A 72,089-nucleotide genomic window follows, 5' to 3' on the forward strand; every position below is an offset into this window, starting at 1 on the left:
TTATTGTACTTCATTACATACACCAATATGTGTATCTATGCAAAATGAACAAGCAGCCTTTGTATGACAATCAAGAGTAGGTATGAGTAAGGAGTTGTTATTATTATTATTACTCATAGAAAAATAGATAATGTCCTGGTGGTAGGGAAGCTCATAGTGTTTAACTTTTTCATTATAATTTCAATGGTCATTTATTAGACTAAGCTGGATGGGTTTCTCATGCTTTTCTGAATTTCATTCCAATTTCTCTTTCAACAGGAAAATGCATTTAACCTGAAATCTCATCTTTTAACTCCGGTATCAGCAGGATGACTGACTGAAATTTCAACATCTATTGTTTACAAAATATCAAAAAAAATAGTGACTAAATAAAATCTTTTAAGAAGAAAAGCATGTTTGTTTTATATATCAATGCTGTAAAAAATGTGATGTGAATTTGAAGAAATCTGTCACATTTCATATTTCTAACTGCTTTTCATAGTTAATAGTACAGTAACTATATACTTTTTATTTTTCCTTCTTAGAATCAAATCTTGTCGGTATAAGTTGAACCCAAACAACTTATATCAGAAACATTTCTGTGTTTTTTTTGTTATACATTGATAACATTAGCTTAAAAAGGAAAAGGAGAAAATAAAAAGAAAAATAATTTTCTAAAAAGACCTGACTGACCACTTAAAATATGAAGAAAAACACATAGAAAATCATCAGAAATACAACTAAACTAAAATAAATATAATAAATACAATATGTATAATCTTTTCAAGGGGATTGAGACAAAACACAGAAGGTAATGTTTGCATCCCAGAATTACTCTGGTGATCCCACCAGTCAAACTGCTTACTAGTAAACTGTTGACAGATATATACTGAGCTGACAGTAATATAATGAACTCCTTCATGATCTTATGCTGTATGGAGTACATGATGTAGTTATACTGAAAGGTATTTGATAAATTCCTGTGTAACATTAAGACCCAGGATGCACATCAATATAATAATTAATAAGAATGAAATATGTTTTTCAACATAACATATGTATAGAATAAATAAAAAAATCTAAAGAATACCTTATATACTATCATACTGTTACCAAGGTGGTGAGTATTATTTTGTTTTACATTAATTCAGGGAAAAAACCCATCATGTATCACACTCAGAAGGAACAATTATAACACGCAGAAGTTAAGAAGAAAGCCATACATGGCACACATACTGAAAAGCTGGAAAAATATTTCAGACCAATTACCTTAAAATACTCATCTCTTCTTGCTCTTCAAATATTGTACCAAGACCAGGATTGTATGATATCAAGATCAGAAACTAAATAGGAGAACAGGAGGTAAAATTAGTTGGTTGCATAATTCTAATTTAAATTATGCTCTCAGAGTAATTAGATCAAGTAGTCATTTGAAAGATATTAATTCTATTTTACAGTTGTAGAAATTTGAAAATATATTGGCAATAGAGCCACATCAGTCAGCTCACCAGAGATTAAGACTTTCTCAAATAAGCTTTTATGGGCTTGCATTAAAAATCTAAACTTAATTAGTGTTTGATTCAAATTTTAGGCTTTGGTCTGTGTAGACTAGATTAAAGACTAGGCTGGATGTCCTGTCTTCTGTGTTTCTTCAAATGCAAAAGCACACAATAGATACAAAAAATGCATACAGAGATCTGCTAAACTAAGGAAAATATTTTGGAAATACAGAAGGCTAGGAAAATGTGAACACTTGACATGACACTTGCATCACCAGATGCTTCAGAAGATAGATATGATGGTATGGTAATTAAGTCTGCTTTTCTAGCTCAGAACCATAACCCAAAATAACCTCTTCCAATCTAATCATGCTTACTTAATATAGGGTAGAATAAAGGAATGGAGGAATGGATGGCTGGGAGGTGGAGGGGAGCTGTATACATTGAGAAGCACATTTTGCTTGAACCTTATGAAGAATCTCTGTAAAACTTGCATGTCTTGGGTAAATAAACAAGATAAGCTAAAGATTACAAGAAATGCAATGAACCTGGGGTGCCTGTTGCAATGCCAAATCATCTACAGTTCAGAGTTTGAATACTGAGGTTGATGAAGATATTTTGACCAAAGAGAAATAAACACAGATATTTACTGAATATGAGTAAATAAAAAAAAATTAGTGAAAATGTTTTAGTCTGTTTTCTACAGGAATCCACCAAAATGCATAGAACAGATATTAGACTTTCTGTTCAGAATTTCAACTGGCTCTAGCAAATGTGTTTATTGAGTTTGAACTAAAGTTATCAAGTTTCAAGTTAAAACTCAACACAGTGGTACTAAGGCTATTTTCTTATTTTGATAGAAATATCCATGTCACCTGTGATCAGAGAGCTACTAGAAAAGCCAGCAACATTATAAAGTATAAAGAAAAGAAATTTCAAATAGCTAATAGCCCCTAGTAGTGAAGACACTACCTACTAGTGTCTTCATATGGAATACGGTCAGATCCTCCTTTCACCTTAATTCTAAAAAGTCAACACACTGCATGTGGATAGAAGCCAACATGGATCAAAAAAAGCTTGGAAATCAATTTAATAAAATGATTGATGGCATAAAAAGTTAAACTGTGCATATTTTCTTTCTTCTATATACATATCTTCTTTCTTCTATTGCAAGGAAAACAATAGAGTCATCAGTGAATTTATAAAATAATAAATTAACAATTTAGGAATGGAGAGGTAGATTCAGGGACAGAATATACTCCTGAGGTCAAAGAACAGCAGCTTTAAAAAAATAATTCAAAATCTCTGTGGCCAGTAACAGAATTCACAGTTAAATATTATGACGACTTAGCTTGAAGTAAACATTTGTATATCTTCTTAACAAGAATTAATCCTTGACAAAGTGTCTTAAATTTCTGAAATGGAAGCCATCTGAGTGCTTTCTGTGGTCTTCTGAAGCAGCTGGTACTTGTCATTATGGGACTGTGAACACCTGATGAATTTTTTGGCAGCTCTGATCAAGTCTGGCAATTTCTATTACTTTGTATTACTGTCAAAGTAAGTTTTCAAGAACCCACGGCTCAGTTATCACAAGAGGGCACTATAGGAATGCCTGCTAAAGAGTACCCAAACATTCATCTGAAGCATGTTGGTTATTTTTCATTTTCTCCTTCTGTAAAAGTGGAATAAACAGTAAAAATGCTAAGAGCATTACCAAGGTCTTGCAGCTTGTTAATGAAATCTAATATTCCTCTGGTGAAGATGTTAAAGAATTTACACAATATAGTCAAAGCACTATGTTATCAAATTATTAATACCATCATTTACAGAACCAGTTCTCTGTTCTAAAACAATTCTTCCATCCCCTATCTTGACGATACTATCTTTTTCATGACCAAGTGTTCTTTTTATGTTTAATGTTATGATCAATAGCCCAGCTGAAGTGCCTCTATACCAATACACACAGCACAGGTAACAAGCAGGATGAAATGGAAGCCACTGTGCAGCTAGAAATCTACAATCTAATGCTATTGCTGAAACATGGTGGGATGAATAACTTGATGGAGTGCTGCAATTGATGGCAATACACTGTTCAGAAGAGACAGGCAGGAAGGAGGGGTAGCGGATGGGGGTGTCCTTCTATGTAAAAGAATGGATTAACTGCAGAGTTGTCTTTGAAAAGCAGTGATGAACTGGTTGAAAGCTTATGGGTAAAAATTAGGGGCTAAGTCAAAAAAGGAAAACTCATGGCTGGTGTTTACTACAGGCAGCCCAACCAAGGGGAGCCTGTTGATTAAGTGTTCAATTACAGGAAGCATCCCGCTCACAGGCTCGGATCCTGTGGGGGGCCAACTTCAATCACCTTCAGTCACTTCAATGACACCTGCTGGAAAAGCAACACAGCAACCTGTAAACAGTCCAGGAGACTCTTGGGGTGCATCAAGGATAATTTTCTCATCAAGGTGATAGCCCAGCCAGAGGAAAAGTGTTACTAGACCTGTTGCTTACCAACATGGATGAACTAATTAGAGATTTAAAGATTGGTGGCAGCCTGGGCTGCAATGATCATCCCTTGGTGGAATTCACAGTGTTGAGGGATATGGGCCAGCTGAGGAGTAGAGTCAGGACACTGAATTGTAGGAGAAGAAACTTTCAGTTATTTAAGGAATTAGTGGATGGGAATACACAGGCAGTGGAACCAGGAACATGTATCCTGAGAAAAATATAGGGATGTTGCCCAGATGTGTGGGGATAGAATCCAGAAAGCTAAGGCACAGCTGGAACTGAATTTGGCAATGCATGAAAAGAATAAGGACTTTTACGGGTATGTTGGCCAGAAAAGGAAGAATAAAGAAAATATACCTGGCTTGACAGGAGAACTAATGACAACAAACATGGAGAAGGCTGAGGTACTCAACAATTTTTTGCCTCATTTTTTAGTGTTAATCTCTCTCAAGCCCCTGAACCTCAAAACAGGGACTGGGGAACAAAGTCCCTCCCATCATAGAAGATCAGATTCAAGACCACCTAAGGAACTTGAACATATACAAGTCCATGGGACACAACAAGATGCGTCCAAGGGTCCTGAAGAAATTGATGTAGTTGCCAGGTTGCCACTCTCTATCATATTTGAGAAGTCATGGCAGTCAAATGAAGTCCCCAGTGACTGTGAAAAGGGAAACATTACACCCGTTTTTAAAAAGGGTAAAAAGGAGCACCCTGGGAACTACTGACCAGTCAGCCTCATGTCTATTCCTGTTAAAATCATGGAGCAGATCCTCCTGGAGGTATGTTAGGACTGTAGAAGACAGGGAGGTGGTTAGACACAGCCAACATGGCTTCACCAAGGGCGAATAGTGCCTAACTAACCTAGTGGTCATCTACAATGGAGTGACTGCATCAGTGAACAAGGGAAAAGATACAGATGTCATCTACCTGGACTTCTGTAAGGCCTTTGATACAGTCCCCCACAACATTCTTACCTCTAAATTGGAGAAATATGGGCTTCATGGGTAGGCTGTTGATGTATAAGGAATTGGCTGGATGGCAGTGCAAAGAGTTACACTCAACAGCTCAATGTTCGTGTGGAAACCAGTAATGAGTGGCATCCCACAAGGGTCTGTACTGGGACCAATACTATTTAATATCATCATCAGTAACAGTGGGATTGCAAGTTTGCTGATGACACCAAGCTGAGTGATGCAGTTGATTCACCTGAGGGAAGGGATGCCATCCAGAGGGACCTTGACAGGCTTGAGGAGTGGGCCCATGCAAACCTCATGAAGTTCAACAAGGCTAAGTACAAGGTCCTGCACCTAGGTTGGGGCAATTCCCAGTATCAATACAGTCTGGAGGGTGAATGAATTGAGAGTAGCCCTGTGGAGAAGGAGTTGGAGATACTGGTGGATGAAAAATTGGACATGAACTAGCATTGTGTGCTTGCAGCCCAGAAAGCCAACTGTATCCTGGGCTGCAATAAAAAAAAGTGTGGCCAGCAGGTCGAGGGAGGTGATTTCCCCCCCTCTACTCTGTACTTGTGAGACCTCATCTGGAGTACTGTGTCCTGCTCTGGGGTCCCCAGAAAGACATGGACCTCTCAGAGTGGGTCCAAAGAGGGCCACAAAAATGATCAGAGGGATAGAACACCTCTCCTATGAAGAAAGGCTGAGGGAGTTGGGATTGCTCAGCCAGAAGAGAAGGCTGCAGGGAAACCTTACTTTGGCCTTTCAATATATAAAGGTAGCTTATAAGAAAGACAGAGAAAAACTTTTTATGAAGGTATGTAGTGACAGGACAAGGGGCAATGGTTTTAAACTGAAAGACAGCAGATTTATATGGGACATAAGTAAGAAATATTTTTTGTGATGACAGTGGTGGGACACTGGAACAGGTTGCCCAGAGACGTTGTGGATGCCCCATCACTGGAAATGTTCAAGGTCAGATTGGGTGGGTCTTTGAGCAACCATGGCAGGGGGCTTGGACTATATGAACTTTAAACCCTTACAGCTGTAAACATTCTATGATTCTACACTTCTGTGAATAGCAGTATCTCTGAATTTTTATATTTTGGTTATTTACATGTGCTTAGAGGTGATGAATGGGAGCTGGAGTTCAAGTCTCGGCAGTAATGTGTTCCTGGCACAAACATAAGAAAAATGTTTCTATTTTATCACATTGCTAGAAAACAATTATTTTTTTCTACTTCTAATTTCAGCTAAATCACAATTTTTATCAAATCTCTCTGACCCAAGAGAGGTGAAAAAGTCACTATTGCCTTTAAAAGAAAACAGAGGACTACAGAACTGACACCACCAATTATGATAATTCAAAGATTTGTTGGAAGGTGAGTCTACATAAATTTTTTCATTTCCTATAAAGAGTTTTCTTTCAGCACCAACTTTTTTCAGTAAAGAAGTGGAGACAACAATACTAATCATTATCCACAAAGCTAACTGATAAAAGCCTCGTGATCTTCAGAAAATAATTCCTAACAATCTTATCTCTCTTTCAAGTTCTGCTCATGGGGTTTCCTGTTTCTGAAGACCTCACTTTTCCGGGGGAAAAACTGTGCTTTTGATGATACTTTGCAATAGGTAGCATAACTGTGTGAGTAATTATACTATGTACACACCTATATTTTGAAGGGCTCTTATCTTTTCTTCCTAAAACAGACTACAGAAGGTATAGGATCTGCTTTAGTGAATGAGCGAGGTCATGCTTTGGTTCTAAAATTTGGTTGACTGATTGATTTTTAGTAACAGCATACAGGCATCATCTTTTTTCCAGTTATATACAATCAATCTTTCTCAAAATAAACTATAAATTGCATCTTGAAAAGAAACTGTATACATATATGTATGTTTTTATGTCAGTACTCAGACATAAGAATCCCTGCTAAAGCAGATAGCCAAAATTTAGAAGACCTTTTTTTTCCCCAAATGTAGATTAAGTCTCATGGCCAACAATCTTCTCATGAAATGAAATATTTTGAAACTGTGTAATTCTTAACTTTTCATAAGGTCCTTACATTCTGGGTTTTTACTTCATTTCACTGCTCCAATGTCTTTGCTATAATAATACCGTTAGTGTTACAAACACAATAAAGTCAAAATGAAAAAGTCTGATCTCATAAACGTATATTTAAAAAAAAAAATCATATATTTTTATTCCATGAAATTAACATTTTTAAAGAGGAAATGTATTGCATCAGAAATATGTTGACTAGTTTTGCTTACTAACATAACCCTACTAAAATAATTGAAAACTTTCTGAACCTTGTGAAATAGAAGGGTTTTTTCTGGGTTTATTTTGCCTTTGGCATGCTCCAACTGAATAGAGTCTATCTGCATGAGTAAGGACAGTTTTTCTTTTCTGTGGATGAGCTGATGGCTTCTGGCTACTTGACATTGCACAAGAAATACAGTCTATATCCCTGTGTTCTAGATATCACAAGAATTCAGGTATCTTACCAATGCGAGCTAGCTAAAAAAGACAGAATTCCCTTTTGTGAGCACAAACTAAAATTTAATCTTCCTTCAGACTCACAAGTCCTTTTTTGTATATTTTCAGTTTGTAACTTCAGAGCTTCTTCATAATTAATGGAAGCCCAGACTGTAACAGGTTAATACTATTATCTTAAAAACTAGCTGTAAACAGGTCTGTGTGTCTCCGATACCATACAAAATTGCAAGAAACTATGGTTCAGGTGAGGCATATCAATGCATTCTTTTAAGACAACCTCACCATTTTTCAAAATGACATAATTGAAGATAGGCTTTAAAATGCAGCACAGTTCTGGTAAAGATAGATTTAAGAAACTGCTGGAAATTCACATCATAAAAATTATCTTTTGAAGGCATGTAAACAGCAAGCCTGTAATTTCAAAATAGAATAAAAATCAAATTTCCCAGCAGTACATATTCATGAACTATTTTTTGTTTTTCTGTCAGCTGTAGCAGATGCGTAATATACATTGTCTATGCATATATTATTTTGCCAGATCAGTGGTTAAAAAATGGCTTATATTGTACTAAAATTCATCACATTTCAAATGTGCATTTGTCTTCCAACTATGAAGAGCCATATTATAAGTCCTTTGATGAAATTGTGGCTTCAGCAAGTTTTGTTTCCCACATAGGTCCTTTGATTGCAAAAGGTCTCCCTCTGTCAAACTTTCTTTGCTGTGTCGTGATTTTGGCATGCATGTTCCTCTCAAGCCACAGGCAATTTTGCAAGTGGGTGTATGCAATAATTAAAAAGTTTATATTACTACTGGGGAAATCTTTATCAGCTGTAATGGATAAATCTCTAGTTTTGCAAATAATCCAAATCATTTACCAAAGTGGAATTAATGTGAGAACTGAGCACTATCCTTTCAATTTTTACAAATGTTCACACACAAATGATTGATATCGTGGGAGTTTGAATTGATACCTGCGGGAGCATAATAATGGACTCAACGACAGATCAATATGATCATAGTTGAAGACCCTTTACTAGAGCATCAGACATCATTTTTATACATTGGTTATATCCGTACATGCGTTTAGCTATTTTACTATTGGTTACACACATTATTCACGCGCTGTCCACGCGTCTAGTTACACTTAATGATTGGTTATATCAACACTGTATACACGCATAAACATAAGACATAATTGGTTATACTAACTAAAACATGAGAAACTTGTCTCAGTCTAATTGGTCAAGATAAACTGCCGAATTGAGGTTCTTTGTGCCAAGTTCCCTTTATCGTGGAATGCGCACCTGTGTTCTTCTAATTGACATCTTTCTTTTTTTGTCTTCTTGTTTATTCTGTTCAAGGCCTTCTAAAGGCATCTGGAATGCTCTTGCAACAGTTAGCTAAATGTGTGTCCACAGATACCCTCCTTTTCAATCCATTTAAGAGGACTTGCCACCAAAGCATTAGCTGAATGGTAGACTGATCATTGCTATAGTATCTTTCTACCTGTCTGAATTCTGATATTGAACTACTGTTTCAGCAACTGAAGTCTTTTCACTTATGTTTCAGCTTTCAACAGCACTCTAACATAGAAATTCTTTCTTTCTTTGTAAGAAATTTACTTTCACAAACATCATATGTTTTCTGAGGTTAGAGCTTGAAAAAAAGCAGCAAAAAGTCTGATAGATTCCTGTAAAATGTACTTGATAATCTTGTACACTGAAAGCCATCCGCTTTTTCCCTCTATCACAGAAGAAAATACTCTGTATTTCCTGAGACATGTAAAATGGTGAGAGTATTCCAAGTTGAAAATTCCTCTTGAGTACTAACAGAAATACTCTAAGGAAGAAAGACAGGGCAAGCAGACTGTTTAGAAACCATGGAGGAAAATACTGATAATTATGTTGAATGTCCTAGTGCAGACTATTTTAATAGTAACAGGTTTTTTACAGTAAATTTTTCAAAAGATAAGACATGCAGAAATGCTTGATACTACACACAAACTGAGGTAAATAAAATATATAGTCTAAACATGCTGCTGCTTATCCTTGTAAATATTTTACTCGCTAAACTATAATAATGTTTGAAGTGCTACTACACCTTCCAGAAATACTACAACAGTCTAGTAACCAGAGAAAATGTTAAACTGGGAGTTGAGTAACAAAGGCAGCGTTGTTACACATTGTTTTTATGAATTTTAATGTAGATGCAGAAAAGAAAATGTAAGGAATATTAACCAGAATTGGATTCCTAACTTCTGGTTTTCCTGCTCTGGCAATAAAGATAACAAATAAGAACATAAGTTTATAAAACTTATGCTTGATAGCTTTACAGTGAATGTATTGGAATTTATACATATATTATTAGAATTGTTAAAAAATAATTTCATGACCTTGAATACATCATTGAAGCTTGGAATAACCAGGGCATATAATATTACTTACTTGAAGAAACTGTTAGGCTCTCTTGGCAAGGTTCTCTGCAAACGTGAAGGCAGTGTGAAACCTGCCAATACTGGTACAACACTGCATTAATAAATAGCATGGGAAACTTGTATAAATCAACCAGTTGGCACAGAGGTTACTTTTCTTTCTGAATGGAAGTTGGACATTTTTTTCCTCTGCTGCTGCTGCAAAAAATACTCTGCTATATTTTATTGTAACATATTTGAGGTTAAACAGGTGTACAACTTAGTAATAAGATTATAATGCTTGTCAATACAAACTGCTACATGCTGGTTTTACACTAACTTCTAACTTTCCTAAACTTTAACCATCTGGGCTTGATTTTTCTGTCAGATGTTTTAGCAAAGACTACTGTTATTATCTAATGTTTATTTTTAAAAATCAGTCCCCACCCTCCAACCCTCCACCCCCAAATCTTGAAATAAATTGAAACAACCTTGTATCCTTATAACTGGGAGTAAAGCCTTAACATTTTGATTTTAAATAGCTTGCAGACACTCAGTACCATTTTTTTAGAGCTTTGTTGCTTAATTCTTTAAAGATTTTCTTTGCATTGGCCATACTCTAAGACCATTTTCCTTGCAATTACTGATCTTTTTTGTTGAAGCAGTGTTAGCCTGAGGTCCAGAGCTGGCCAGAAGAAAAAAGTCTGTGTGACTTGTCCTGTGCTCCCTGTTCTCTCTTTTCCACACTTCCCATTGAAGGAAGAATCGAGAGACAGAATAAAATTTTTGTCCTGAGTAAAAGCTTTTTCCACCAAGTTATGGATGACATAATGGGGCATTAAAAGGAGATATTTGGGCCTGAGTGTGAGTAGACAGGTAAAAATGGGGAACTGGAACATGGATTTACAGTGACTTTGAAGGCTGAGGTTGGCTGGGAAAATAAATTAGTTTGGCCAAAGGAGACTTTGACACAGTTGGCAAAGCAAAAGAACCAAGAATATGTGGTGAGGTGTGGATGGCATGCTTACAGCGTTGTACGGTGTTGCCAGCAAAATAGTCTTAAGTAGGGTAATTTTATTTGACTTAATTCCTTGCTAGTGGACACAAACTTCTGATCCCCGATTCAGACAGTGAGAAAAAGAATAAATACTTATATGACATCTATCCTCCTCCCTTCATAGCCTCTGTTTTCCATATGTTCACTGTGGGTTATACTCTCTCGACCAAGATTCTTTCAGGGAGGTGTTGGATGGCGTGGTAGGGGGACGTGATCTGCATAACCATTTTTTGCTTTTTTTTGCATGAGATGATGGTGTTTGGCCACTCTGGGCATAACAGTTCCTTCCTGCCACCTTACACTTAATGGTTTCCTGCCACCCTGTTCTTTTGTGTCTGCTGTGGTCTGGATTGCCCACAGGCTGTGGTGCCTCAGGTCTCTTCCCTCCCTGGCATGGGTTGCCCATAGGCTGCAGTTCTTCAGGGGTGTCCCTGCTCAGGCAAGGTTTACCCACAGGTCATGGTACCTCATGCATGTCCTTGCTGAGGCATGGGTCACTTGTGGACTGCAGTCCTCACTGTTGTCCCAGCCTCAGCATAGGTGATGCACAGCCACAGTCCCTCAGGGGTGTCCCTGCTCTAGCATGTGTCACCCTTTGTGACCAGCACATGATGGTTCATGGCCTTCTCCCACACAGGGTACCACTGTAACCCCCTCTTACTTACACCTTGTCACTTCTGGCCATTACAAACAGGTCCTGCAAACAGGAAGACTGTCAGAGTGACATGGGGTTGGCTGGCCACTGGACTGAAACCAGAGAAATGAACACTGAGATGGGATTAGGATCAGGAAGGTAAGACTGAAGACTGGGACTGAGTCAGTCAGGAAGCCAGAATAAGAGGAGAAGGGCAGCAGAAAAACTTCAGTGTGGCACCAGCGGGGACAACTGCAAGTGGCCTCGTGAAAAGTCTGCTATGGACAAGATGAAAGAGGCTGAGACTGTGGTGGAGAGTCCAAAGGTGTTAAAATTAAAAATTGCCAGGAAAGAGGGCACTGTATTTCACCAACATATAGCATGTGCTTCAGCAAAACTATTCAGTCATTCAAAATTCTGTGTGTGCTCTGCTCCACTTTTGCCAGCCTCAAGAAATCTCTGTATCACTCATGTTTTCCTTGAACGTGTTATAAAGAACATCTGCTTGTTACCAGCCTGGCACACAAGTGCAATGAAGTGTCTGTGCAAATGTAAAAGTACGTGTGAAGATGTTTCACTGGCCTTGCACATGAATGAGGCACACTATCCCTGGAATATCTGTAGAGCGAACAAGAGGGACCTTCACAGTGTGACTTGCTGTTGTGAGCCAGACACAGAGAATAACATCTACTTGGGCTTCTGAGAGAGATTCAGGTGCCATGAGGATGTTTCAGGCTGGATATCTCTTACTCTGGTTTGTACTTCATTTCGCCATTTCTCAGCAGCAGCAACAATAGGAAGACAAAGAAGGGGTAGGGGGGGAAAGCAACTGTCTGGAAATATCTGTCCATATGTGGTAATCCTTTTTTTTTTCACTCTAGTGTATTCCACATTGTTAAAAGCAATGGTAAGGCTTGGTTTGTTCCTTGTGTTCTTCTGAACCTTCAGGAAAAGTTCTCATTCAGGTACAAATTCTACCTGTTCAAACTCACAGAGCAAAGGTGCATTCTGCTGTAATTAAATCAGACAAAAAAAACCCAGCCAAACAAGAACCAACAGATGGAATGCATCATACTACAATCTTTAGAAGTCACTCTGGAGTAGTGGTCTTTGTAATAAGCCCTGTCACAATATAGTATAGTAACAACTCCTGATTTTTAGTTTACAAAAGTGTTTTGTGTAATGTGTTGAAGTAACGCATAAATATTTGTCTACATTTTTTCATATAATCTTCATTTATATTGAGTATTGATCAGGGAACCACCACATCAAGAATTGAATGCACAGATCAAGCCGAAAATCTGGATAAAAGTATCGCTGAGTCCAGACCACACAGACATATTCTGAAATTTTTTTTCAAGTGTTCTCCAGAGTACAGGATCTTAGCAGACTAAGCTCAGAAAGAATCAGATAGTAGATTGTTTTTTCATTACAAAAGAAGTTATTGATGCATTTAACTACTCTCTGATTAATAGCACATCAAAACAAATGCAATTAAAGTTTTTCAGAGAAATATGGCTTTTATGTTAGCAAACAGTAAGTGAGAGTGCAGGAGAGTCCCTTCTGGGCTTGTATATGTCTTGCCACCCCCTTTACTTGTGTCTCACAACTAACACCCACTTCTCATGCAAAACTTGCATTGGACATTTTGCTCCAAGGAAAATCTTACTTTTCTAATACTGTATTGTAATTCTATTTGTCATTCTTGTCATATTGCTTAAATGTCCCTCTGGAGAAAATAATATAGTAATTACCAGTGATTTGTTCAGAATATTTGCTCTGGGTCTAGTCCTTCAGAGCAGCAGTCCTCTAACTTTTGTATTGGGAGTTTAGACTTCTTGCTTCCTCTAATAGTCTATGCTCTCTCTTTTTTGCCTTTTCACCACAGAGATAGGTACATGCAGGTTTGTCTGTGTACGCACATTCCTAGACACACATACATGCGTGCACAACTGCTTTTCTGGTCTGCTTTCAGTACCCCATTGACTGTAACCCCAGTAACTTTTACCCATTAAAAGAGTTCTAGCTCTCAGGAGTCAACTTGCTTTGTCTAGTCTACTCAGGGTAATGCAGGGATTTTCTGCACTGTTTCAAACTTTAATCATCCTAGACCTGTTCTCTTTCCAAAATCTTCACATTCTAGAGGTCACTGTGAACCACTCCCTTCCCTTTTGTTTAAGAATGTGTTCTCTAGCAGTAAATTTATTCTGTAGAATATTTTAAAATGTCTTACTCCGAACAGAAACTACCTATTGTGGTAGTTGACTTTAACAAAGCTAAAGATTCTGATTTAAGGAATGAATTTTAAGCAGAAATGTGTCCTGAGTAGAGCTGTTCACCCTTTAAGAACAGAGACAATAAAATAGGATAAAACCAGGTATAGTTGTATTTTGTTACAAGACAAAAATTACAGTAGATAATTTACTCATTGAAGATATTTAAAATAATTATCTTGAAATTCTAGATGTGACTGAATGAAATTGAGGTGATTTAAAACCCAACAAAATACTACAATCACTGAATAGAAAAAAGTTAGATTTCTCCACCCAAGGTTTTACAGGCCATTTTTTATCATTATATAAATTAGATGTGAAGTAAGGCTATTACACCCTATAATACAGGATGTTCCCAATGAAGTTTAGCTTTTATATTTCACTTTCAGACAAAACTAGTAAATCCATGATTTTTTATTACAGATTTCAGAACAAGTTTTGAGGCTGTAAACCTGTAGATACATAGTTTGGTGACAGAATCAATCACATTTTCATAACTTTGAAGTTGTGTACCACAAAAGTATTAGCAAAGAATTTCAGTGAAGGAAAGTCTTTTGGTGGATTCTCATATTTCAGTTTCAAAAGTATAGGCTTACTAGCATTTTAGGATTAAAAACATATTTTGTAGAATATGAATTTGTCGTGGTTTATCCCCAGCCAGCAACTAAGTACCACGCAGCCACTCACTCACTTCCCCCATCCAGTGGGATGGGGGAGGAAATTGGGAAAAAAAGTAAAACTCCTGGGTTGAGATAAGAACGGTTTAATAGAACAGAAAAGAAGAAACTAATAATTATAATGATAACACTAATAAAATGACAACAGCAGTAATGAAAGGATTGGAATGTACAAATGATGCGCAGGGCAATTGCTCACCACCCGCCGACCGACACCCCGCCAGTCCCCGAGCAGTGATTCCCTGCCCCCCCCCCCCACTTCCCAGTTCCTAAACTAGATGGGACGTCACATGGTATGGAATACACCGTTGGCCAGTTTGGGTCAGGTGCCTTGGTTGTGTCCTGTGCCAACTTCTTGTGCCCTGGCTGGGCATGAGAAGCTGAAAAATCCTTGACTATAGTCTAAACACTACTGAGCAACAACTGAAAACATCAGTGTTATCAACATTCTTCGCATGCTGAGCTCAAAACACAGCACTCTACCAGCTACTAGGAAGACAGTTAGCTCTATCCCAGCTGAAACCAGGACAGAAGTAATAAACAGCTTTAATAAAAAGCAACATAATATAATTCAAGATAATAGTCATGTCAAATGAAAGATTCCTCTTATCAATATGAGTGAATATATTTTGCTGTATTTTTGAATGACATGTTTCTTGCTTTTTTTGTGGTATGTCACCATATGTAAGAATTTAATTCCTAATTTTTATTTTTCCATTTCATGGACCCAGTTCTGAAATTACATAGTTGATATTAATAGCTGACTGCAGTTTCTTCTTTCTTTTTTTTTTTTTTTTCCACATCAAAATACAGTGCTCTTGTCCTTCATTTTTCTAATCTGTTTTTGAAGCTCACTTCTCTTTCCTTTTTTTCAAGAATATACATGGAAAGTTTCATGAAAACTCTATAATATCATATTATACTAGATACTTTGTGCATTGTAAATGTCTGAGGATGAAAATTAAGCAAATAATATCTATTTGAATGTGGCTTTTTGTTACTATGCTAAGAACTTAGTTACACCTCCCTTTATAATCCCTCAACACTGTTCTGTTTATAATAATTTCTCTTACATGCTAGGAGGCCTTTTTAGGGTTCAATGGTTCCCATGATTTGGAAGAAGGGACTTCTGTGAGGTGCTAACAGCTTTAGATTCCTGCACTGTTTCTTAAGGCCATTGTAGATGTTTTCCTTCATTTTTATACTGCATGGAAAATTTCTGTAGGGATTTCTTCACTGCATATTATTTCTATTCTTCACCAAGCCATTGCAATTTGATAACATGCTCTTCCCTTTTCAGTTTCTTGCCTTGTTCTGTCTACTAAACTTCTGCTTTAAAAAACTTCATTCATTCAAATAGGTTGAGAGCTCACAATGTCCTAAGTGTTCTTGCAAAACTACTCCAGAAGTTGGAGCTTGTTGGATTCTGAGGTTTTTAGATAATTTCCACTGAAGTCACAAGATATTTAAGCCATGGATGTTGGTGCATCAGCTGTTACAACCTTTCTGTAGAGCTAAGATGAGCTGGCACTGCTGCAGTGACTGTAATCCTTCAGTGTAGGAGCGATTGAGGCCATTACACAGAAAGGACTTCACTAACATCCTGCAACATCTACTTGTAGTAGATTTTATGCAGATTTTATGTAGAATAGTTGATGCAGCATTGAATAAACTCAAATATAACCATAGCTATGTAAAGCAAAACATGAGTCTGCTATGGAACCATAAGAAAATGCTAAAGCATTAGTATTCCACAACAGTCTTAAAGCTATTAAATGTAGAGTGTTTGTCTTTAGTATGTCCATAAAGTTCACCAGAAAGCCATACCATCAGTGTGCCCTTCACACTTTGCATCAAAAAAGTATTGTTTGAATGCCAGAAAATTTGAATTGTTTGGCTGAGGTATTATTGAACCCACTCAGATTATAAAATTGGGTATAATCTCATTCTTTCAGCTGTACAGGAATATTGTAGGAATTAAAGAATCTCATTCTTTCAGCTGCTATCTATACAGATATTTAAAGTGGAAAAGCAATGCATTTTTTCAGTTTAATAGTAGAGAAAAAACTCTGGAGAGAGGAAAGAGAACACCAATTTTTTTGAACTGAAATGAAGCAGAACTCTTTTGATGAAACCAAAAAATAGTGTCTTCTCAAAATTTGTCCTTTCTTCTTTTCTGGATAAAAACTGTTTGTCAGATTCAACCTGATTTTGCAGATAGTTTTGCTCCCTCTGCATCTGTTTTTAAGTTAATTTATCCTACATAAAAGAGAGAAAAGAAGAAGAAACAAAAAGTATACAACCCAAGAGATGAACTACAACTGACAGCAGGATCTTAGGCTTTTTACTGCCTAAAGTCAAAATCCAAGGCATACAGTCTTCAGCATTCTTCTGTGCAGTAGATTATTGTGCACAGCCATCAGTGCATTGCAGCCAGTTTTTTTGTGAGAACAGCTGAGAGGATGACAAACACATTATTCTACTGTCTCAGAAAAGCTGAGACAAAATTTGGTTGATTTTTGGAAAATGAATTTTCCTTAAATAGGGTTGCTGCCATTTCTAGAGCTTCAAGGCAAATAATGCACCCTTCCATTCTACTAATCCAAATATTATATTTTGGCTGAAAGAATGTAATTAACATTGTCTTATAATCACTTGTTGACATTAGTAAGGTTTAAAACCATTTCTTATTCAAATAATTTTTCATGCTGCTAATATAAAGCATCATAACATGACATCAGCATAAAAATTTTCATACAGAGGGAAGGGGATGTTAGTGTATAAGCTTTTGATTCTGTACACCTTTACCACAAATGATGACCAAAGTTTTTACAAACAGACAACAGTTAACAGCATTTTTGTAACTCTTGAAATGACTTAGGCTTCAGTACATTCAAGGATCTTGGTAATTCCTTTGTCCTATCAAAGTATTTCAACATTCAGGTTTTGTGTCTAGGTCCAATGATAAATGTACATTTGCTTTAAAATATCACACAATTCACAAGCCAAAACTAGTTATCTAAGGCATTAGATAATTTGCATATGAGTCATAACGATTGCACATACAGGCACAGATAGTACAAGTAAGTTAATATGCATGCTTTTATGGCAAAGCTGATATAAATTCATGGAGCTTTACTGACATATATGTACTCATATCAACACTAGTACATACTGTGATGACCACACATTCTCTCTCTCTCCACGTACACATATATGCACATATACTTAAATATGATTCTTTAATATAAATTCACCAGCTGAGTACACTTGTAATTGGTGAAGATACCCATGAAATACTGGCTGGACGTTTTTCTCCCTTCCCTCCTTCTCTTCATGCTATATTGGAAGATAGAAATGGAAACCCAGAATTTCTGTTTACTCTCAGGGTGCAGTTACTTAGATTCTAGCAGGGAGGAAGCTGCATGTTGTGGAACCTTCTGGCTCCTGAGCTTAGCTCAGATGATTGATTTTGGTAAACCATTTCTGTTGGATGATGTTACAGTGCTCAGTGTTCACTATAACAATACTTTGTGTTAATCAATAAACACCGCTTTATCCAAACACAGCATATGTTCCCTCTGTTGAATAATCAGGATGTTTATATCATATCATAATTGATGGCAAAGGACAGTTTTCCTTAACTGGGGTAGAGTAAAGATGAAGAAATATTATTATTTTTCTGAGTTAGGCACAGTCAAAAAGAGATGACATTTTGACCTGTGGAAATTTCATAGACTGTAAGTATTCATAGATGTATGTTCAAGGCCTAGCTAGTCTAAAATGGGCCTTTTTTCCTTCTTTTCTAAAATTCTTTAGACAGGCAAAAAGTGATATTTCATGACCATACAAATTCATCAGAAATATTAAAGAATTGAGAAAAAGCATCTGACATTTGATCTGTGTAGAAGAAACTCCTGGACAAAAAAGGCTAATAAATTAAAAAGTAAGGATGAAGAATGCCTTGGGCCTCACTAAGAGCTTATGCTAACATGACTGAAATACCTTCATTGAATCCAATCACACAAGACAGCATAGAATTAATGGTATATGTTATTAGGAGCCAAACCTTATTTCTATTTTTTATTTTTACCCTTTTCCTTAAAGTCTGGAAATCAAAATATATATTTTGATGGGGATACATCACACTGGCAGCCAGTCACTAGTGGGGTTCCCCAGGGCTCAATTTTAGGGCCAGTGAGTGGAACCTGTTAGTGTTCAGGGAGTGGCTGGATGACACTCTTAGTCATATGGTTTAGCTTTAGGTAGTCCTGCAAGGAGCAGGGAGTTGGACTTGGTGAGCCTTATGGGTCTCTTCCAAGTCAAGATATTCTGTGATTCCATGATTAAAAATAGGATAGGGAGTACCTGAATTCACCTACATTTCTGAGGAGTTTGATTTGTAGATGCATTTGAAATGCTGGCTGAACTCCTTTACTTAAAGAATTCTCTCACAAAACACTCATCTCTTGCAACCAGGGAAAGATTCAAACTGAATAATTGATGGACACAATTTAGATGAAGTATAGGCAAGATGTTACTATTCAGATACTTATCAAACAATCAAAAAATTCATCATCTGCACACTTCAGTTAAGTATGCTAAATTTTAATTTGTTTGCATTAAACAGAGCAAGATTATACTTTATGCATAATAGATCATATAATGTAATTGCACTAGCAATTTTTATACTAGAAGTTACTGTGCTAGAATAATCAAATATTCATTGTTTATAGAATAATGTCAATAATACGGTGTTGTTTTCTAAATATATTTAATTAATTAATTGATTAATTAAATAATTAATTAAATTAACAGGTCACATACTGGACTCAGAAAGGAAAGAAAGGTACAAATATTTCATCCTTTTCTTATCCATCAGTATGAATTATAAGCTCATTTATCTTGGCTCAATTTCATACATTTAAATTAACCTGCGCAAAATAATTACTTAATTTCAGAATTTTGATTTTCCTTCCCCCTTCTGTGAATCTATTGATTTAAGGCATATTCTCCCTCTTTATAGTACCATTAGCAAAAGGTCATTAGCTATGCTTCTAGTTGAGATTTCTAGCTGTTTTCTCCAGATTAAGAACATTTTAGAAGTTGTTTGTATAATGTGATTGTTGTTGCATAAAGTTTCCAAGTTAAATCTGGCTCATTTTTTAAAATTTGATTTTATTTGCTTATAATTATGGTTAATGCTAATTCTGCTGTATATAAGTAATAGCCTGAGATAAACAGCTTTTTACATTTATTAAAGTAGTCTCATTTTGCGGCAAAGTTGCAAACTGCCTGTTTTGTAACAGAAAATTGAATATGATGGAGGATGAAAGAGGTAAGGTTTTGCCTCAAGGCAAGGAGGTGTGTTTGTTGCAAACTTTTAAAATGTCCCTACTTGTGTATGTTTTCAAAGACTCTTGCTGTTTAACAGGTAAACTTCTGCCTGTGCCACATTTGTTCCACCCTGTCAAAAATCCTCTGTATGATGAAGGTAGGGATGCTTGTGTATCACCCTCAAAGCATAACAGCTCTACCTCTTTCCAGCAATAGAAAAGATTAAGTAGAGTCTGCATTGGATTATACAATCTAGCTGCCAATACAGCAGCCATAGGACCAAAGTCCAGAGAGCTTCTGCCACCCACGTTTTCCATACTTTATATATGCATAGTTTTGTCACCTTTTGACTATCATTTCTTTGAATGTTTCCCACCTTCCTTTCTAGAAAACGTTTTTAAAAGAAACTGCAGTCGTATGCTTTTTCTTTAGGATGTTGGAGGTATTCTGGTTAAATTTAGCTAATGAATAAATCACTAATTTCTATATCACAGAATCATAGAATCATGGAATCATAGAAAAGTTTGGGTTGGAAGGGACCTTTAAAGGTCATCTAGTCCAACTGCCTGTGCAATAAGGAGGGACATCTTCAGCTAGATCAGGTTGCTCAGAGCCCCGTCCAACCTGACCTTGAACGTTTCCAGGGATGGGGCATCTACCACTTCTCTGGGCAACCTGTTCCAGTGTTTCACCACCCTCATTGTAAAAAACTTCTTCCTTATATGTAGTCTGAATATACCCTCTTTTAGTTTAAAACCATTACCCCTTGTCCTATCACAACAGGCCCTGCTAAAATGTCTGTTCCTATCTTTCTCATAAGCCCCCTTTAAGCATTGAAAGGCCGCAGTAAGGTCTCCCTGGAGCCTTCTCTTCTCCAGGCGGAACAACCCCAACTCTCTCAGCCTGTCATCATAGGAGAGGTGTTCCATCCCTCTGACCATTTCTGTGACCCTCCTCTGGACCTGCTCCAACAGGTCCATGTCTTTCCTGTGCTGAGGACTGCAGAGCTGGATGCAGTACTCAACACATAGGACACATCTAGCTAATTGATATGCATTTCAATTTGGTTCTCTGTAAAGTAAAAATCTGATAAAGTGGCAAGGAAAGAAGAGTCTGCAATGTTAATGTCCTTTGCTCATGTGTACAGACGAGATTTAGTATAAAAGCCTAATAATACACTTGTACTTTCAGTACCAAATTAATATTCTTATTGTAAATTAATACTTTCCTGTAGTGTTTGTATATACACACAACATTCATGCATATATATAGCAATCCTGTTTGTGTTTGTTTAGCATTCTAGTCCACCAATTAATAATTTATTGAAATGGAATTATTCTCTATAGGGATAATCTTTGTGGGAAAAAATAAAATCCCAAATTTAACTTCATTCTGCCTTTGGGGAAGGAACAACAGATGATGCCAACACCTACACGTCAGCACACAGATGCATGAAGGTTGTAAGGGTTGAATTCTGTTATTGAGGAAAACATATCTTGTTCAAACTGCGTTAAGCTGATTATGGAAGGAATATCCTGAGTACAAATTGCTGTCCCAGCAAATGCAGTCTTTTTATGGGACAGCTGATCATATGGGATCAAATAGGTTAAATCACAAGTAATCCGTGAAGGTACTGAAGAAGCTCACAAAATCTGTCATCAGCTTTTCATCTCCTATCTCCTAATTCATATTACATATTGACATGAATAAAAGGAAGAAGTGTGAGTTTTGTTTCACAGTTAAAATAAATGACTAGACTGTTCACCAATTGCATAATCTTGATTCAATCACTTAGAACCAATTCTTTGCTCACCTGTGTTTTTCCTATCTTCAGTACAAAAAATTTCCTTCAGTTTGAAGGGGTTTAAGTCTCATTCTCTGGAAGGATAAAGATATACTCTTGAATCTTTTTCTCAGCCAGTGACTAAATAACTGTCCTTGATGTATCTGATGACACCCCTACCCCCAAACACATCCACTGATCATATCAAGGTTTTATGATTTCAAATTTCTCAGCTTTGTAAGACATTTCTGCCTTCAGTGCTAAAGAGAATGTCCTTAAATTGCTAAGACATCTGATGTGAGAGGGGAAAATCCTACTTATTATTTATATTTAGTAACAGCTTTCAATCATTTGAATTTGTTTCCTCAGTACATGCTTGTTCTTTTTAAAAATTAGATGTTCTAGAAATGTAATTAAGATAGTATTTTTTCCATTCAATAAGAAGTACTACTATAAGAGAGAAACATCAGTTTTCAAGCAATGTAAAAATCTGGAATCTACATCTTAATTGAGCACAAGCTTTTTTATTGTTCTTGCTTAGTCAGTTTTACATCTTTAGCTTTGATGTACATCTTTCACAATAAGACTAAAGGAACAATTTAAAAGAAAAGCTGCATATGGTAGAGAACAGTGGAATCTGAAAAAAAAAAAAAAAAAAAAAAGGTAGCTTACATAATAGGAACAGCACCCAAGGTGACACAAAAGACTACATCAAATGTATTGGTTCTTGTGGGGTGGAAATACCACATCTGAGCATAAACAAAGTATATGTTCTTTTTCCCAGGATAAGAAGGACTCCAGCTACAGCGGAGCTTCACCTGCTTCACCTGCTATATGCTCAAATATGTAGTGAGAACACAAACCTGTCATGGATTTATACTGCTGCAAATTGGACTGGAAAGCCCAATCTAATGCTTGACAACTGTCTTACAATAGCTCAGTGCAGTCTTATCAAAATACAGTATATCATTGCAAAGCTGTAACTACTGTCTTGGGGTTTTCTCCCATTTCTCTGTCATTTCCATGCTACATCAATATTTTAATTTATTTTGCAGCAATACCTCCACTTCTCCTTGAAAAGTTTCACTGTCATCTTCTGCTCATTCCTTGCTATAGAAAAATAGAGAACTCTCATTTCCTTATGTGGAACTAAATGAAAAGCAGAGAGAAAGCTTACTCTTTATTTCCTTCTTTCTAAAAATGAATGTGAATTTTTTTACTTCCCTAAGCCTCTGTCATGGTTTAACCCCAGCCAGCAACTAAGCACCACTCAGCCACTCACTCACTGCCTCCCAGGTGAGATGGGGGAAAGAATTGGAAGAGTAAAAGTGAGAAAACTCATGTGTTGAGATATAAACAGTTTAATAAGTAAAGTAAAAGCCGCTCACACAAGCAAAGCAAACCAAGGAATTTATTCACTACTTCCAATGGGCAGGCAGGTGTTCAGCCATGAAAAGCAGGAAAGCAGGGCTCCATCACGTGTAATGGTTACTGGGGAAGACAAAACACTGTAACTTTGAACGTCCCCCCTTCCTTCTTCTTCCTCCATGCTTGAGCATGATGTCATACGGTCTGGAATTTGGTCAGTTTGGGCGAGCTGTCCCAGCTGTGTTCCCTCCCAACTTCTTGTGCCCCCCCAGCCTACTCCCTGGTGAGGTGGGGTGAGAAGCAGAAAAGGCCTTGACTCTGTGTAAGCACTGCTCAGCAATAGTAAAAACATCCCTGTGTTATCAACACTGTTTTCATCACAAATCCAAAACATAGCTCCATACTAGCTACTATGAAGAAAATTAACTCAATCTCAGCCAAAGCCAGCATAGCCTTCCAGTTCTCAGGAGTCTCTGCTGCTTCTCACCAAACTCTTTTGCCTCCTGAGAGCTACACTGTCCACTCATCACCTGGCATCAAGCTATGTCAGCCCCAGAGCAAGAAATGCCACATCCCAACACCAAACTGATATTAGTTTGGCACTATTTCTCTGACTGCATAATAATATTTCAAAGTTGTCTAATCCCAGGAAAAATGCTTCCTTTGATACGTCCTTGGTTCTTCAAATCTCATATATATACCTTTCCGGCAAAACACAGTTTGAGAATATCATATGCTTTTGCTGTTAGTTGCTTCCAAAGATGCTTTTCTGAGAAGCCTACATATTCTAATCCCAATGAACTTATCACCATTCTGGGGAGAATATTTAGAATATTGACTGAAGGCATCTCCATCTGAATGTCTGGAAGCATGTGAACAGAAAAAGGATTTTTCTCTACTTCTTATTGCATAAAAACTTCTTTGCAGTAAAATATTTCTCAAGTAATTGTGTCCAGTTAAATAAGCTTATTGAAAAGAGAAGTGTAAAGTTTTAAATCATAATTTTTTTTTTTTTTTTCATTACTAGTTATTAAATGTAAAGGTATGGACATGAATCTGTCTTACTTGCTTGAGAGAAAACCAATTGTAGAAAGGAGTAGATTATCCCAGGGGAATAATTCCTTTATATTCCTCTTGTTTCTTAACCATTTCCTAGCACTTGGACAGTGTTGAAGACCAATGAATAGGCTGAGTGGAAATCTGATTGGATCCTACAGAGTAGTTTCTTTATTTCAGACTCTCTCTTAGGTATCCTGAGAAAGAGAGACAAGCACCATCTCCCTGAATATAACTATTCAACTCTGTAGGAAATAACTATACAAGATTACTGTAGACCTGTTAACAGGTACAAAAGGTAAATGTCTTTTTACTTTGGCTTTAAGCATTACAGTAACTCATCAAAGTTAAGCAGGTACCATTGTAGACACAGTTGTCTATGAATGGATATGAAAGATGAATAGATGGCTATAAAAATGTATATGGATAGAACATATACATAATTAATTGCTACATCAAGACATAAAGGAAAAAGAAAGGGAAATAAAAAATATGGTCAGGAATTGGCTGCTGGGATGCTTTTATAATGCACTTCCACTGATTGTCTAACTTTCTGTTCATTCTTTGGATTGTTTATTTTCATAAAATAATAAAAATATTCAAAAATAATACCTGTACAAAATCTTAGACATTCTATTTCCAAAACTTCCTTTGCTGTTTTTCCCAGTTCCAATGAAAAGTTTTACCCCAAGCTTTGACATTACAAATTTTTGCCCAGAGGCTTTGCATTAGAATTTGCCTAATTCCTACCAACATTCTAGCTACATGTTTATTACTCCAAGCCAGTCTCTGCTCAAGCAGTGACAAACCACCTGTGGGAACACATCAGGCAAACGTGAATCCCAGCCAGCTGTAACTACAGCAGGAAAATTGCTGGTCCATTGGAACAGTCTACCTTTATCTATCCCTAATTATAATACAAGGCTTTCAGAAAATGAAATTATAGCTGTCATCTGCCAGGCCAAACTCTCCCAGCAGAATATGTTCAAACTGTATAGAAAAAGTTTATTTAAAATAATACTGTATCTCTCAAAATTAACCTTCATCTGTGTAGATTGACAATAAAATGTTACTTAGAATTGTAATCCAAGAGGTATAAAAGGGCAAAAACATCCCTGGAGAAGGAAAGGTTCAGTCTTCCACCTTTAAAATAAATGATCCAGACAGGAAAGAGGCTTTTGAATGTAAGCTTAATGCACACTATATTAAAAGAATTCTTGCTATATACAATCTCATGGATGAAAGGTTTATTTGAATAGTTTTATTCAATTTGAAATAGGCCATTGTAACATTTTAATGTCATAAAAATGGGCTTTTACAGTGTTTAATATGTGTAAAATGAGTTGGCTCTTCAACTTCTCTTCTGAAATATCTACAGAATTCCCCTATTAAATTTTAACATTGTGCTCTGAAGTATTCTACACAGTGTAATCAAAAATCCTGGTATATTTTGTTTCATTCACATCTTAGATATCTATAGAGAGTTTTCAGATGAAAAACACTTATCAATCTTTCACTGAAGATAGAAAGTATTGTATTGAGATTTATATAAAACAATTGTACTGCAAATCTCTAGTTGCATCTAAATAAAGGCTACTTCATCTGCTGTGACAGATATTTAAGTTATAGGAAAAATATAAAAGAAAAAGTATGAAAGAACTACTAATACCTTATAGAACAATTTGAAAACTCTACGAATCAAAATTTTCTACCCAATTTTTCTTTCCTAATACACATACATGTTTTGTTCTTGGTTCTTTTTTTTTGTTTTGTTTTGTTTTTTTTTTTGTTTGTTTGTTTTTGTTTTGTTTTTGTTTTTTTTTTAATAAAAAGGCTAACTGGAAAAAGCTCAGTCCTGCAATCAGAACAATATTTTTTTTTCTTGTGCTTATTGTGTATGACTGCATAATAAATTATACTCTCAGTTCTGTCATATTTTACTATGATTTTAAGTCAGAACCACTAATCAGTCTCCACCTCATTTTTTCAGCCTCTGAAACTGGTATGATAATGAGATTGAGATCCAACTTCTTTGCCTCCCTGTTTGATAAAATAATTTGCCACTGGAAAAGTGGATTAACTCAAACTGCAGTACCTCGTGACAACATTATAATTTAGGCAAGAAAATCTTCTGGATTACAGGGAAAAAAATAGTGTCACACCCCAAGAAAGAACTTAACAACAGAACTATCAAGTTGATGTGTAGAGCCCTATGTGAGCTGTTAAAGGCTTGAGTTGCCTAAAGCGTAGTGGTTAACACATCTGTTGCCCTTCATATGCGTAGTTAGCTAGTGAAAGAAATTGAGAAACAAGGAAAATCTAGTCAGTCTAATGGTTAGAGCGAGAAGGGTTACAGAAGAAGGCCTAAATTCCTTGTAAAGACCTTAAAGTTACCTGTGGAATTAGCAAATAGGTTTGAGGAGAAGCATTCTATGATTTTTCTTAATTGTTACTGTTTTTCCTGTAAGAGTTCTGCAAGTTCCTTTCTAGTCATTACCAAAAATCACATTTCATTAAACAGGGCTTTTTAGCTGATATTGTTTTAACTCTACAGTACAAATTAAATTAAGACCATGAACTACTTACTGGATTTCTTATTTGGGTTTTATTTTAATTTACAACACTGTTGTTAGGCAAAAATTGGAAAAGGAGGAATAAATTGTTACTTTAAGACAGTGAAGCACATTGAATGATTGTGCCTATATGTTCTGTAAATCTGTAGCAGTTCCACTGTCATGAACATTGGCTTAATATCCAATTAGTTCTTACCAGTGCTAACGACTAGATGCCAAAGAAATTATATTTCTGCACTGTTGCGATGATTACAAACTGTGCTTTAACAATGAACAAACAAACAAAAGAAATTTTAATCTCCACAGATCAGAAACTGTTATTTAACAATCCTATTTTAAACAGTAAGCCTTCTGATGTAGTCAGTGATTTGTTTTATTGCTTTGATTAGCTGTTTCTGCAATGAATTCATTCTGTTCACTGATGACAAAAATAAAACAGCATTGTCATGCATGTTGAACAAAATTTCTGATGCAAATTCAATTTAACTTATTTTTCAGTTTAAAGATAATATTGCTGCAAATCGTTCATTTGTTCCTAGGGCATTACATCAACATGTATGCAGGTTTTTTTATGAATAGAACTGGAAAATGTAAAAGATAAAGAAGAAATCCACATAAATTCTCCTCATTTAGAGGAGGCTGTAGATAATTTTTCAGAAAAAAAAAATAGAGTTACTAATTGAAGAATATATAAACTGAACTTCTGTAAAAACATTAGATAGACTTTTCAGCAACAATATAAAAGGAGTGCTAGAAAAAATATGTTCGGAGGCATGGTCAACAATGACTTGTGTGTTTTGGTAATGATTTCAAAATATTCCGGAAAGAAATAACCACAAAGAAATAACTGTTCTAGAACAGCAGATATCTTAAAAATTATATGATCAGTTCTTACAGTCATTCAGTGCTACAAATCTTCACTTCATTCTTCCTGGTATAAAGTAAGTAACAAAATATTGTACTTCTTGCTTTTGGTTCAAGAAACCCCTGATATACTGAATATTGGGCAGGTATTCAAAGTGTAGCTATATGCTTTCCCTCTTCCTGACCAGATATCTCTGATTTGCTTATTACATCTTGAATGCTATTTGCTGTTTTATTTCCTTAATATAGTGTAACTGAGAAGGTTCAGGCAGGGGCAAGAAGGATGAACAAGTATGGAATATGTGCTTTACAATAAGCCAGTAAGCCAGAAGTCTTCACTCCAGGACAAAAATCTGGGGGAAGGGTGTGGTATAGAGGGACATTTTAGAAGTCTATAATATCATGACATTCTTACAGCAGATAAACTGGGATCCATTTCTCAGTGGGTGTGGCTACATCAGTGGTTTTGATTGAAATAGGAGGGTGCTTGTTTGAAGTTAAGATTGTGTTCCCTTAAAGCTTTGTTTTCAACCACAGCACATGCAAACTGCATTTCTGTCAGGTGAAAGTAAACTGAAGGATGTGCTACAGGAGCCCATCTATGTGCTTCAGTTTCTAACGAATGTTCATTCTGCGGAACCAGACTAGAGATGGCCTGATTTAAAACCTCAGGTTACATATATAATTTGAATGTCGTGTTCAGCACCCACTATATTTGTTGCTCCAGAGTCCCAATACTTGCTAATGAGAAATAGTCATTGACCCTTTCTATGCAGTGGGAACCAGGTATAACAAGTACAGCTAAATCCCCTGGGAATACATAGATAAGTTTTGAAATTCGTTACCATAGGAAGTTACAGATACTAAAGTTTACAGCGAGTCCAAAGGAAGGCTGGGTAAATTAATGAAAGAGCAAGCCATTGACTGCTCTAAATATAAACCACATTCAGTTTATGGAATCTTGGGCTCCCTCAGAGCTGGAGCACCTGTGCTTGCACTAATACATGCTTCCCTTGACAACTGCTGTTGTCACTAACCTTGGTGGACTTTCAACAGTCATTCTAATCTGTAATAGGTATTTTTCCTTGACAAATGTTAACTTTAAAAAACAAATACATAATTAAGTAGCACTGACAGCTGGAGGCATGCTGTCAGAACCCTGACTGCAGCAGCAGTTTTAAATGACTCTGGCCAGCCTTACCTGGGACATGCACCCACAACCTCTAATCATGGCCCAGGAACCCCATCTCAGCTCAGACTCATGTACCCAGTCTTGCTCTGAGCTGTTGCAAGTAGCTTGTGATCAGCATTGCTCCTTACTTGCCCTGTCCTCTTTTCTGGCTTTTCTGGATTGTCTTTGTGCCTGATGTGAAGCCTTGCATTTGGCTGATGATCAAGACAGTTGACGAAGCCTGTTGCTGCCCACCCTACTCAGGTGCTGTGGGACTGCACCTGGGTAAGGAGGAATTGCCCTCTCTGTGCTAGAGTCATCCGGGACTCCCAGGTTGTCTTTCCTCATGGAGCAGCCCTGCTGTTGCTGCTCTCTGGGACACGTACCCTTTCTAGCTCTGACTGGCAGTTGCTAGTTTTAGAAACCCTCTTCTCCCTGCTATTCAATGGGTGTGAGGGTTTTGGTTTATTTTATTTTTAGTATCTTTAGATATCTATTGAATCTTCACAGCAAGGGAAGCACTGGAAATAAATACAACTTAAAATTTTTTTCAGGCACAACCAGCCAGAGATGAAAATTGAGAAAAATAATTTATCTTTTATTTCCATTCTTTCTTCTCTTGCCCTTTTCTAAATTAATCATTGGGTTTTGAGAAGATTACCATTGTGGTGAATAACCCACAGGTGGCAACCAGAATGAAATGGGAAAGCTTTTGCTTTTGATGCTGATGCTGGAAAGTAAGTAATATGTAAAACCTAAATAGTTTGTTGTTGACACTAGAGAGGGTATGGACTTTTCTTACTCTGGGAAACTATAGTAGATGTTATGTCAAAAAATGAGTTCATTTTGTGTTCATTTTAATTTTATTTAAGGAAGAAAAAAAAAAAAAAAAAGAAAAAAAAAAGGACGTGAAAATAGACCATAGCATCATTGGATTTAGGCCTGTATGGAGCAAAGAGTTTGTATATGAAAACCTGTGAAAATTAATAGTCTACACATTAATGTTACTGACAGTGAGGGTCCAGCTGGGGATCATTTGCAGAACCAAGTAGTATAAGGTACTGAGCTCAAGTGAAGTATTAAGTCCTAATTTAAGATGACAATGTAGATATTTTCCCAGGATAGGGTAAATGCATAAGAGGAGCCTAGTAACTGTGATACTAGAGCAGAAGCATCAGCAAGTGCAGAGAAAGGTGACAAATATTATCACCTCCTTATTGATCTCTTTGTAGCTATATACTAATTCAGCTGACATCCCAGTACAGTCTTTCCAAATTATTTCAGTCCCAATCAGCCTGCCTGTCACACAGAGTAATGGCTGATCTTTGGGAAAAGATATTGAGGAACACAGTAAAAGATTCAATGGCCTGCGAAGAGATGATTATAACTCTGTCTTCTATGACTGAAAGAACTAGCTCTGCATTACAAATATCAAACAGGAACTAAATAAAACTCAGATATTATAAGCAAATTTTGGGCATGTTCTTCTATGTTCAAGGACCCCTACAGAATGTCATATCTAAAATTAAGATAAAATCTATCTTAACATTTGCACTGTTAACTGAATTATATTCATAACTGCAAGTTAAAATGACAGAGGTGATTAAGAATTCTGCAGATAAATTCTATTAATTCTTTTCTTGTTATATTAAAAAAAAATCTATCAAGAGTGCTTATTTTTGGTTATTTTATAGCTTGGATTTGACTGAAGACTGGTATTTTATTCTTTATTTATTTATTAATGTTACAGCTAAGATTTCTGTGTTTTATTTTGGTTTCACTGGGAACTAACTACTTAATTATTATTTTTCGGTACCTTATTTAGAGACATCTAATGTACTCTTCTAAATATTTTGAAAAAGTACTGTGGTTTTTTAATGGGTTATTCCTTTATATGGATTTAATTCACTTTGTTGCTTCTAAGTCTCCATCGCTGTGTGATTCGTTTCTACCCTCCTGTTAACTCTGACATTGTGCAATCTGCTGTTCTTTTGTTTTCAGTGTGTTATAATTGGAAATGTGGTGAATAACAGGTGTATAATTCTCTATGGGAGCTCTTACGCAAAGTAGGAATCTGAGGAACATTTAAAAAGAGGAAAAGTTGACTTGAAAATTTTTAAGAGTGTGTTTCCAGTAACTAATGGTATTGATGTTTGGTTTTATGTTGTATTTATGCATATTTAAATCATAGCTGCCTCAGATTTTGCTTCTTCAATAATTTAGGTCCTCTTGTGGTGACTGGAAAAAGGACAAAGAACTAATGCCTTGTAATTGCAAGAAGTAACCCAAAATAAAATTTTCAGGAGCTAATTGAATGACAATATAAAACTTAGAACACCAGAACAAACTTTTGTGTCTTTCAGCTCATTTTGAACTAAACAAACAATAGTAACATCAAGTAATATATGTCTTTGTGTCTGAAAATTTTAGGTTGATTGTGATTATAGAATTTGTGTTAAGGACCATTTCTTTACGGGGAAATTCTTTTGCACCGATTCATTCCAATATGTGCTATGAAAAGAATGTTTATAGATCTATTTGGCACTTACATGATGAATAAATGTACTCGGAGCTGTCATGGTAAAATTTCACTGTGAGAAACCTATGGATGCATACTGTAGCAGTGATTCTGCTTGTATACCTTTGATTTTACTGGGACAAAATACCCAACTATTTTAAGGTATCCTTATGAAATAAAACAGTTGAGTTCACAGTCCACATATCAACACAAACTGTAGAAAACTCTTATTTTATATGATTCCTGGTGTTCTGTTTGTTCATTTACATATTCAAGTCTTCTTCCAATCTAATCCCCTTGACCTGAAAAATCATCTTTTCTAATTTTATTATTATTTTATTGAGAGCAATTTTTTTTACTTTTTCCTTGTATATTAAACAGTATATTCTTCTCTGTTTTCTTTTTTTATATACTTACTTTTTTTTACCATTTTCCAAAAATCATCATAAATTTGATATTGAACTGATTTTTCCTTTAAGTAAGTTTCTCATTGTTCATTTTTTTTCCCTAAACATCACTTCAAACTAGACTGATTCATATCATTTTTCTTTCACAGACCTGGTCTTTCAGGGTTTGGTTTTTTTTTTAGAAGATAAAGGTTTCAGTCTTAAATCTAATTCCATCCATGCAGTGGACTATCCTACAGGTTTTTTGATTATCTATAATGACAAGTGCTTGTACACTGAAATAATTGTAATTCCTTTTTTAAAAAAAAATTGCAGACATAATTGTATTGGACATGTTTCAAAGGTTATAGATTAAATGGAAAGTAAACAGAATATTTAATAATGTTTAATCAATTCAGTTAAGAATCACACTATTATATTATGAAAGGTCCTTGCTAATAAATTATGGATACACAAAAAAATCCTAAACAAAACATGGAACAAAACCCAATTATGTGTCCTTTCCAGTCAGTCTCAGGCTGCGATGGCACAAGAATGGTACCAATCCATTCCTTCATGAAAACAACAGAAACAGTTATCCTATTTGGGTAGGGGAGGAAGGTGTTTGTTTCCTTCTACCCAGAGCTCATCAAGTCTTAAATGTTGGCATGCACCCAGAAATCTGTTTTTTCTGTACCTACATGCAAGATGAAATAAGCCCCGGGCATCCTGTCTTGTCTAAACACAAAAAAAGGGGGGTGGGTGACAGAAAGAACTCAAACCCCTTGTTCCACTGTTTAAATAAGGTATAAAAAGATATAAGGTTTATATGAGTAGTAAGCATTTACTTTATTTAGTAAATGTTTCTTCCTTAACATAATCTTGCTTCTTTAAGAAGCTGTGCAGCTATGGAATTTTATCAAAGTCTTCTATACCACAGTACATTGACTTAAAGAGTGTGAATATAACCTAGAGTGATTCAGGTATTAGGTTATGCCAAAATGTCAATAAAAGGACAAAGAAAACCTTTCCTTTATCCCTTTGTGTCTGTACATGTACAGGAGTTCATGTGCATAATTAAGATTTTTTATTATTATTTTTTAGCTGTAAGTACTTTACGCGGCTTTCAATTAAAGTGGCCTTTGACATTTATAGTTTGAGGCTTTAATTTCATATCAATACCTTCCAGGGTGTCCTTAGAATTGGCAACTGTTTTCATAAAGGTATTGTGCTTGTAATCAGGTTTGCTGGTGTGGTTGAAGTTGTAACTGCACTGAACCATAAACTCATCTTGTTCTTACGTCTGATGAGGACTGAGAGCATAATGAAAAGGCTCCAGTTAGATTAGCTATGCTCAACAGAAACCTAAAGGTTGAGTGATATCTGCTAGGGCAATGTACTCAGCCTGAAAACCTCTTGCATCTTTCTTCCTTTTCCAAAGCCTTTGAGGAATAAATGGCAGGTCAGATAAACTGTTCTGATGTTTACAATATTCTCACATCCTCTGCCTGCCTTCAGGGCCTGGTAACCCTCCCTGATCACCCCATGGTAATAACCTTAGTAACATCACTGAACATCCCATATGCAGTAACTCTTCTGCTTCTTTCAGGTGCCTGAGATAATGCTTATAGTTAATAAAATTGACATTTGCATGCAAAGTAAATCTAGCGCTTCAAAACTGTGGGAAAACATACATCAGCATAGGACATGAGACTTGGGTCCCAAATTCTTTTTATGTCATTGACAGAAAGTTGAAAACATTTGTGTTCTTAGTTTAGCCTATGAATACAAGGATCCTTTGAATAAGCTGCTGTATCCTACCCTCCCCTCCATCAGAAGAGTTGTCTTCTGAAGGCCATATTTCTAGATGTTGATTACTCCTTTAGTTTAAGGAACAATATACAATACTTATTGTTGACACTATTTTTAAAACTGTAATATTTCATACCTTTAAACTTAGCTAGTACCATTAAATTTCCATTTTAAAAGTACACTGCTTTTTAAATACAACCACTATATGATAATACCTACTCTTTTATAAAGCTCCTAAAATGTACTCAGTGGAAAAATTCTCTGGAACGAAAGTTAATAGTTGCACAGTTAAATCTAGAGGGAAAAAGAAAAAAATACAATGCATCTAGGTACCTAAATCCCATAGGTCTTTGTGAAACAGTAGCTACTTTAGCCTCATAAACATTTTTCTAACTCTAGGGAGGTACCTCTACTTTTCTTCAGATGTATAAAATGTTATCTTAAATCTGTCACTGATTGACTTAGGGTATGTTTAACACTGTTTTAATACTTAAGAAAAAATATGAAATGGAAAATTTAGCGTATTATGACATCTGGGACCTCCCTCCCCCCCCCCCCCCCCCAGTAAAAGGCTATAAAAACACTGTTTGAATTACAGAAGACATATCATACCTTCCATTGAATTATTTACAGATTCATAACATTCCTACAAATCAAGTGCATGATTTCTTACAAATACATCATTAAAATGTTTCCCATTGCTTACAGGTAAGTGTTCTGGAAGAAAAAAAACACATGCATATAGTATTAAATAAAAGACTGGTCATTCATGTGGGGCAATTATCAAAGCTCTGACTTCTTATTGAAACAGTGAGACATGGAATAAATATCCTGAGTCTGAAAGAATACCTGTTGGAACTATTGAGCTAGTAAAAGTTCCCTGAAAAGCATCAGTAGGAGAAATAAAGGGTTTCAAATGTGACTGAGTTGAAATAATTAAAGTATGTATTCTGTTGAGAAAATCATAATAATAGGAAGAAATAGATTGCTTTTCAAAAGAAAGATCAGCTATTAAGAAAAAAAATATACTTTCCAGAAAATTTCTCTACTTTAGTGTAAGATATGAGTTACATATAAACTTGGAAAACCTGTTGTAGTAAAAAAAAAATATTGCAGAAAGCTTATAATGAGAGGAAAGATTGTGTATTTTGTTGTGGTTTTTTTGTCTTAAAAAAATACAAACAATTCAACAAGATGAAAGAATGTGATTTTTATTAGATACTGTTACAGTAGTGTTTTCTGCAACATCAGAAGCTGCCTTTAATCATTTGATATCTTGGAGGCCATGTATCTTTCTTAGTTTCACCATTTAAAAATTATTTTAATTCAGATTTGTATAGCTTGTTTTCATACAAATATATACAATTATATTGTTATTTTTCATCAACTAACAAGGAGTTTCAGTCTTCTGTCTATATATTTACTCCTGTTTTGATTGTTTTGCATTTTGGTAGCGCTCTCAGCTGCTGTGTAAGTGAACTTGAGAATATACATATGTCTGACTGTGGTTAAAATGCCTCAGTTTACCTCAAACTTTATCCCTGTAATGATCAAACCAACATTCGCCTTCACATGGTTACTTTGGGCCAAAATATGAACAGGACTTCCCTGCTATGTTCTGGTTCCCTAAGGTTTAAATTAATCCACTGAAGGCTTCTCTCTTGCACAGACTCTTTGATTTTGCATAATTCTCAGCAAAGACATGGTTCTGGTGGCAATAGGTTGCATGGGTTCCATAAATCCATATTTCCATGAGAAAGCAGTGAAAAGCATAGTGTCACAATGCCTTTGTTTATCCTTAAGAAATTTTTTTTTTTTTTTTATTTCCTCCTTGTGCAAAATATCTTGTAGGAGTCAAATCTGTTACCCTGCTAAGCATGCAAAGGAAAGTCTTTATGAGGACTGTTCCAAAGACCTCTGAAACCAATGAGAAGTTGGAATTCTGTATACTGGCTTTATATCATCTGCTACAGGTGCTATAGGTCTGAAGTTTTTGAACTGTTCTGTGGAGAGTTACCCCTATACTCTGTATAAATACATCATTAATGATGCATGTCTAAATTTTATTGATTTGTTATTGATATTGTTGTTATTATTATTCATGTACATTTAATATGGTTACCAGACCAACTGTATAAGCACTTTGTTTAATTTTAACTTTTACAATTTTAATAAAAATTACATTGTTATGCCTTTTTTAAAGATGAGCACTGAGTATAACTGAAATTTGCACATTCTTCTCCCTGGCAGATGTCAGAATAGTATTCCAGTCTTTTTTCAAGTTGTATGTAAGTCCTGATGTGCATCTTTTTCACCCTTAAAAGTTAAGTATTGAATATCATCTTTAAATGCACAACTCTGAAGATAGGGAACTCAGTTGTGTTATGTGATAAGCTACGTTTAAGAATATTCAGTGTTTCATTTTGCCTGCAATCTTTATATAAAAAGGATTCATAAACAATAGAATGTTATATACATTCACTGAGTTTTGATGTGGGACAGTGAAAGAAGTATGGTAACATGAATCATGACATACAAGAAAGGATACATTTTACTCAGGTATGTCTGAATCCTTGGATATTACAGAGATATTCCAAAATGTTCTAATACAGCTGTCTCAGAATAGCTGCAAGAGCCCTGGAACTGCAAAATTAATTTGTATCATTGTCTTCAGTTTACCAAAATTATACAGATAACATATATTCTTTTAATGAACAATCGCATGCTTCTTTGTAAGGAAGTACATGATATTGTTGCCATAACTTTTCATCATTTATTTGAATATGTTTTACATGCTGTACTCCGTGAATACAAAAATCTCTTCCAAGCAAATCCCATGTATTTCCCCTACTACTCATCAGACTGCTTGTAACATTCTTAGGAAGAAGCAAGACTGCAAACACAGGCAATCAGAAGATAAGATTTACTATCTTTCTTCACTTCTTGTGTAGACTTTTGACCCTTAAAGTCAGTTAGAGCATCTGTTTGTCCTACCTTACTTATGAGGTAATCAGGATGATCCTGTAGCAGAAAAAAAGTACTTCAACATGTTTTCACAAAGACAAATTTTTCAATAAGCCTTCAGAAGACTTTGCCTGCCCTTCCCTTTCATAAAGGATATTTTCAAGCTGAGGAGTTAGCTTAGGTGTGAGGAAGCTCCCTTAGCAAATCTGTTAGTACTTGCCCTAATGAAAAATCAGGCCTTTCGAAGTAAGAAGGCTTTAAAAGTTCATGTGAATTGGTGTCTGTTTGGACCAGTGTTGTAAAAAAAGGTGGAATTGACATGGGAGAGGAGGGCATTAAAGAGTTTAACTTACCAGCATTGGCTGGCACCTCATTTCTTTCCAGCTTCAGTATTATCAGATCTTCATCCTCATGTTCCTTATGTAGCTCTACCTGCATTTTCATTTTTCCTCATTGTCCTGTCACATGTGACAGTGCCTGAAAAACAGCACTTACTGCAACTCAGCTGCCAAGGTTATCACTCATTTTATGAATCTATCAGAACAGGCCAAAAAAATTATTTTGCCTATTCTTCCAATTTTCTGAATACCCCGATATCATTTTTTTTTACCAAAAAGTAACTGTTGTCCATTCTATTGAATAGATATGACTTAGAGGACATCAAAAAAGAGAAAAGCAGGCTGTAATCAGTTTATAGGAAATCAGAGTTGAATACAGAGAGGCAAAATTGTTTAAGTGAGTTTGAGTAATGGAGAACAGGTTTTAATGTTAAATTAATTCATAAAAAATAATGAAATCCCACTGTAACATTTCATTAATTCATAAAAATTATTTTTATACATATATAAATGCACACATGTTCAGTTATTTGCATCATTCCTGATTAACCGTTGAATTGCTCACTCTTCTTCCTGCTTACCCCCCAAGTACCCATCTAACTGGTATATATCACAGTATATCCTTGATAAAATAAATTTGAGGTAGTAATGTACAATTTTTTTCTGATGATCATTAAGCAACAAAAGTGTTTTTTAAATCAGCAGGAGCCCTTGAAACATAGTTACAGCATCCTCACACAAATGAAGCTATCAAGTTAGAAAACTACAAGTGATCTTAAAAATCAAAGATAATAGTATGTCTGACTTATACTGGTCTGGATATTTCTTTAATCATTTACATCCTTAAAATCACTGAGGTCTTTTTGAGTTTTAAAGCAGACTATGCTATTCACAATGAATGAGAGGGAAATAATGATGACATGTACAGGAATCTGACATACACTCGTAAGAATTATTATTAACATGAGTAAGAAGTAAAATAAGTTACCCTCCCCTCCAAGTATCTTACAATTCTTCCTTTGATTTTGTATAATTTTCTAGTGTATTGCTACCGAAGACTAAAGAAATTGGATGAGGCTTCTGGTCCTCAAGAAAGGTAGAGAGTATAAGTTACAGTGAATATCTCTGTTCAGACCAATGGCCAAAGTGTTGCAAGTAGCTTTCCCTGGTCTTTTAAACAAAAAAAAAACATGGCATAATGTATGGAATTTATGTTACAAATGTGAAGTTCAGGTTTGTCTTATATTTATAATTGTGGTGTAGTTGGGTACACAAGATGTGTCTGTGCCTGTGTTCATGATCATTCCACTTAAGTCATCAACCCCCTGAAAGGTCAAGGCACTCCCCAGCTAGTCTCTCAGCTGAGACAATGGGCTGATTTGAGACAACAGATGAACTTCAGGTAAGGTGATTCACAGGGCTGGCACCTGACTAGTTCTGACAGGAGTTCTCCAGGCAAGAATTTGGGACATTCCAGGAGATTCCCCCCGGTTGACTTCTGCGGTGCCTAGAGCACCTGGTAGGCACCATCTGTACCTGTTGATTGAATAATTGATGGTTGATTAACATTCTGGGCAAAGAATCTGGCCACACAGGGGACTCACTGAGGTACGTACTGCAGTAGATTAAGAAACTGGGCAAACATAGTTAATTTTAAATAGTCTGTGGAAACTGTTCCCACAAATGCAGAAATGGTTGTGGAGGATAGTCTTTTGCAAATAGATAGCTAAAAGGGGTTTTGTGCATAATCAATAGCAATGACCATTCATGTGCTATAGTGATCCTGTGGGACCATACAGAAGCTGGACTCTAAAAATATAGCAGAACAGTTTGGGTATTCTCACCTCATGTGGCCATTTGTATGCAGTTGCAAAGACTATTTCAACAGAGTCATGTCAGCATCTGGACAGCAGCTGACCATCCTGTTTGAGAGATTCAATTCCCCATGTGAGTACGACCTTTTGCAAAAGATACCACAATTTCTTTTTTATATGCTATAACCACAAACATCTATGCGACACCCCCTATGTTAAAACCACCAATGTAAAGACAATAATAGTACTTGTTCCCATGAAATCCTGGTGACTGTTCAGAGTCATGTTACTTTCTTGCCTCTGCTGTTCAGAGCCCCAGTTTTTACTGGGGATTTATTAATACTACAAAAGATCTTTCATCTTGTTAAAAGTCAGAGCACACTATATAGAGATTTAATTCAAGTCACCTTGGAGACAGCATCTTTTCCTACGTTCTCTTATGAAAATTTCCCTGGGATATATTTGCTAACTCCTTAAACCTTAAGGCTGGGTTACAAAAGACTCAAAAGACAATTAATTTTTCTTTTGTTCTTGTTCTGAAAGGTGAATCAAAATTTCATCTTTTTGGAAGCTTGAATCTACAGGGTCCCCTTTTTCAATTTTTTTTTTATTTTATTTTTTTTTTCCCCTAAGATCTCTTCATCACCTAATTGGATAGTCATTCATTTATAAGGCTTAGATAGCACTGTGTGCCCAGATGTTACAGGGAACACAGGAACACAGTCTGTCCAATGAGACACATAAGATGCTTGTGGAGTTACCAAACAGTGACTTCCACATAGAATGAACCTCTTTATCTGCATGATATGATTTTTTTTGTGACATATTTTTACAGATTTGTCAAAATATTTTTTTAAACTTTCAGAGGTTTACACTAACAAAGCAAATATTGTCATATTTGGATTTGATACTACATAAGAAATATGGTTTATAGTACTACAACTAGACTAGTTGCAACTAGTACTTGTTTTTTAATAGCTTTTTGGTTTATTCCTTAGCAAGCAATTTCCTCAGAGAATGAAAAGACAGTGGCACAGAAACTCAGCTGAACAACAGTGTATGTAGGTGTTCCCATGTATTGATATCTAGTTATTTGAAAGAATTGAAAACATCTGTTACTATATTTTGCTCAATTTTTTTATTTTTTAAAGAGTAAGAATAGAAGTCAAATACAGTGAGTAGAGCTGATACTTTGTTTTAGTAACAGTATTCACAGTCATCTTAGTCTCTGCCATGTCTCATTTCCTAAACTAATCTGAGTTGGGGGAAAAAAAAAAAAAAAGAAAGAAAGAAGAAGACACAAATAGAAGTATAGGGTGAAAAAGTTTTGGACAATCCTGAATAGCACTGAAATTTTATACAAATTCATTTTCTAATATGGAAAGTTTTATGAATATTAACAAGTTTGGTATCTTAGCTGACACAACAGATGCATAGTATTTAAGTCAATAATGCAATTCATTACTAGCATATGCATTATATTAAAAGATTATGTGACCTTTGACTTGGCAGGATTATAAAAAATATCTTTTCTGATCTCAGATTTTGGTAGCCCCTCCAGAAAGAGTGAGACAGATATACCAATGTAACCAATTGCTTGCTATCCTGGGTTTTGTTTGGTGGTGTTTTAAGTTACTGTCTATTTTCATTCTGAAGTCATCTGAAAAAAAAAAAAAAAAAAAAAAAAAAAATTTAAGTCTTACTTCTGAGACACTTACTCTGACCTGTATATTTATTCTATATTTTAACAAAAAGCTAAGTCAGGGAAAATATTCATCACTCTTGACTCAATTGGACTTCTGTGAGAAAGAATATAATCTTCTCAAGCAGAATCTGTCAATATTGGGAACTAAAAAGCAGAGTATATGCAAAAGGGTGACATTCACTTTCACAGATGTAGAAATTCAAATTTATAGCTGTCTATATTTGTACAACAGATCCACTCATTGTAGCTCAAAAGGCTACTGGCATTTGTAACATCTTTTCCCATGAAAACAGAATTTTACAGAAAACCACGATAACTTTTTCCTGCTGTATGAGGAAAACTGACACAGTTACAGCACTCTGTATGTGTGAGTGTGTGTTCAGCATTCTATTATTTCTCTTGTAAGCCATTGTTCTGTTAAGAATTTTGTATAACTACAGTACTAATACAAACATGTTCAAAATAGTTTTGATTTCTATAGTACTTGACTAAAAATGGTTGTTGAAATCTCCTGATGGAGAGAACTGGTCAAATAGATTTGGGCTCAGGCCAAAAGACATTTAACAATTGTCAGCATTCCAGTTCCCAAAACAGTGAATGAAAACATTCTTCAGTATTCAGTATCCCAAGCACAGTTAGTTGTGTCAGCATTTCTGATAAGAACATAGCTCTGTAGAAGGTTTCTTTTCTTTTTTTTTTTTTTTTTTTTTTTTTTTTGGGGGGGGGGGGGGGGGGGGGCGAAACCAGGGAATAATTCCTAACAAAGTCTTACTGACTCAGGAGACAATAATTTTATAGAACTAAAGATAACAATCAGTCTTGTTTTATTTAACCTACATGAAATATTTTCTTTTTTGTGTGTAATTTGAGAATATTCTACATCTAAAATAAACATTAAAAAGCAGTGAAGGCTTTTGGATGTAAAAAAACCAGATGCCACATATAAGTATGGATACTTTCCAGGAGAAAGTATTTCTGAGCATGAATACAGAGGTAATTCAAAGAATGTTTTGATTCTTAATGAGAGGCAGCCAAAGAAAACTTTTGTTTGCTTTTACATTTTATATAAATTGATGATAGTCTTCAGTGGAATTTCAGATTAAGGTTTTCAGAAAAGAACTGAGGATAAAATCTGCTGGGAAAAAAGAGAAGTCAGACTCCTCTGAGGAAATAGTGACTCCTATGGTCCCCTATCCATTGCCACTTCTGATGCCTAGAGAATTTAAGACAGACTTGTGCTCTCCCAGGTAGACAAGTAGAATTTATTCTAATTTGTTGCTATTTCATGCTGTGAATTCCTAGTGAGCTCAGCTGCTCACATGCTAGGCTGGTAGTTTCTTCTGCTGCTCTGTGAATTTTGAAATTAGCCTTCTGTCTTCAGGTACATTAGGGGCTTTCTCAGCTCATACCTCCTTATGTGCCACACAGCAGCAAGCCAAATTCAAAAGCAAAGAGCAGCATTGAATTCCCCTGCTAGCACCAACCCTCATAACAAAATGCCACCGCTTTTTGCTACTGCCTTTACTGCCCTTCAACATCACCTCTTAACAGATCTGAAGATGTAAATTCCAGATGTTTTCCAGCTAGATCTATCAGTGGGATATTCATATGTGCCTAAAGGATTTAGCAAAGTTATGTATTAATTCCTGTTTTTTTCTGAATATTCTATATAGGTCAATTGCACCTTTTGTGTTTTATAAAATCATGAATTGTAATACAGTTTATAGCATCAGATAAGGTACAACATAGTTACAGTAAAACATACAAATGATTTATAAACAAGCCCTATTTACGCAGGGCAAGATGATAATGTTTTGCTACTTGAAATGTCCATGAAACTAAAACTAAACAAAAGAGCACCTCATGTAGCTTTGACTCCAGAATAAATTCAGCTTGGTAACACAAATAATTTAAACCATGTAACAGTTGATGGTATGCCTTTTTGGATTTTACTTTTCATGAAACACATTTTGATAATTTTTCTTTGAAAACTCCATCCCTGAAAAATTTTCAGTACTTAGATTTTCTGTTAATAATCTCACTAAGGATGTGCCTTTAACTACGTTTTTGGAAGATCTTAAAAATACATACACATTGCAAAGTCACTTTTTGGCTGTACTAACATTTTTATATGAAAAAAAACGTAGTCATTTGGAATGAGATTTAACCTGAATAATTGGTATTTGACAGGGCTGGTGATGTTACTGAATACAAACAAAGTTCCCTAATAATAAATAGTTCTGGTGCATATTCAGATTCGTGGATTTTCTGCATTTGTTAATTGCCCTTTAGGGGGACAATTTTTTTGGAAAGCCAAGTATTAACATTTGTATTTATGAGATAGTCTGCTTGGACATCTTCAACCCATTTTGTTAGTATATGAATTACATCTGTAGCAGCACATTTATAATTGTATGTTCTGTTATCAGCAAAATACAAGTCCACCTGCCTAGTATATGCTAAGCTCAAAGCTTTTTTTAGATGCACATGATAAGTAAGGCATAGAAGCATCTTGTAGCAAACAACCACACAATTGCAAAGTAACCATCCAACAGTGCTCAGCTCTAACATACAGATTACTGCTATTTTGCAGAACTAAAAAAAATAAGATTTAAAGGATGTGCATGCACACAGACAGATGCACAATGCATACATGCATGGTTTGCAGGTTCTGCATTAATCCTCTATTATGTCAGCTGTCTGCTACAGAACTGACTTCCCCACAGAAAATTGAAAAACTTGTTTTCGTTTATTTTTTTGTTAATGACACATACATGGTCTACTTTTAATAATGCAGTAGCATATGGAGTAAAGAAACATTGCAGAAGGTCTTAGATAAGCTAATAACTGAACCATGAGGAAAAATGTCAGTGCGTTAGTAGAAACTTGTCATGAATGGAAATATAAGGAATGTATGTTTTATATAACATAGCTTGCTATTAAGGATACAAAAAAAAGAGCTTATACTGTCTTTTATAGGACAGTACCATGCCATTTCATCCATTTTTCAGGTTAGGCTTTTAGTACATACCTATGAAATCTGACACGATACAAATACAAGTAATTATGATATTAGAATTATTGTTTTATGCCCTTTGAAAATTCAAAGAGAACAACTAGCTGTAATAGACTCTTAGTTATGTACCATCTTATTTTACCACAGTTACTTGTTACTATTAGTTACTATTATTGTTACTGTAGAATTTACAGGTATCAATAAGGGTAGGTTTTGCTGAATAGGTGTTGATGAAATAAAAATAAATTATGTGGGAAGAAATATATATATATATTTAAAGATGGCATAGATGAGTATTGGAAAATCTTGTAGAGGACCTGCAAAGCAGACTTATGAGCATCAGTTTATGTGTTACAAATTTTCAATGGAGATCTTATTTGGCGGGAAGGAGATTTTATAGGTTTTACCCACTGTGCCCTGAGTGCTGTGGGCTCACTGACTATTTGTAGATGATTGTATCAATAATGTTATTAGTATTTTTATTTCCCTGAATCATTTGATGTATTTTCTGGGGAATCATTGTATACAACAGGTAAATAATTCTCATTCCTAATCCTCTCTTTCAGATTTTATCCCTGAGGAAGTAGAATTGACTTTTATTTGTTTGGAGAACGTGGTAAAGTAAACACCTTGCCTATCACAGTATGGCAAAGCCCCTTAAATGCTATAGAAGAATTTCTGATAAGGAACATGCTTGCATCCATTTATATCCTATTCTCAGAGGCTGGAAAACAGAGGAGGGATGTGAAGGAAAGTGAAGGAAGCTAAAGCTCTTCTACCAGCTTTCACAACTATTTCCACTTTATCCTCTCATCTCACCCTATATTTTCCCATTGCTCCTTCCATTCCTTGATTATGCTTGGACATATATAAATAAACATAATCAGTTTGAGAGAGGTTTTCCCCTAGGATATTTTTTGCCATTCATTAGTATTGTAATTTATGAAGACAGACACTAGTTAACTATGTTATTAACTCTGTTAATTTTATAAGTATTATGCCTTGTTAATATTATATTTTATTATAGCTCTGCTATTATGTCCTTTTAGAAAGGGCTGAATTTTATTCAGCAGAGATGGTTTTGCTGAATGCCAAAGGGTCTGAACCCCCCCAAAATGGTGCTGATGAAGACCTATTAAGTTTCCATCCCAAAGAGAATGCCTGTTAGAGATTCAAGTGTGGTGCCATAACAGAAAACATGACACAACTGAGCTACCAAGCACTCTACCAGAAGTAACTAGGCACCTTTCTTCCTAAGCAGACCAAATATTGACCAGGAGCTGCTGACTGTTTCATTCATTCCATTTAGTATTTGATTGCTTTGGTGACAGATATTGCTCTGTGAACATTGTTGTGTTCATATTCTAATTACCCAGGAAACCACTAGGTTTCCTTTTCCCCACCAAAACATGTATCTTCTCTCTTCTTCCCAAGAAACTCTGCCAAATTAGACTATGTACAGGTATTTCAACTTAGCAAACACATACCTCAAATTTTTTATATCACATTGTGACAAAGGCATACTGGAGATTTTTGGTACTGTTTTCTCACTCTAATATATACTTCTAACATAAATGAAAGAAAGCTGGACTGTTTTGTGTGGTCCTAGGATTTAATGTGACCATTTACAAAATCTAAATAAAAAAATGTTTTCTTCCCCAGCTGGGGTACCATAGAATACTGCTTGTGATTGTGTAAAACATGCTTATACCTTGTACAGATATGGAAGAAAAATAGCTGTATTTTATTTAAAGCTGAGCCTGCTAAATGTAAATGTTACATATGAAGTGTGTATGTGTATGTGTATATATGTATGTATATGTATATATGTATGAATATATATGTATATATATTCAGTCAAGACTTTGTTAGTGTAATAGTGTAAGTCTAATCAAATAAGAACTTTTATATCCATTTACAATAATAACAACACTTAAATTCCAGATCTATACAGACAGATGTCAATGATAATATCCTCAAATTTTTTATACAAGAAAACTTATGAATGTCTGTCCTCTTTTTTCCTGGTGCTACATTCACCCTTCTGAAGCCTCTCTCGGTCCAATGGTGCACAGTTTCAGCCCTCCGCAAACAAAGAGGCTGGGGATGTTGCAGTGAGCCACCAGCATCCCCAGATCCCTCTGTGAGGAGCATGATGCTGGTGTTGGGGTATTTTCCTTCTCAGTCCTGGGGTTCCCTTGGCTTTCCTTCCATACATTTTTCTCATTCCTGCCTGCTCCCTTCCCCCTGCTTCCTAGGAAAGGATGAAAGATGCACTGTTGTCCCCAGGGGCTCTTTGCCCAGAAGGGACTGCCTGGGGTTGTCAGTGTCTTCCCCCCAGCAGCACTCATAGAGCTGAAACTCAGACAGGTTTGTAAATAGGCATTTGGCCATGGGGCGCCTAATACACTGCTTTATCACTCCTACATATATTTTTAAAGCTTGTCAGTTACTTGTCATTATGATTAAAAAAAAAAAAGTTACTTTTTTGGAACTGGAAAATATTGATATCAGTTTTTTTCAAGGTGTCCTGGTGTCAGCTGGGATAGAGTTAATTTTCTTTCTAGTAGCTGGTATAGTGTTATGTCTTGGATTCAGTATGAGAAGAATGTTGATAACTCACTGATGATTTCAGTTGTTGCCAAGTAGTGTTTATACCAAGTCAAGGATTTTTCTGCTTCTCATGCCCAGCCAGAAAGAAGGGAATAAGAAGTTGAGAGGAGACACAGCCAGGGCAGCTGACCCAAAGTGGCCAAAGGGGTATTCCATACCATGTGACATCATGTCTAGTATATAAACTAGGGGGAGTTGGCCAAGGGGGCTTGCTGCTTGGGAACTAACTGGGCATGGGTCAGCAAGTGGTGAGCAACTGCATTGTGCATCACTTGTTTTGTATATTCCAATCGTTTTATTAGTATTGTCATTTTATTATTGTTATTATTATCACATTATTAGTTTCTTCCTTTCTTTCTTATTAAACTGTTCTTGTCTCAACCCACAAGTTGTACTTTTTTTTTTTTTTCCTGATTCTCTTCCCCATCCCACTGGGTGGGGGAGGAGTGAGTGAGTGAGCGGCTGCATGCTGCTTAGTTACAATCTGGGGTTAAACCATGACAAACGAAAAAAACATTCCCAGGAAATCTCTGTGTCATCTGATATTAGCTGTCATGTCACTGAGAAAAGAAACTGGGGGGGGGTGGGGGGTGGGGGGGCGGGGGAGAGGCACAGAGAGAGGGAGAAAGGGAGAGAGAGAATGGAAAAAATGAGATGAAAATTTGATCTTTCAGACCAATTGTTTTACAGAGTCTTGTAAAGGCTTTCACTCTTGATGCCATTGTTGACTAAAAATACATTTCTATTATGCCAGAGCTGTCGTGACCACTCAGGTACCTATACAAGATACATAAATAATTTCAACTGCATACACTTCTTTACCCTATAGTTCTTGTTATCTTACACTGGATTTTTTTCATATCAGGTTCTCCTATCATGAGCCTCAATAAAAACTGTAGTTTCCACCAAAAGGGGCTAAATGAATTGTTACTCTGGTTTCTTAGAAGAAACTCTCTGTCTTGTGTTATATCCTGTGCCTGTTTAACATAAGTCATAAGGTTGGAGAGACTAGTTGGTTTATCAAATACTGTTTGTACAACAGAAAACCTGGATGCTTACTGTAAGTCTGCAGTTTATACTTCAGCTTCAAATATGAAACTCTATCAAATACTGTCAGAAAAATCTATGTACAATACATGCTATATAATACATTGTTTAGTGACTACAGCAAAAATACCCTCAAAGCACTCCAATAGTTTAATGAGGCATAGTGGTCTCACCTGAAATCAAAATAACTATTGTTTCATCAACAAGACTTCTCATTTCAAGAATATGCTCCTCCTCTTTAAAATTATTCTGAAGATGTTTTTTGCAACATGTGACATGTCCTTGTGATTGTGCATAAACGTTGACTGTCTATTGCTCAAAATAGACATTTGGTTTCTAACCTACTATTGCATCCATTCAGACGACTCCTTCCCCAAAAGAAATCCTTCTGCTTTTAAAAGCAATTCCTATAGAAACCATGACCTGCTTACATAAAAACAAGTGACGCTTGAATTTTTTAAAGAGGCATCCATTTTTCTTCACAGCTTTGTCATTGACCAATCCACACAGCTTTAGGCTTTCTCTTTTTTCTGATTTGCTCAAGGTAGAGGAGCACCAGTGAAGAACTATAAGAGGAAGAAATTTTTGAATACATTATACAGCAGCTGGATGTTTATAAATTACCAATATAAGATTAGAAAGATGAAATTTCAACTGAAAAGTTAGAGACTGGTTGATAATCACTAATATTCCAAGTTGGAGTGTCACCTGCCAAGTTTCTAAAAAAAAAAAAAATGTTAATTGTAATTCAACATTAAGAACCAAAATAGAACAGTAGGTATAGTCTTAGCTATGCAATGCCTAATTAACTCTGCTTTTGGCACACTAATTTACTTGTCAGTTTTATTAAGATTTTAAATATATAAATACATATACAAAAATTTGAGCTCCATTAAGAATTTTTAGAAGAAATGCAAATATAAAACTTGAAATATACTTCTGGTAAGAGGTGACAACTGACAATGCCTAGTTATCTTGTAACCTTAAATAGTGATTATCACCCTTTTTTTTCTAAACATTGTTGCCTAAGTACTACATAAATGTGCATGTCTTGAAAGACAAAGTTTGTAAAGAGATTTAAATTTAATTAGTGGGACAGTTAGTGTGTTGGAAAAATTAAAATGGTTAATCTAATTAATTACAACCTCTACCCACAAACTGTATCCTTAAGAGTACCACCTGCAATAACAGTGCCACTGTGATAAAACTAATGTGGACAACAGAAACAAATATTGTACTGAATGTTGAGTTAATTAAAAACTAAACAAGCAAACTTACACAAGCAACTCTGTAAGCTTTTCTGTTCACAGGCAAAATGAATGATGTCAAAGAAGGTAGTTCTCACTTCTGTAACTGTGACAACAAGTGAATATATAACTTTAACAATAAATCATACTAAAGAACCAGGGGACTTTTATTTTAAAATATCTACCATGTTAAGTATCACCATAGCTAACAATGACTTGGTTTACTCTAACTTTCTGCATACACATTTTGAAGCAAGATTCTTCAACTCAAGTTGTTGCCATTGTTTGGTTTTTACATCAGTTCTCAGTAGCTTCCCCTTTGGCCCACTTTGAGTGATTCTTTATTGCCTGACTGTTAGCCAATTTCCCCGTTTGTCCCATCTCCCCCCCTTCCCCCCCCCCCCCACCCCCCGATCCTTTTGTTTTAATTACAATTTCAAAATTTTGTAGCATTTCAAACGCTGTATATGAAAACATTTCCTTCAGTAATTTAAGACAGACCTTGTTTCTCCTGTAAACAATGACTAGTACTAAGCTACTCTATAACATTCAGTCTGGTCTTTCTCATGGATAAGGCATTGCTAAGAAAGGACTATATGGCCCTAGGTTATTTTAATTACTAAGTACAAGGTAACGTGTTAACTTATATACTATGATTATTTCTCCTTCCCACAGCTATTTTTTAATTCTTCCAAAAGTCCATGCAGAATCTAGTTTTATTGAATTATCAGGTTTCTACAAGCCTCTAATCTTTTAACAATTTAACAAACAATTTTCAAAGTTACCTTCTGGCTTCCTGATTCATCATTTTTGTTTCTTGGCATTTGATTCCTGAATTGTATAGATATCATTCTTTTAATCTGTATAAATATCTGAACAGGACAGCTTAATATTATTGCTATTTCCCTATCTCCTGTCTGTAAATTCTGGTAGATTTCCTAGGAGGGATGCTCTTTCTCTTCCCTTTGACATTAGTCTATTCTATTCACACTTACATGCTTTTTCTTTTATACTTCATATTTTTTGATGATTTTCATTTTCACTTTAATCTCAAGAGAACAGCCATGTGTTGAAGCACATGCTGTAGCTATAGTACTTCTTAAAGCTTTAATGTAGCATTTCTCAAACTGAGGTTCATAAAAGCAAGTAAAAGAGGGAATAAAATTAGATGGCAGAAGTCAGCCACCATTCAGTGCTATCTGAGTCAGCAACCACCTTAGAGTGGGAAACTAAGAGCAGAACTTTTGGCAGCAAATGAATACATGAGCAGATTACCATTAATTGTTGGCAACAATGCAGGTTCACCAGTAAAGTGAAGTGAGCTTAAACATCTGCATTTAATAATTACCGTGTATGCTCACTTCAGGGGCTTAGAAAGAAAACCATAGCTTTCCTCCAGAAAATGTAAGCTGCTGCCAGCTAAGTGTCACATGGTAGATGATGATGATTGTATCAACGTTTTAAAAACCTATGATTTACAGGTATCTTTGCAATTAATCTTGAGCTTATCAGATTACTACAGTGTTGGAAGAAATGTTCTAGAAATCTCTTAGATTTAAATAGCATCCAAAGACAGATGCTTATTTACCTCATACATCATGCAGGAAATGTGTTTTCTGCAGGTGAAGCTGGCATTTGTACAGAATTCAGACAAAGACTGACAGTCATCTTGCCCAAGGACATCATGATCTGCCTCAAGACGGCAATAAGACATTTTATCACTCCTAGTCTTTGCAAGTCAAGAGGTTTGGCTGGAACTGGGTTTGGAAGAAAAGGTCAGTACCCACTGATGCTATTCACAATGAATATATATGTCAACTAGACTTCACTTACAGTTTAGATCAAGACCACGGAGACCTCACTCTTCATTAGAGCAGACCTTCAGGTAGGCAGTCTTCTGTATTCTTGACCTGCAGGCCCAGCTGAACCACCAAAGGGGTGTGATAACAGCTGCTGCTAAATTAATTTCACCTGAGTCAATCTTGGAGTTGATGCTTACTTCAGCCTTCTGAAACTTAATCTGGCCATTTTTTCCTATTCTTTCCCCAACATTTCTTCCTTTCATGAAATAATGAATATGCTGCTGAGGAAAATATAGGATTCAGGGATGAGATGGAAACTTACATATAGTCAATGAGCTAACATGAATTCTGTTCCTGGAGTGGATTTCCAATAGAACTGTTTAATCAAACTGAAACAAAATAATGCATGAGAAGATACTTTATTTTAAGGAATATTGAATTCCTAGAATATGGAAAAAAGATATTGTCAGGATAGCAAAGAATGGGAGATTTAAGAGATAAAAAGGAATTATAAAGATTGCCATCTATAATTTTTTCTTTCTTTCCAATTCAAATGAAGAAACAGTAAGTGGTTCTCTTAGGACACTGTCTTTTTTAGATAAACAGACTACAGGGATAGACAGATGAAGCTGTCCCATGCTCTCAGAGGAAGAAGAATGCAGGTCAGCTACAGCAGAAGGAAAACAATTCATTTCAATTGTGGTCAAGGAAAGCAAATATACAAGTTTAATACAAACCCAATCTTTTAATGTACACTCACAGATGCCAATAAGACTTTAAAAAAGGATGCAATGAAATGTCTCCCTTTGTAAATATTCCATTATTCTGTTTCCCTGGCTTATATTCTAATTAATCCATAAGGAGGATAACATTCTAATTAAGCAGCCTATATGTAGGCCTTGTTTATTCCTTTATTGACATACAAATTTCCTAAGCAAATTTTCTATCCTTAGCTTTGTCATCACTATTACTTCTCAGCCCACCAAAAATTAAAAATAGAAACCAGATATTATAAACCAAAATGGTCCAAGCAGCCTTTATTCGTTCAGTTTATTGAAAGATGTGTCTTTTCTTCATCTTTCCTATCATTATTATAATGTGTGCCCATGGACATAGAATCATGGAATAATTTAGGTTGTAAAAGACCTGTAACATCACTGAGTCCAATTGTTAACTTAGCACTGCCAAGTCCACCACTAAACCATGTCCCTAAGCACCACATCTACACGTCTTTTAAATACCTCCAGGGATGGTGACTCAACCATTTCCCTGGGCAGCCTGTTCCAGAGCTTGAAAACACTTTCAGGGAAGAAGGTTTTCCTAATATCCAAACTAAACCTCCCCTGGCACAACTTGAGGCCATTCCCTTCTGTCTTGTCACTTGTTACTTTACAAAAGAGACTAGCAACCACTTCTCTACAATCTCCTTTCAGGTAGTTGTAGAGAGCAATAAGGTCTCCCCTCAGCCTTCTTTTCTCCAGGCTAAACATCCCCAGTTCCCTCAGCCGCTCCTCATAAAACTTGCTCTCTAGACGCTTCACCAGCTTTGTTGCTCTTCTTTGGACACGCTCCAGCACCTCAATGTCTGTGTTGTAGTGCAGGGCCCAAAACCGCACACAGTATTTGAGGTGTGACCTCACCAGTGCCAAACACAGTGGGACGATTACTTCCCTAGTCCTGCTGGGACTTTCTGATACAAGCCAGGATGCTGTTAGCCTTCTTGGCCACCTGGGCACACTGCCAGATCATATTTAACTGGCTGTCGACCAACAACTCCAGGTCCTTTTCTGTCTGGCAGCTTTCAAGCCACTCTTCCCCAAGCCTGTAGCATTGCATGAGGCTGTTGTGACCCAAATGTGGGACCCAGCACTTAGCCTTGTTAAACCTCATACAATTGGCCTCAGCTTATTGTTCCAGCCTGTTCAGATCCCTCAAGCACATCAACATTCCCGCCCAATTTGGTGTCATCTGCAAACTTACTGAGGGTGCACTTGATCCCCTTGTCCAGATCATTGATAAAGATACTAAAGAGAACTGGGCCCAAAACTAAGCCCTGGGGAACACCACTTGTGACCAGCTTCCAACTGGATATAACTCCATTCACCACAACTCTTTGAGCTTGGCAATCCAGCTAGCTAGTACTCCCTAGTGAAGAGTACACCCATCCAAGCCTTGAGCAGCCAGTTTCTCCAGGAGAATGCTGTGGGAAACAGTGTCAAAGGCTTTACTAAAGTCCAGGTAGACAACTTCCACAGCCTTTCCCTCATCTCCTAATTGGGTCACCTTGTCATAGAAGGAAATCAGGCTAGTCAAGCAGGACCTGTCTTTCATAAACCCATGCTGACTGGGTCTGACCACCTAATTGCCCTGTACGCTCCATGTGGCGGCACTAAAGATGATCTGCTCCATAACGTTCCCTGGCACCAAGATCAGATTGACAGTCCTGTAGTTCCCTGTATCCTCCTTCTGGCCCTTCTTATAGATGGGTGTCACATTTGCTAATCTCCAGTCAACCAAGACCTCCCCAATTAGCCAGAACTGCTGAAAAATGATGGAAAGTGGCTTGGTGAGCACTTCAGCCAGCTCCCTCAGTAGTACCCTTGGGTGGATCCCATCTGCATCCATAGACTTGTGTGTGTCTAAGTAGTGTAGCAGTTCGCTAACCATTTCCCCTTGGATTATCAGGGCTTCATTCTGCTCCCCATCCCTGTCTTCCAGCTCAGAGGGCTGCATACCCTGAGAACAACTGCTGTTACAGTTAAAGGCTGAGGCAAAGAAGGCATTAAGTACCTCAGCCTTTTCCTCAGCCTTTGTCACTAGGCTTCCCTCCCATCCAATAAAGGATGGAGAGTCTCCTTAGCCCTCCTTTTGTTGCTAATGTATTTATAGAATCATTTTTTATTGTCACAACATCCTTGTAGTCCTCCTGAGCTTCCTGCCCCTTCTTCCAAAGGTCATAAACTCTCCTTTTTTTCCTGCGTTCCAGCCAAAACTCTGTTCAGCCAGGCCGGTCTTCTTGCCTGCTGGCTTGTCTTTTGGCACATGGGGACGGCCTGCTCCTGCACATTGAAGATTTCCTTCTTGAAGAATACCCAGCCTTCCTGGACTCCTTTGCCCTTCAAAATGGCCTCCCAAGGGACTCTGTCAAGCAGGCCCCTAAACAGACCAAAGTCTGCCCTCCACAAGTCCAAGGTAACAGTTTTGCTGAGCCCCCTCCTTCCTTCTCTGAGAATCAAAACCTCATCATTTCATGATCACTATGCCCAAGATGGCCTCCAACCATCACATCACCCACAAGTCCTTCTCTATTCGCAAACAACAGGTCCAGTGGGGCGCCTTGCCTAGTTGGCTCCCTCACCAGCTGTGTCAGGAAGTTATATTCCACACACTCCAGGAGCCTCCTAGACTGTTTCCTCTCCACTGTATTGTATTTCCAGAAGACATCTGGTAAGTTGAAGTCCCCCATGAGAACAAGGGCTAGTGATTGTGAGACCTCTCCCAGCTGCTTATAAAATATTTCACTTGCCTCTTCGTCCTGGTTGGGTGGTCTATAACAGACTCCCACCACAATATCTGCCTTGTCGGCATTGCCCCTGATTCTTACCCATAAACTTTCAACCCTATTGTCACCATCATCAAGGTCTAGACAGTCAAAACTCTCCCTAACATACAGGGTTACCCTACTGCCTCCCCTTCCCTGCCTGTCCCTTCTGAAGGGTTTGTAGCCACCCATTGCAGCACTCCAGTTGTGCGAGTCATCCCGCTGTGTGTCCGTGATGGCTACTATATCATACTTTTCCCGCTGCACAATGGCCTCCAGCTCCTCCTGTCTGTTGCCCATGCTGCATGCATTGGTGTAGATGCACTTCTGTTGGGCTATTGATCCCACCACCTTTCTGCAGGGAGGAGCCCTAATTCCTATGAGACCATTCTCAGGCACCTCCATGGTTTCCAGCACATCAATAAAACTCACGTCTTTGTGCTGCGTGGATCTCCACCCCCTGCCTTCGCTGAGATGGCAGACTGAGGGACCTCGCTATCACACCATCCCTCAAACATTGTTGTGTTGCCCCCAGGCTTATCTCTAGCAAGCCTAGTTTTAACTTTTCTCCCCCGTCAAATCTAGTTTAAAGTTCTTTCAATGAGCCCTGCTAACTCCTGTGCAAAGATCCTCTTCCCCCTTTGAGACAGCTGAGTCTTGTCTGTTGCTAGCAGGCCTGGCGTCGTGCAGACCGACCCATCATCAAAAAAATTCTGGTGGTGACACCAGGCTCTGAGCCAGGTATTGATCTGCTGGCTCGTCCTTTTTCTTCCCTCATCATTCCCTGCAACTGGAAGGATGGAGGAGAACACTACATGTGCTCCTGATCCCTTAACCTGTCATCCCAAAGCCCTGAAGTCTCTCTTGATTGTCCTTGGGATTCTTGTTGCAGACTCATTGCTGTCTACCTGAGGAATCAATAATGGTTAATAATCTGAGGGCTGTACCAGGGTACAGGAAGCTTTCTCTTCACATCTTTAACCCAGGCCCCAGGGCTTTTTTCCCATAGAATTTTGTGCCCAAAGTCAGTAACTGAGTTTTTCATTGTTTTGCTGTTGCTTTTACTCTATTTTTTTAAGTCATGTGATAGCAGTAAAAAACTACCAAATAACATTCCTCTGTTTTTCTCTCCTTTGTAGTTATTAGTAGCAAGTAACACCAGTAAAATCTGAGCCATGACATATTTATGTCAAAATAAACGCCCAAAGTGAGTAGAATTTAGATGGCTAAACGCATCTCATCAGAGACCACTGGAAAATTTCAGCAGTTATCAAGGAAGTTTTACACACCATGGAAATTCATCAACAATACTTCAACTGAAAACACTATTCAGGATGTAGAATTGCAATACATATTAGGATTCCTTGTTCTGAACCACTGCTTATCCATGACTATAGCACAGGGAACCACTGACTCTGAAAGCAGAAATCCAAATTATTTTATGGTTTACGTTTCTGACCCAGATCTTCTCTGATAATAGTACATGAAAAAGCACAACTTTTTCAGATTCCTGGAGAAGGATCATATTGCTCAAACTGTGCAGCTACAACAGGTGGGATGGGCATATAACATCAACTTAATCAAATTGCCTTGCCTTTGTTGAATTAAGTCAGATTCTTAACATTAATTAAAATAATTTATAGTAGTTTAATAGCTGGAAGTCAATCTATTCAAGGCACATTTTCTGATTTGTTATGAAAAACACCAGTTGGATTAATTCTGGTCATTTCATTTTACATTATAGTTCAACCGTGGCTAACTTCAATTAAAAATGTCATACATACAATATACAAGACCAGATACATTTTAATTCTCAGAATTAAAAATGTGAACTGGATCTATCTTTTGTTACTTTTACTAGCGTGGAAAATTGGAAAGGTTTATCGTAAAAATACAGTTTCCTCTCACTGTGTTTCCCTTAGCTTTGCGGAAGACTAGCAAGATGTCACTATAGTTGTAATACAAACACCAAACACTTCTAAAACAAAGGAGTGATGAATTCTGCTCTAAGTTGCATGATATTTCAGTAGATTTACAAATGATGGAAGTCTAAGAGAAATTGGTTGTATATCATATACTTAAAATGAGAGTGTTCTAGGTGGAAAATTAGCCTTATCTGCTTTTGTGTGTCTAGTTATTTCAGTTCTTACACAAAGTTCATGTTTTTAAACTCAGATCACTGAAGAGTCTAGGAGTTTTGCCTGCATGAATACATAAAGGTCAGGCTTGTGTGGTGTTCTGTATGAGATTTTGCACTGCTGGGACAACTCTTCTAAAGAGCTATGAAAATATAAATCAATAATTTAAAGCCACCTAGGAATTTACTCCCTAAAAAATAAAATAAATTAAAACAAAGTCCCATATTTACTACTTCAGATTCATTAGGTTAATCCATGTGGAACTTCTTTAAACTCACTTTATTTGCTCCTCTGGAGCTTTTACAATTTTATAAATCAATATTAAGGTATGCTTTGACCCACCAGACAGTAAGAGCTCCTTTGAACAATCTTTTCCACCAAAGAGTATCAAGACTCTCTTAAAGCTCTTGGTTATATGTCTTCTGAGAATACACACAATGGCTAAGAGTTTGGAATTTTAATGAAATATTTACTGAAAAACAGTGCAGCTTTATTTGTAATACTTCCCTAAATGCAATAAGTGAACTTTATGAGTCTTTCCTTCTCAAAAGTGTATATAAGCTTTTACCCACAGTGCAAACCACAGATCCTGCAGTTCAGCTCCATCCAGCTATGCCAACAGTTTCCAGCAGAAAACTTGTGTTCGAAGAACAGGATCAGGTGGCAGTGTAGAGCTCATGCAATACAGTGCTTTATTTTCCAGCTATTTCTCTGTGGAATAAAACTCTCTCAGCATTATAGTTTTTGTTTTCTAACTTGCTGGATCCTTCCTTGTCTAAGTTCAGGATTTAACACACAACCCAGAAAAAAGAAACAGAAGTAAAAGATAATCTTCATCTGTCTTACTGCAATTTGCTACAGCTGTTCTGGTATATTTGCATAATATCCTTTTTATCATAGAAATTTGCAAAAATACCCATTTGTTGTTTACTGTAGAAATGTACAAGTGTGCAGAAGTATACTGTGTGTTTGGAATAACTGGATCTGACCCCTGTTAACTACTCCTTACAGAAAATGAATTTCATTATGACTGCTAGGGTTAATGTATTTTTGGCATCCTTAACGTAAAATAATTTTATCTGGTCCTCCACAAGGAGAAAAATATATTGTCTATTTTTATTTGTAAGTTTAAACTTTAATACCTATTTTCATAGTTTATATTCCTAAGAAGATACCACTGAATCTTCTAGATATCAAATTAATGTTGAAGAATAATAATTTTCACTATTTACCTGTTGCTATTATCCTGCTATGACCCCATTTTTGTTCATCCAGTTTGATATACAATATCAGAATGAAAAAGTGTCTCTACGTACATCTTAAGAGATCCATTTCTGAAATGAGAAAACTTATTCCAAACCTGCTTTCCCCTATGAGACTGTCTCTACTTCTGATTTATAATATTTAAAGATGAAAAGAGAGGGTAGCTAATACAATGCATCAAAATTATTTTCAATATTGCATAATAACCAAACACAATGGAAAATGGTCAATTTTATTTCATGTAAAGACTATTCAAAATCCTTACATTTTAAGGTATCATCTGATTGTGCTTGTTAAGTTGTCTAAACATATTTTAATTTCCTATATTTTGGTTCACAAACCCTGTAAAATTTTGGTATTTTTACTTCAACAAAATAAGGCAAATTGCACATAAGCCCATTATTTCTGCAACAAAGTCTAAGTTTTTATACCAGCTATCATGTTTTTAACTCTAGATATGGAAACATATTTTACACAGTAGGTATGTGATAAGAGTAAATTATTTCAACTTGTATGACCAATAAAGAGCATCAAATACAACAATTTCCCTATAAAAGTAACTGAATCGGTGAAAGATTGGATTGGGATTCAGCAGACAAAACAGTACTGTCTGTTCTGTTACTAGATAGTTACCAAATCAAGTCTTCCTTTCTTTCTACTTATTTCTCATTGTTCATTCTTTCTCTTCCTCTCATTCTTATAATTCATATCTATGGATGGAAAATGCCATTTAAACTTTAGGGATTATTATTCTCAATGGTACTACTATAACCTGCCATAAAATGTGCTGTTCTTTTTCATTTCACAAACTTTTTCATATAAAACAGTGAAGTTTCCCAAAAGCAGATAGAAGTTATGTGTACTACTCAGTAAACCCTACTATAAGGATATAAATGCCTTGATTCATATATCCTATGTGAAAACCTTAAAAAAAAATAAAATCTTTCATGAAAACCTGTGCTTTGACATATTATTGTCTTTAACAGCCTCCTTTCCTTAAAATTTCTTTGTAAAAAAAATAGACCAGCAGTGATTGTTATGTAATGTAGTAAATACCTTTTCTGCCCCTTCATTACTGGCCAATAAATGTTAAAGAACAACTACCCAATTTTGACTGTGAATAGCCACTGGCTGTCATAATACCTTTCTCCTCCAGATTAAAAATACTTTCCGATTCTCAGTTTATTTTACATCAAAGTTCTTAAGCCTGTAATCAAGTCAATAGTCAATATTCTTTTTGATGAATACACTGAATGTATTTAACATAGTCAGTATATTTAAAGCTGTTGCTTTAAAAGACCTTTATAAGACAATTATGTGCATTATCTCCAATTTTTAGAATTTCCTCTTTTCAACAGGAAAACAAGAATTGCATTCAGTGACTAGTTTTCATCTTACTACCTTTGCATATAGAGGTAAACTCATCACCTTAGCTTGTTTATTCTGTTAAAAGTATTAAAAGAATCAAAAACCTAATGTGTGCTAAAATGAAGTAGCTACACAAGGAGATAAATGATAGCTATATATTAAATTATAATTCTTCAGGGATAACTTCAGGGATAACTTACAGTGATTTGATTAAGCTAATGCAGCCTATGAGAAAAGAATGAGAGAACCTCAATTCACAGAATGAATGTTTTACCTGTGTTAGGAACACAGTAAACTTTCTGATTGCCATCTTTAATCTGTGGCAGTTCTACTGTATCTATTGGACTTGAATCTCTTCAGAGAATGAACTGTCTTATTCAAGGTCTAAATAAAGCTATTTGTATATCTGTAGTACTGTGTGAAGACTTAAAATCACACAAGTGACAGTCTTAAAATTAGATTTCATATTAAGAATATCAGAATTAAATGACAATTTCATACGTATGTGATTCTGAAGAGGGAAGATGACATTTTCAATCATGATTTTAATGGCACTGTTATTAAAGTGGTTCATTATAAAGGACTACAGATTTTAAAATGTGGATGGAACTTATTAGGAAATGTGTCATAAACTCTCAGTGAGGAGGGAAGAGCAACTGAATTTATGAATATGGGCATAAACTACATAATTTAGTCAAGGTGTTTATATAGAATGCCCAGGATTTCTAAAACATTGCAGGTGCTTTTCTCTGATGCCTCTGTGTGACACCTCATATGTTTGATTACAGATTTAACATTCTGAGTTTTGGTTGTGAGCCAGGAAATATAAAGAAACTCCATCTGAAAGAGTGCTTACTCTGTAGAATTGAATGCATATTGGATATTTTGTGAACAGACTGCGTTATGTAACTGGAATAACAATGTAATGGGTTTTTTCTCAAGATTATAGTTTCCTTTCCACTAATATTATGTCTGAAAGCAAACCATTAATGTGGTATTGAACACGGGCATGAAAGCAGTCCTCTTTTTTTTTCTGAAGTTTATTTTTTTGTATTGGCTTTGTGTGGCAAGGTTTTGGTAGTGGGGGGGGGGGGGGGGGGAGGAGTTACAGGGTTGGCTTCTGTAAGAAGCTGCTGGAAGCTTCCACTGTGTCTGAGAGCGAGCCCATACCAGCCGGCTCTGAGACGGACCTGCCACCGGCCAAGGCCGAGCCAATCAGTGATAGTGGTAACGCCTCTGTGATAACATTTTTGAGAAGGAAAAAAAGTTGGGATGCGGAAAAAACAGCCGCCGGAGCGATGAGTGAGAACATGTAAGAGAAACAAGCCTGCAGACCCCAAGGTCAGTGAAGAAGGAGGGGGAGCAGATGCTCCAGGCGCCGGAGCAAAGATTCCCCTGCAGCCCGTGGTGAAGACCCTGGTGAGGCAGGCTGTCCCCCTGCAGTCCAGGGAGGCCCACGGAGGAGAGTGAAGAGTGTGATGAGTCCTCCCCCTGAGGATGATGAAGTGGCGGAAAATAATGTGTGATGAAATGACCTTAAACCCCATCCCCATTCCCCTGTGCCCCTGGGGGTGGCTTGGTAGAGAATCCGGGAGTGAAGTTGTGCCCGGGAAGAAAGGAGGGGTGGAGGGAAGGTTTTCTGAGATTTGGTTTTATTTCTCATTACCCTACTCTGGTTGATTTGTCATAAATTGAGTTAATTTTCCCCAAGCTGGGTCTGTTTTGCCTGTGGCGGTAATTGGTGAGTGATCTCTCCTCTCCTTTTCTCGACCCACAAGCTCTTTGTTATATTTTCTCTCCCCTGTCCAGCTGAGGAGGCGGAGTGATAGAACAGCTTTGGTGGGCACCTGGCATCCAGCCAGGGTCAACCCATCACATTTTTGCATCCACAACATAAGCTGACATGTCTTAGTTTTATATTTTCATTCCAATGTTTTTATTAGAGGGCTAGGAGAGGACATAAAAATAGTAGGGCTGGCTTTATTTAGGGTATAATAATACAAAATATACATTTTAAAAAATGTGTCCTTCTAGAATTAAAAAGTACTCAGCAACTAAACAATGGCAATTATAATGAAGGAAATGTGACTGTCACTCATGCAGTGTCATATTTGTCTATTACATCATCACATACTTCTTTTCCTCACAAATGTTTCTTATCAAACTCACTGCAGTAGACAAGGATTGCTGTAGTAAAACTGTATCATAGTGCACACAGGCTGGGACATATTGCATCTGTGAAAAAGGCAGATGTGATGCCAGATTTTATAGGTGTTAATTCTTTATATATACAAAAGCATACCTTTTTTCAAGGAACTACTGAGTCTTTGCATAGAATATTGGTTTGAGTTTAGTCCACCTATTTTCAAGATAGATAAATGTGTGACAGAAGAGGCACAGAGAATGATTAGGGGAATATGGAATCTTTTTATGAAAAATGATTGAATATGCTTGACTTGTTTAGGTTAGCACTGCAATCTTGTGAAGGATATGATTTTACTCTATAAACATATGGCGAAGAGTTGAATGTAGAACAAAGGAAAATTGTTCTGGGTTTGACGGGTGTTTTAAGTACAAAAGAAAATCAGTGTAAAATTGTGCTCAATACAGGATTCAAAAGTTTTACATTTCATGGTTTTCTCTTATATGGACAGTTCTTGATAAATTATGTGGTGTCTCCAACCCTATGGCTTTTAGGGTTTTATTAAAAAATAAAAAATATAGGAATAAATTTTCCTTAGTTTTTGACCTTTATTACCCTAATTCATGGCACTGTCTTCTCTTCTAAACAACCTTTTGCCCCAGTACTTACTCATGTTGAGCTATATCCCCTTCCCATTTGATTTTTGTTCCTTCTCTACTCTGCATGTATCAAATGTCCAGTTTAGGTTCTGGTCCCTCTCTGTATCCATCCACCCAGCAATTCTTCCTATTGATTCCCCAGTATCCTTCTCCCCTGTCCTCCTAACCATTTCCTATTTCCTGCTCCTGCCCTGTTTCCTTGCACTACCTGGCTTGTGTCATAGGTCTCTTCACACTCCCACTGTTCAATTTGCAGCTTTCTGTATTGCAAAGTTTGTGTTTAGTCCTTTTTATTCCATAATTCCCTTGCAACTAGCCACCAGAAGTGGGAGAAGGGTCACTGCTGAGAACACAAGAGAGAATGTCTTTCTGCTTTTCCATGTGTCAAGTGCCACAACCAGCATGAAGAGCAAATCTCATCCACATCCTTCAGCACTGAAAAGCCTAGTTCAGAAGAATTCTTTAGATGATTTAGCTGCACAACTTCAAAAGATGATGAACAGGTATGAAGTTGTCTTTGTTTCTTTTCAGATTTTTTTGACACTTACAGTTTGGGCAGCACTAACACAGAGTTTCAATGGTATGAACAAAATTACATCCTCGATCCCAGGGCTGAACACTTTTCCAAATTCCCATCATTGCTTAAATATAAGTCAGCATTCCTTCAGAGAGCAATACAGCTTCCTCCCCACCCCCCAACCTTTTTCAAAATCTTCTAAAGGATTTTTTTCCCCTCATCTTGTTCCAGAAATAGGCAAATCCTTTGGAAGAAACTTTTTTAAATTACCCTTGGGCCAGACACCCAAACTGGAAGACATGCCTGAGTGGGTGCAATCTGGTAAATGTGTTGGTGTTTTTAGCGTAGAACGCAAGCTTGTGAAGGAACAGGAAGTTTCAGGCAATCTGAAGTATAAGCACTCTTACCAGCAACTTAAATAGCAACAACAGCAATTAGAACAGTAATATCACATATAGCCTGCTTAAAGTGATGAATACATTTTAAATGGCTCTCAAAACTATAAAGCTATATGAAGTGACAGCAGTGCTCATATGGGTTTTGTTTTGCATTTTTTTTTTTTTTCCTAGTGGATGTCACTAACATAAGTCAACAGTTTAGACTGAGAGGTTTCTTTTCAGAACCTGTAGGAGGGGAAAATGTGTTGAAGTATATCAAGCATTACCAAAAGTCAGTGTCTTGAGTGAACACAGTGTAGATAAACACAAAAGATACGCACTGTATGGCACTAAAAAGTGAGTCATAGTACATAATGGTACTTCCACTTACCAATTTTTATAGTCAAGGAAAATCTTAATTTACACAACATTTTAGTGGAAGAAAACAAGATAAATCAATAATCAATTTCTCTTTGAGGGAATGCTAATGTTAATTACATATAAATTCACTCCAATAATTGGGCAAAGTCACATGTACTTTACTTTCACCATTACAGTATATAAGCTATAAGAAAATATCAGCAGTTCTTTAAGTGAAAGATACTTTAATCATTCTAACAGACACAAAACTATGCCTTAAAATGGAAAGTCTAGTCTTGACCTCAGCAGGAATATACAACTCACATTGGTTATGTGGAAACCTATAGGAAGCAACAGTAATTACATTGATTTCCATACCTAATTTAACATAATTGTTTTTAAATACTTAAAATGTTTAAAATCCCAAGCCAGTTTTGGACTGTAATTGTAATGAGTGTGGGTTACAGGAAAAGTCAACAGTTCAGCTTCCCCAGTGCTCCATCTTATTAAGGACATAATTTTAATTTTGCACTTAATTACTGTCTAAAGGAGTAAGGAGATTTTATATCATTGGATACTGTAGGTTGGCTACAGTCATTAGTGTCTGATGTTAGTGGTCTGCTCATGGGTGTTGATGTCTGCATTTCACTGTGGATGTTTGTTCTTAGCCAAGAAAAGATGAGAAATTATTTGAGGTTCCTACATCTTTTTAACTGAAGAAATAAATAATTTTAGTTCTATAAAACAATACACATATCTTTGACATTATTTAGGGGAATTTTTTAAGACTTTTTTATTAAAGTGTTGAATATGGCAGCTGGTCCAATGAAAAATCTCCCAAATCACTGTCAAAAAGACTCTTTCAGTTCTTACCTATTATGACAGTATGATGTCAGTCGTTGCATTACATAGTACTATAAAATGTTAGGAGAGTACTTACAAAAATATCCTCATCATGGTACCAGTTTGCACAAACTAGAAACATTATATTTTGATGGAAACATTTCAGAGACTATCTGATATCTAAAATCATGATTAAGTAGACTAAGTGTATCAGGATACTGCAGATGAAAAACCCTCTGGATTTTGGTCTCTAAACCTGTTTGCTCAGTCCCTCATTCAATTTGCACAAAACAGATTAGTTTTTTCTTCATCCACCCTCATCTATATTCATCAGTGGAGATATCTTTTCTATTATTAAAAATTCTGTGACCTATTAAAAAGTACTTACAGTATAATGAATATTTACGGCTATCTACAAACTGCTTTATGCCTTCGTTCTTATTTTCTTATTAAGTACAGATGTATAAGCTTTTACATATCCACAGAGGAATTCACTGCAGTTTGCCACCTCTGCATGCATGTTGTGCTCAGCATTGCAGTATTTTTCTGCCTTCCCCAAGCTTGTAAAATGTCTTATAGTGAAAATTAATTATATTAAAATATTTTAAGAAAATAGGATATCTGCTTTCATAGTTGGAAAAAGATGAATTATTTCCTTTTCTGTTAAGAGTCTGGGGGAAATACATGTTTAAAGGAGTCTATACAACTACTAAGAAAATGGGGTATGATCTGCTGTCCCAGGAAATCATAGAATGTTTTGAGTTGGAAGTGACTTTAAAGATCACCTAGTTCCAAAGTCCCTGCCATGGGCAGGAACACCTTCCACTAGACCAGCTTGTTCAAAGCCCCATCCAACCTGGCCTTGAACGCTTCCAGGGATGGGGCATCCACAGCTTCCCTGGTCAACTTGTTCTACCTTCTGTTCTGCCTCACCACCTTCACAGTGAAGAATGTATGGGATGAACGATTTAGTAGAAATCATTAATGAGGTTTTAGTTTGGTTTTGTTTTACTTAAATTCACTACTATCTTATGTTAATTCAAAACACTTTTTATATGCATATAATGTTCTAAAAAGCCCTTAATGCTGAATCCCTTACCTGCTTTTGATGAAGCCCAAGTACCTCAGAGAGCACAATATTACAGTATAGTGTAATGGTAGTCAGTGTTTATTGGTTATTAAGTCTTGCTGCCAGCAAGAGCTTATTGAGGGAAGCAAAAGGCAAAATCTTCATATGTGAATGGCTTAAATATTATTAATAGTGAAACAGTAACCAAATATTATACCCCAAACCATCACAAGCTTCAAAAGTTCTTTCATTTACAGTGTTTGTTTATTTTTAGGTTTTGAAACAATGCATGGCACAATAAAGATCTGAGAGGATGCTCAAATGAGAAAATATTTAAAAATAGAGTTTACCCATATTAACACTTATATATCCTTATACAAGGCTATATTCAAGGTAGAAATTGTATCGACAGAATGAGGCCAAGGACTACAACTCTTCTCCATTGTGTTTTACTGGGCATGTCTGATGGAAGAGGATCGACTGAGATGAGTCTTATTTCTGACCGCTTACATAAGATTCTGTTCATGAGGAGTCAGACAGATTCACCTGAGGACCATTCACTTCCCAGTCATATGAACTATAGAGACAGCCAACAAGAGCTTCTTGGCCAGTGCATCTCCACCGAACATGACAGCAACATCTGTATTCAGTTATGTACAGGTACACTCAAATCTTTAGTGTCTCAGTAGTCTGCAAGGTTGTTTACCACTCTTCCAAAAAGAAGGCATTGCCACATGAAATATGTCTTTATAAGGTTTTCATCTTTGTTTGAATAGTGAGCATGAAAGTAATTTACATCAAGAGGCTTTAAGAGAATCTTTTCTTGATGTACTCTAACAGAATTACCCTAATCTGGTTTTAGAGTGAAGAAGTATTTGTGTGACAAAGTGACTTCCTAGAAAAAGATTAAGTTCCACATATCTCAGTTTTCCTTCCATCTCCTTGCTTTAGTGTGGGATAATTAGAAAAATAGACACATAGCGAACAAGAGGCACAATGGGACTGTTCAACCTGTGAGCCACAGGCCTCCGCAAGCAGCAGGCCTCAAGGACGCAGCGAAGGCTAACTGTTGTTACAAAGTTTGATGAAATAAGCACAAAAAGCAGAACAAGTTGGGCCTACGTGACTGAAAGCAGGACACCAGGCAAGACACAGACAGGAGGAATCATTCGCGTGATCAGAAGACCTTATCCAATCAAACTATTGCTATAAGCGCGTGAACAGCACATGCTAACCAAACAGTAGATGGCTTGCGCATGGTTGTGGTACATAACCAAGTGTTACGTAGCAATTAAACGGAGAAATCGCTTGATCCACAGAATCCGTGTTGGTCCATTTCTCCCCAGGGCGAGTAGTATAGAAAAAGTCTCCAGTTCTTAGTTTTTAAATCATATTCAAATTATTATAGAAATGTTAAATATTTCTGGAACTTGTTTTTAAATAATTTTAAAATATTTCGTTGCCAAATGCATGTTATTTTAATAGCATGTGTTTCAGAAAAAAAAAGTTTCCCTTTCCTCTTCATAAAATTTCCTAGGTTGACTTCATCTTTTGAAGATTCAGCTGACAAACCTGTTGACAATTTTGTAAATGAGATAAAATCAAGATAAAGTATTAAAAAGTCCTTTAAAGATAAAAGCACAGACTGCAAATAACTTGCTCCTTTGATGAAGACATCACATGAAGATAAAATACATGGGCAGTCCAAAGACAGGAAACTTTTCAGCCATAAAATGTTTAGACTACTCCAAAGGAAAAGTTTGTTGAATCTGCAGAGAATATCTTAGCAAAGTGGAACACCCATAATTTCTTACAAATAGCTTCTCTTCCTGAACTAACTTCCAGACTTCAAAAATTACCTTGACACAGAGAAATTATGTGTGAGGAGTATATTTCTGGTACTAAAAGTTGAACTTGAGACCTGGAAAAGTTCTTTATTTATAAGAACTGTTTGCTCCTTTTCAGACATTTTTTTCCTGCTTTGTCTAATCCATTGTAAGTCAAACTACAGCCTTCATGTTTTGAAAAGTTGCCTGATTTCTTAGTTATGATTAAAAATATTTCCATAATCTTCCTGGTAATAGGAACTATTGAAAAACTGCAAAATACTTCAAACGTACAATAATAAAGAAAAAGCTTATTCCTGGTTTTACTTAAGTATTCTTTCAAGGTCCTGTGACAAATGCATTTAATGCTTCAGTGAAATTTCCTGAAAAATTTTTAATTTAAAGGATGCGCAAAAGGAGTAAGTTGCTGTGTGCTTTCCCTGACCTCCATGATATTTATGAAAGAAGGAAAAAATCAATTCACTACACCTAACTAATAAATCTCTAACAGAACAATTTTATATTTTTTTAAACAAATTCTGTTACACTTAAATTTCTGCAACATAATAAGATAGTAGATAAATTACAAGACTGTAATATACTTTCTTCAGTTCTAAAACCCATTTTAGGCCAAGTAAACATCTTAGAATTCCGTAATTTGCATATTTCAAACACTGACTTAATTTGAAAGATGTTACAATTGAACAGAACAATGAACTACTAATTATGGCTTATTGTCTTTTTTCCCTTTTGTCTTTTGTTCAATCATCTACCTTCTTTCTATTGACTGCAGTACATTGTATCAAATTGTATCCTGCTAGTAACAACAGACTAATCATTTTAATTCCTCTCTGGCTAATAACCCCTTGATTCATGGACATCTGCTATATTTTATTCTCTATTTTCTTCTATAGCTGGAGAACTTTCTCTATCCAATTTGTTCTGAGTTTGAATTTCACGTCATGTCTGTCTCAGAGTAAATGTCCCCTGTGTTGCTGATGACAAAGGGGCAAATCTTTACGGAATCTTTTATTGTATCTGTTTTTATTCTATTCCTTGCTGTCTCACCATTTTTTTTTGCTTTAAAAAATAATTTTGTAGATTTTCAGTCAACATCCAACTGTAGCAGTGCAAAGGAAAGGATTTTCATTGCTGACACTGATTCTTATCACTTATGTAACAGAAGAAAATGAGAATGATTCAGACCAGCATTATACCCTGAATTCATAGGAATTTCACGAAGAAATGAGGAAATGCACAGCTAATGCTTTCACATACTAATATCTTAATGGAAGAATAGTTGCAAAGTCCAGTGGAAAATATTCTCACTTAAACAGATTAGGATAATTTTCTATAACAATGAACCAGTGTAATAGAATGAACTGTAACATCTAGGAAAAATGTGTACAAAGTCTATTTTATTACATAGCATCAATGGGAAGCCAGTAATTTCACCAGATGTTTTCTTTAAAAATGCTGATTACAATAATCAGATAAATTACAGAAGCTTTCACAACCTCTTCCTTGAAAAATGGGTGTTTGAAAAGAAGCTTACTTTAGCTGTATTTTGAAAAAGTATATGTGATGCTAGGAATTTTGTTTTCAAGCATTTAAAGATTTACATTTTACTAATTAGGTTAAAAGGAAAATGACTCTTGGTTCAGGCAGTTTTACATTGCCAGCATCTTCTTCTAATTTTGGTAGGTGAAAACAAGTAAATCACAGATTTTTGCTGGGGTAGGCTGTGTGAGGAAGAAAAAAAGTAAATGTGTGATTGAAACTTACTGGCAATATTCTTTAGTATTTGCATCAAGGAGAGGGCAAAACAGAAAATAAATTCAAGGCTTCTTCAGATTGTTATGGTAGTCCAGAGTGTTCTCCTAAATCTTTAACTTAGAAGAATGGATATGATTGTTTGTTCAGTTGTGAAGGAACCATCATCACAACATAAAGAGATGATGTATTGATGCTCTCAGTGGGATTCCCTCTCCTCCTAACGTTTCACTTAATCTGAAAAAGGGATTCCAAAGTCCAAGAGTAAAAGCAGGTACCACTCATTTGCACTAAGAAAAATTACTCTCCCTACCAGCAGACAGTAATAGAGGACCTGCAAGGCAAAGCAGTCTCAAGGTTACTTTCTCTCCAGAGTCTTAATTTACAAGGCAGACATGCACTGCTTCTCCAGACCAACAGGTAGGGAAAACAGATTGATTTTTTAATGGAAGTGCAACATTTCTGTACAGTGGGTCTTTTACTGTCAATGTCACTGTCAGCAAGATAAATGTTCACGGAAGTATTGCTAATGTGACAAAACTGTAAAGTCCATCAACATACAGTCCACACTAGCATTACCTATGGCAGTTTTCCCACTGGAACTCCAAAGTGATATAAATTTTATTTTTAGCATAGTGTTCATAAGCCAGAAAGTGTTCAGTGTTGGAAATCATATCCATTCATTTGAATTCAGAGCCCTATACTACAGATGGCCAACTCTCAGGTTTATCTGTAATATATCCTCTCTTTTTGCTTATAAATCTCAGCAGGCTCTGACCAAGGGAAAAGAATTCCAAGTAAATTGGAAGGTTTTCTCTACTTTTGGGCCAGATGCTGAAGTATTTTCAGTGGAGCATCATTCATTTACATCTGAGTAGCAAAGCCATTGTGAGGGAGGTATATCGATTACCTGTTTGACTTCCTTATCTATTATGAATAATTTATGGAGGTCTGTGGTTTCTATTACTTCCTTTTTATTTTGCTTTTATTTTCTTTTTTCTTCTTTTCTTTTCTTTTCTTTTCTTTTCTTTTCTTTCTTTTCTTTTCTTTTCTTTTCTTTTCTCTTTCATTTTCTTTTTTTTTCTCTTTCATTTTCTTTTTTTCTCTCATTTTCTTTCATTTACAAGCATATATCTTTGTTATGTGTTCTATTTGAAGTGTTCTAATAATATAATAAGATTAGATATAATAAAACACTAAATTCATTATGGGGAGCTATACAAGCCACAAAATTTCATAACTGGTACAGTGTTTATATTCAGTGACATCTAAAAGAGGACTTAAATCCAGTAGATATTAAAAAGTGTCATAAAAAGCAGAACAAAATAACCATGAACTAAACAAGGCAATACATGTTTAAGTAATGTTAATGTCTTCTTACCAGACTGCTGGTATAGACTTTATAGGAGCAAACAGTTATAATAATGTAACAGGTAGGCCTTTGTATTTTTATGCTGTTTTTCATAAAAATCTGACAATCTTTTCCTTATTGCTATAAGCAGTTTAAGTTCTGAGTTTGGTCATGAAGGAAATATGGCCAACTATCAAAACCAACAGACTACTTTTACAGGATGTGGCACAAAATGTTGTTATTGATCTTGTGATATTTCCTCCCTCCCAGTTACAATAGTCTCAGGAGAAAGTAATTACATATGATGCTAACTACTTTCTGCTTGCTTGGACAAAATTGACCATTTAAAAATATATATATATGATTATTATTTCTGGTTGACAGAAAAATAATCAAATAATAATGTTGTTAACACATAAAATCTGGACTGAAATTTCAAACGCCATATATTCTTCGAGATTCATAAGTAGCCTAGGAGTTTGGAATAGAGAAATATCAGCATAATAAGAATTATTTCAAAATATTTTTAAAAATATTATAACTATTATTTAGGGCCAGTTTTAGTTAGGGCAGTTAAAATGTCAATAACAATACAGAAAATTGGAAGCAATCAAATAAATATATATGTTCCTTTTAATGGGGAGAAGTTTGACTATTTTATTTCTTTTGTCTATTGCTTGTTTCCCTGATTGATCTAAGAGGTTAAGACTGAGATTTTGCACCTACTTACTCAGTACAATTCTGTCATTGCATAGAATATTTCTCTAAATGCAATAGAAACAAATTGTAGCAGGCTGTAGTCTGCTCCAAAATTTCATGTGATTTCCAGTGACTTCCCTTACATTTTCCAAAATCCTTGTCTTTCTCTCATACAGACAGACAGCTGCAGAAGAATGACAGAACTGTCTTTGTGCTTGCATTCAGTTGGAAAGAAAACCTTTCTTTCAGGAAATTTATTTCATTAACAGCTTTAACATTATGACTCTCCTCCTGAGCTATGGCTTTACACTCTTCTGTTAACTGTTTCTAACTGTTGCAAAATATAATGCAACTAAAGACTCCTTCTCTCTAATTAGACTCTCACAAAAGCCTGTTTAATGACAGCTTTTAGTGTTTTATTGTGAAAACAAATTATTTTGTACCTATCTCTAAACATATTAAACATTAACTTAATGATCAAATTCAAGAAATCCCCACATCTTGGCCTGAAACGATTTTTAAAACTGTCCTAGAAGGACTCCGTGACACAGATTGAATCTCTAGATGTGTTTAAAAACCATTGGAAAGACTCCAACAGTCCAGAAGTCAAACCTCATATTTCAAAACAAATGTGAGATGACTTAGGCAACATCTAAGCTAGTTAGCATGACACAAATCCTGGACAAAGTTGATAAGGGACATAATTGGTAAAATATTAAAAGATTGTAACTTAATTAATGATAATGAAAATAGTTTTATGGAAATTAGATCTTTTAAGACAAAACTCATACATTATTTTGGAGATTATAACTTGGTTACCATGGAAACCTGGTAAACTTAAGACTTCTGAAAGACAATTTACTTCATTCTGCATGATGTGATTAGAAGTTAGACTGTACAAAAACAAAGTACTTTGTGCTCAGAGGTGGTCGGCTAATCACAGAAAGCCAACTAAAATAGCAATTCCTTCACTAATAAAATTTATACTGTTTTACTCTATTTCCATATAAGAATATGATTGCCTGTTTTATTACATTGTGTTAGGCAAAATGATTTAAGCAGCCCACCATATTTACTTTGACTAACAGGACATTAAGATTAATTCTGATCTCCAGGTTGCCTCTCATATTAATTAAAGTAGAAAGCACTTTGTTCTAGCACAGAAATTTCATTGTACGAGATCCAAATGACTAGAATATGGGTCAAGATGAATTCAAACAACACATTTTCAGCTAGATAAGTAATTATCTGTTGTAGCAACTCAGTTGGGGACATCATGCCATTTTAGTCTATTCTAAAATCTTTCAAAGCAGCTATTTCATGCAAGAATTGCTGGTGACCATTATATTGTTTCACCTACTTAACACAAAATATAAATAATGACCAGTATGGGGTACCATATGTATAATACATGATAGAACCATAAAGGCTGTATCTTTTTTTTTTTTTTCTTTCTTCTTCAAAAAGAAAAAAAGAAACTTCTTGGTTTTCTTGTCTTATTTTCTCTTTCATCTCATCCTGTTGGTTCCTCTTCATTTTTCACACCTTAGAAAGTTAAGAGAAAAAAACCTCTGGCTTTTTACCTCTCTTTCCAATTATGGCTGCAAATAAGCAACTTTTCAATGATCTTGTGGTCATTAAAAACTTCATCATGCTATTCAAAGGAATAGCAATGTTAGCACTCTGGTGTGCTGTTTAGACAATTCAAGCAATTGCATTTTGCCTACTTAAATCTCCCCCAGTGTTTCATTTGGAATAGTATGTTCTTCATTTCCTATGCTAAACAGGATCCTGATTATGAAAACACTGGTTCATGTCAGCAATGCAACTGATCTCAGAGGAACTGCCTGTATGTTTGCAGCAGTGGGTTACTGACTTACTCTGTCTCTTTCCCAGGTTCAGTGGTACTTTGGGTTGAGATGTGTGGCTGATATCAGTAGCTACACATGACAGATCATAGCATTGCTGTTGCTGTGGTGGATGTCTGGAATATCAGGTCATGTGGAAAAATTAGAGGATTGCTCTTGCAATGAGCCACGGTAAGGAAGAAGCTCTACCACAGGACTGAAATTGTTAAATGTCCAAGAATGGCACCATCAAAGGTGGCAACTGTAGCAGTGGACTTCTGAGCATAGGGCCTGCCTAAAATTGTCCTAGTCATTAAAAGATACAGAACCTGTAAGATGATTTCTATTCAACCCTCATTTTCTTGATAGCTACCTTGAGGCTCTATATTCTTAAATTCTTGGCTCCATCT

This window comes from Accipiter gentilis, chromosome 21 (assembly GCF_929443795.1).
Source record: "Accipiter gentilis chromosome 21, bAccGen1.1, whole genome shotgun sequence".
NCBI classification, from domain to species: domain Eukaryota; kingdom Metazoa; phylum Chordata; class Aves; order Accipitriformes; family Accipitridae; genus Astur; species Astur gentilis.